Genomic DNA, 72089 nt, shown 5'->3' on the forward strand with positions numbered 1-72089 from the left:
AGTGAGATCATATGATACTTGTCTTTCTCTGATTGACTTATTTCGCTCAGCATAATACCCTCTAGTTCCATCCACGTTGTTGCAAATGGCAATATTTCATTTTTTTGATGGCTGCATAATATTCCATTGTATATATATGCCATATCTTCTTTATCCATTCGTCTGTTGATGGACATCTAGGCTGTTTCCATAGTTTGGCTATTGTGGACATTGCTGCTATAAACATTGGGGTACAGGTGCCCCTTCGGATCACTACATTTGCATCTTTGGGGTAAATACGTAGTACTGTAATTGCTGGGTCATAGGGTAGCTCTATTTTCAACTTTTTGTGGAATCTCCATACTGTTTTCCAGAGTGCCTGCACCAGTTTGCATTCCCACCAACAGTGTAGGAGGGTTCCCCTTTCTCCACATTCTCGCCAACATCTGTCATTTTCTGACTTGTTAATTTTAGCCATTCTGACTGGTGTAAGGTGGTATCTCATTGAGATATTGATTTGGATTTCCCTGATGCCAAGTGACATTGAGCACTTTTTCATGTGTCTGTTGGCCATTTGGATGTCTTCTGCCAATTCTTGACTGAATTATTTGTTCTTTGGGTGTTGAGTTTGAATAGATTTTGGATACTAGCCCTTTATCTGATATGTCATTTGCAAATATCTTCTCCCATTCTGTCAGTTGTCTTTTGGCTTTGTTGAATGTTTCCTTTGCTGTGCAAAAGCTTTTTATTTTGATGAAGTCCCAATAGTTCATTTTGCCCTTGTTTCCCTTGCCTTTGGTGATGTTTCCAGGAAGAAGTTGCTTCAGCTGAGGTCGAAGACGTTGCCGCCTGTGTTCTCAAAGATTTTGGTGGATTCCTGTCTCACATTTAGGTCTTTCATCCATTTTGAGTCTATTTTGTGTGTGGTGTAAGGAAATGGTCCAGTTTCATTCTTCTGCATGCGGTTGTCCAATTTTCCCAACACCATTTTTTGAAGAGACTGTCTTTTTTCCATTGGACATTCTTTCCTGCTTTATCAAAGATTAGTTGACCATTGAGTTGAGGGTCCATTTCTGGGCTCTCTATTCTGTTCCATTGATCTATGTGTCTGTTTTTGTGCCAGTACCATACTGTCTTGATGATGACAGCTTTGTAATAGAGCTTGAAGTCTGGAATTGTGATGCCACCAGCTTTGCTTTTCTTTTTCCACATTCCTCTGGCTTTTTGGGGTCTTTTCTGGTTCCGTAGAAATTTTAGGATTATTTGTTCCATTTCTTTCAAAAAAGTGGATGGTATTTTGATAGGGATGGCATTAAATGTGTAGATTGTTCATGTAGCATAGACATTTTCACATTTGTTCTTCCAGTCCATGAGCATAGAATGTTTTTCCATTTCTTTGGGTCTTCCAAATTTCTTTCACGAGTATTCTAGTTTTCTGAGTACAGATTCTTTGCCTCTTTGGTTAGATTTATTCCTAGGTGTCTTATGGTTTTGGGTGCAATTGTAAATGGGATCGACTCCTTAATTTCTCTTTCTTCTGTCTTGGTGGTGGTGTATAGAAATGCAACTGATTTCTGTGCATTGGTTTTATATCCTGCCACTTTACTGAATTCCTGTATGAATTCTAGCAGTTTTGGGGTGGAGTCTTTTGGGTTTTCTACATAAAGTATCATATCATCTGCAAAGAGTGAGAGTTTCACTTCTTTGCTGATTCGGATGCCTTTTATTTCTTTTTGTTGTCTGATTGCTGAGGTAGGACTTCTAGTACTATGTTGAATAACAGTGGTGATAGTGGACATCCCTGCCGTGTTCCTGACCTTAGTGGAAAAGCTCTCAATTTTTCCCCATTGAGAATGTTATTTGCTGTGGGTTTTTCATAGATGGCTTTTGTGATATTGAGGTATGTACCCTCTGTCCCTACACTGTGAAGAGTTTTAATCAAGAAAGGATGCTGTACTTTGTGAAATGCTTTTTCTTCATCTATTGAGAGGATCATATGGTTCTTGTTCTTTCTTTTATTAATGTATCACATTGATTGATTTGTAGATGTTCAACCAACTTTGCAGGCCAGGAATAAATCCCACTTGGTCCTGGTGAATAATCCTTTTAATGTACTGTTGGATCCCATTGGCTAGTATTTTTTTTTTTTTTTAATTTTATTTTAGTATGTTATGTTAGTCACCATACATTACATCATTAGTTTTTGATGTAGTGTTCCATGATTCATTGCCAGTAACACCCAGTGCTCCATTCAATACATGCCCTCCTTAATACACATCACCGGGCTAACTCATCCCCCCACCCCCCTCCCCTCTAAAACCCTCAGTTTATTTCTCAGAGTCCATAGTCTCTCTTGGTTTGTCTCCATTGGCTAGTATTTTAGTGAGAATTTTTGCATCCATGATCATCAAGGATATTTTGTTCTCCTTTTTGATGGGGTCTTTGTCTGGTTTTGGGATCAAGGTAATGCTGTCCTCATAAAATGAGTTTGGAAGTTTTCCTTCCATTTCTATTTTTTGGAACAGTTTCAGAAGAATAGGTATTAATTCTTCTTTAAATGTTTGGCAAAATTCCCCTGGGAAGCCATCCGGCCTTAGGCTCTTGTTTGTTGGGAGATTTTTGATTATTGCTTCAATTTTCTTAGTGGTTATGGGTCTGTTCACGTTTTCTATTTCTTTCTGGTTCAGTTTTGGTAGTTGCTACATCTCTAGGAATGCATCCATTTCTTCCAGATTGTCTAATTTGCTGACATATAGTTGCTCATAATATGTTCTTAATTGTTTGTATTTCTTTGGTGTTGGTTGTGATCTCTCCTCTTTCATTCATGATTTTACTTATTTGGGTTTTCTTTTTGATAAGTCTGACCGGGGGTTTATCAATCTTATTTTTTTTTATTTTTTAAAGATTTTATTTATTTATTTGACAGAGAGAGACAACAGCAAGAGAGGGAACACAAGCAGGGGAGTGGGAGAGGGAGAAGCAGGCTTCCTGCCGAGCAGGGAGCCTAATGCGGGGCTGGATCCCAGGACCCTGGGATCATGACCTGAGCTGAAGGCAGATGCCTAACGACTGAGCCACCCAGGCACCCCAGGTTTATCAATCTTAGTAATTCTTTCAAAGAGCCAGTTCCTACCTAGTTTCGTTGATCTGTTGTACTGTTCTTTTGGTTTCTATTTTATTGATTTCTGCTCTGATCTTTATTATTTCTCTTCTCCTGCTGGGTTTAGGCTTTATTTGCTGTTCTTTCTCCAGCTCCTTTAGGTGTAGGGTTGTGTATTTGAGACTTTTCCTATTTCTTGAGAAAGGCTTGTATTGCTATGAACTTTCTCTTAGGATGGCCTTTGCTGTATCCCAAGTATTTTGAACAGTTGTGTTGTCATTTCCAGTTGTTTCCATGAATTTTTAAAATTATCCTTTAATTTCCTGGTTGTCCCATTCATTCTTTAGTAGGATGCTCTTTAGCCTCCATGTATTTGAGTTCTTTCCGACTTCCCTCTTTTGACTGAGTTCTACTTTCAAAGCATTGTGGTCCAAAAATATGCAGGGAATGATCCCAATCTTTTGGTACCAGTTGAGACCTGATTTGTGACCCAGGATGTGATCTATTCTGGAGAATATTCCATGGGCACTAGAGAAGAATGTGTATCCTGTTGCTTTGGGATGGAATGTTCTGAATGTATCTGTGAAGTCCATCGGGTCCAGTGTGTCATTTAAAGCCTTTATTTCCTTGTTGATCTTTTGCTTAGATCTGTCCATTTCAGTCAGTGGGGTGTTATAGTCCCCTACTGTTTATTGTATTGTTTTCGATGTGTTTCTTTGATTTTGTTATTAATTGGCTTATATAATTGGCTGCTCCCATGTCAGGGGCATAGATATTTACAATTGTTAGATCTTCCTGTTGGATAGACCCTTTGAGTATGATGTAGTGTACTTCCTCATTTCTTATTATAGTCTTTGGTTTAAAATCTAATTTGTCTGATATAAGGATTGTCACCCCAGCTTTCTTTTGATGTCCATTAGCATGGTAAATGGTTTTCCACCCCCTCATTTTAAATCTGGAGGTTTGGACCTAAAATGAGTCTCTTGCAGACAGCATATCGATGGGTCTTGTTTTTTTAACCCAATCTGATAGCCTGTGTCTTTTGATTGGGGCATTTAGCCCATTTACATTCAGGGTAACTATTGAAAGATAGGAATTTAGTGCCATTGTATTGCCTGTAAGGTGACTGTTACTGTATATTGTCTGTGTTCCTTTCTGGTCTGTGTTACATTTAGGCTCTCTCTTTGCTTAGAGGACCCCTTTCAATATTTCTTGTAGGGCTGGTTTTGTATCCACAAATTCTTTTAGTTTTTGTTTGTCCTGGAAGCTTTTCATCTCCTATTTTCAATGACAGCCTAGCTGGATATAGTATTCTTGGATGCATATTTTTCTCATTTAGTACTCTGAATATATTATTCCAGTCCTTTCTGACCTGCCAGTTCTCTGTGGATAGGTCTGCTGCCAATTTAATGTTTCTACCAATGTAGGTTACAGACCTCTTGTCCCGAGCTGCTTTTAGGATTTTCTCTTTGTCTCTGAGACTTGTGAGTTTTACTATTGGATGTTGGGATATTGACCTATTTTTACTGATTTTGACGGGGGTTCTCTGTACCTCCTGGATTTTGATGTCTGTTTCCTTCCCCAAATTAGGGAAGTTCTCTGCTATAATTTGCTCTAATATACCTTCTGCCTCCCTCTCTGTTTCTTCTTCTTCTGGGATCCAATTATTCTATTATTGTTTCATCTTATGGTATCACTTCTCTCCAATTCTCCCCTCCTGATCCAGTAGTTGCTTACCTCTCTTTTTCTCAGCTTCTTTATTCTCCATCATTTGTTCTTCTGTATCACTAATTCTCTCTTCTACCTCATTTATCCTGGCAGTTAGAGCCTCCATTTTTGATTGCACCTCATTAATAGCCTTTTTGATTTCGACTTGTTTAGATTTTAGTACATTTCTCCAGAAAGGGATTCTCTAGTATCTTCAATGGTTTTTTTCAAGCCCAGCTAGTATCTTTATAATCGTTATTCTGAACTCTAGTTCCAACATCTTACTAATGTCCATATTGGTTAGGTCCTTGGCAGTCGGTACTGCCTCTTGTTCTTTTTTTTTGAGGTGAGTTCTTCCATTTTGTGCAGAGAAGAATAGATGAATGAGAGAACAAAATGCTAAAAGGGTAACAATGACCCCGGAAAAATATACACTAAACAAATCAGAAGTGACCTGAAACCAGGGGGAAAGAAAGGAGAGAAAAAAAAAATGAATGTAATCAGGCTGGTGAATAGAACAGACCCACATACTAGACTTTGGGTGTATTTTGGTCTGTTAGAAGAAATTGCTTCCCAAAATTTTAAAGAGAGAAAAACATATATATATATACACAAAAATAAGGGTAAATACGATGAAGGGATGGGATATGACTGTAAAGATGAAAATTAAAAAAAGATTTTAATAAAGGAATTGATAAGTTGGTAGAAAAAAAATGAAAAAAATTGAAAAAGAATGTGATCAGGTGGGAGACTAGGACAAAGTCATACACTAGATTTAGGGTATATTTTGGTCTGTTAGAAGAACCTGTATCCCAAAATTTTAAAGAAAAACATATACATAGAAAATAAGGTTAAATACAATGAAGGGGTAGAATATGACTGTAAAAATGAAAATTAAAAACGATTTTAAAAAAGGAATTGATAAGATATTAGTTGAAAAAGGAAAGAAAAGTTCAACTAAAAAAAGAGGAAAAAAAAATAAAAATTAACTTTAAAAGACTAAAGAATCATGGGGAAAAAGCCATGAATTCTGTGTGTTGTGTTCCCCTAGCGCTGGGGTTTTGCCATTCTCATTGGTCAGTAAACTTGGTCTTGACTGGATGTTCTTGCTGATCTTCTGGGGGAGGGACTCTCAGTGTTGCAGTGATTCTCAAATGTCTTTGCCTGAGGTGGAATTTGTTGCAGTGATTCCCCAATGTCTTTGCCTGAGGCGGAATTTCACCGCCCTTGCCAGGGGCCAGGATAAGTAAACTGCTTGGGTTTGCTCTTGGTAGCTTTTGTTCCCTGAAAGCTTTCTGTACAGCTCTGGAGGACAAGAATGAAATGGCAGCCTCCCAATCTCTGGTCCCAGAGGAGACAAGAGCTCAGGGCCCCACTTCTCAGTGAGCCCTCAGAGAAAAGCAGTCAATCACTCCTGTCTCCCTGGTCTCCGGCCACACTCTTTGCTCATCTGGCCTGTGACCGAGCATTTCTATCTCTGGGACATGACCTCATTTGGAGTCTCCAAACCCAGCAGATTCCTGCGGCAGGCTCCCATGCCGCTCCTCCCAGGGGAGGAAGAGGAGTCTCCCTGGATCTGCCACTTGTTGGGTTCCTGCTGGAAGAGCAGTGGCCCGACTATGCTGCAGATTGCAGTTTATGGCAACCCCAAGCTGAGAGCCCACTCCTCGGTTCCATCTTTGCATCCGGCTTCCCCGCTCCGATACCTGGGAGCTCTTCTGCACTCACGCACCCCCGATCTTTCTGTGACCCCAAGGGTCCTGAGACCACACGGTCCCAGCAAGTGTTCCACTCCCCACTTAGCCACTGGAGTGACATCCCTCAGCAGAGAAGACGTCTAAAAGCTCTGATTTTGTGCTCTGCTGCTCTATCACTTGCCGGTAGCCGGCTGACGGAGGCTTCCTACCCCCGTGGTCTGTTTTCCCAAATATCGCCTTGGATTCATTTCTCCAGATGTCCTACCTTCCAGAAAGTGGTCACTTTTCTGTTGATAGAATTGCTGCTATTCTTTTCTTCTATCTCCTGCTGAGTTTGTGGGTGTTCTGAATGGTTTGATAACTATCTAGCTGAATTCCTGGGACCAGATGAAATTTAGGTCTCCTACTCCTCTGCCATCTTGCTCTACACTTTATTCCAAGCTAGCTACAGGGTAGAGAAATCTGGTCTGGGGATGATCCTGGACTAGGAACTCACACATATTAAAGTTGCCATTTCACCTGATTGATTAACTAACTAATTGAAAGTCAATAAGCGCCCGTGTCAGTACATCTAGAGAAGATGAATTAGGGCACATAAAATGGATGGACAGCTGCTCTCTAATAACCCATCTTTTTTACCCCATGTACAGTCTCGAATTTGTTGTTGAAATTATTTAGTTTTCACTACAGTGGAACTATATTCTAAGGGTACGTTCAGAATCAGTATATAATGTGAAAATTTTGCATGGTCATAATAATCCTTGGAGGTCCTTTGAATGTGTATTGAGTCAGCAAAAGCAGCTGAGACTTACTCCATTTGGTCCAATAAATCCAATTCCTTTTCCAGCATTAAAATAGCTTGTTTTCTTTTCTGATGAGTAATATATGAACTGGTTGCCTTATTTAGGGACATTTTTGTATGAAAAAAATACAAGTAGAAGTCTTTTAACTTTTGAATCAAACTCAATCCTGAACACTTAACTGAATCTCAAACTCTTTCTGGTACAATTTTTATAAGCAAATACCTACATAATTTGACTCTGTCAGCCTCATTAATCCGCCTGAATTTTCTCCTCTCTATCCTCAGTGGTTCCCATGGAAGAACCCAAAGAAGCAATGTCTCTTTTTTAAGAATGTTGAAAGGAAGTAACATATGTTTTAATCAAAATTAATTTACTGAGACACAATTATCATACTACGAGATGCACAGAACAAAATGCACAGAGGTGTAATTCTTTGAAATTACACAATTCAACGTAGTCATGTTACCACCACCTACCCCAAATAAAAATACAACATTGCTGTCTCATTAAATTAAATGGGACCTCTCACCAGTTATCCTCTTTAACCTATTTGATGTCTATCCCCATAGATTAGTTTTTATTCTTTATATCGTACAGTGAAACCAATGGCGTGTAATTTGTATGTCATTTCTTTTGCTTAGTGTAATATTCCTGAGATTTATCCAAGCCACTTTTTTTCATACAGAGTACTAGTCTCTTGTATGAATATATCACAATTTCTTTATTCTATTGATTGGTATCAGGATTGTTTTTCATTTGGAGTTATTACCCAAAAAAGCCTTCTATGAATATTGTTGTGTACTTCTGTGTGAAGATATATATTTGCTTTTTTCGATAAATTTTTTACATGAGACTTCTAAATATATCATCAAAGGTGCAACCCCAGCAAGGTATGAGAATTTCATTGGCTCAACAATATGAGATATTGTCGGTTTTTTGAATTGAAGCCTCCCAAGTATGTATGTAATGTTTATTCAATTGTGGTTTTAATTTTTATTTCCCTAATGTCTCCAGATTTTGATCATCATTTCATATATTTATTGTATATCTTTTTTCATGAAGTGTCCAAGTCTTTTACCTATTATATGTTGAGTTGTTTTCTTATTACTGATTTGAAGGAATTTGTTATATATCCTGACACCATTCTTTTTTTAATTACCATATGCTTTATTTTATTTTATTTTTTTAAGATTTTATTTATCTGATCTAGAGAAAGAGAGAGGGCACAGGAACAGGGGGAGGGTTAGAGGGAGAAAGAGAAGCAGACTCCTCGCTGAGCATTGAGCCTGATGTGGGGCTCAATCCCAGGACCCTGAGCCACCCAGGCACCCCATTCCCATATGCTTTTATTTATTTATTTTTTAATTTTTCTTAAATTCCAGTTAACACACAATGTAATATTAGTTTCAGATGTACAATATAGTGATTCAATACCTGGTGCTTATTATAAGTGCACTCCTTATTCCCATCACCTGTTTATCCTCCTTCCCTCTGGTAACCATCAGTTTGTTCTCTATTGTTAAGAGTCTGTTTTTTGGCTTTTGTTAATATGTTTTGCTAATTTTTGTGCTTCAATCTGTGGCTTACTTATTTATTGTAATAATAGTGTTTTCTGATAGTATAAATATTTCATCTTGATAAAGACCAGCAAACCCATTTTTATCTTTTATAGTTAGTTCATTTTATGCCCTGTCAGGTAATGTTTTTCTACCCCAAGTTTTCAGGAATAGTTTCCTGTGTTTTGTTCCTTATAATTTTGGTTTTTAAACTTAGATCTATGACCCACCTCAAATTAATTTTTTAAAGATTTTATTTATTTATTTGACAGAGAGACACAGTGAGAGAGGGAACAGAAACAGGGGGAGTGGGAGAGGGAGAAGCAGGCTTCCTGTGGAGCAGGGAGCCCAATGTGGGGTTCAATTCCAGGACCCTGGGATCATGACCTGAGCCAAAGGCAGACGCTTAATGGCTGAGCTACCCAGGCATCCCTCAAATTAATTTTTGTACATGAAATGAGATAGAGATCAAGGTTCTTTTTTTTACATATTAAATATTCAGTTGATATAGCAATATTTGAAAAAAAGGGGGGGAAGACTTACCTTTCTCCATTGAATAAACTTCACACCTTTGTTGAAAACCATTTGACTTTATATGTAGAGGTCTGTTTCTAAACTCCTACTTTTGTTCCTTGTTGTATTAGTTTATCTTTATACCAATAATACATGGTTTTCATTACTGCAGTCTTAAAATCAGGTAGTGTATGTCCTCCAACTTATTCTTTTTCAAAGATCCTTTTTTTTTTTTTTTTTTTTTAAGATTTTACTTATTTGATAGCGACACAGCGAGAGAGGGAGCACAAGCAGGGAGAGTGGGAGAGGGAGAAGCAGGCTTCCCGCGGAGCAGGGAGCCCGATGCGGGGCTCGATCCCAGGACCCTGGGATCATGACCTGAGCTGAAGGCAGACGCTTAACGACTGAGCCACCCAGGCGCCCCCAAAGATTCTTGAAGCTATTCTAGGGCCTTTGCATTTCCATATAAAATTAGAATCAGCTCTTTAAAAAGCTGATGGAATTTTAATAAGGTTTGTGTTAAATCTATTAAACCATTTAGAGAGAATATTGAGTAAATATTGTTTAGGTCTACTCTGTATAAATGTGTCTAATTATGTAATTAAAATAAGGACATAGAAAAAAATGAAATAGTTAAAACTGTGTTTTTGTTTTTTTAAATAAGAAAAAATACATATCTTATTGTCCCTTTTTGTCCTAGTGAGAATTTTTTTTTTTTTTTTTTTGGGTAATGTCCTACCTATTGGAATAGAAAATAGAAATTTATCTCTTTTGTCAAAAACATTACAATTCCTGGTACTAATGTTCTTTGTTGGGAGAATCTGAGCCATATTGTTTATTTTTACAAATCCATAACTTACAAAAACAATTTTTAATAGTTCATTTGAAATCTTTAATAATAATTTTATTATTATTATTGGGAATTACTAATTTTCATATTTTTCTTCATTGTACACTGTATGAGCAAGGAAGATAAAAAAGAGTTTTGGGACCTTGATATTTATTCTTTTTCAGTGTAGGTTCAGATCAATAGAATCACACACTTTTTTTTTCATTAAGAAATGACTGATTTTTAGTTTTTCTCAGCCTGAACTCTCACACTCTTTACAAGGCATTGTTCTTTCCTGTCCCTGGACCATTGCACTCTTTTATCCCTTGACATCATCCTGCATCTTCCCATGGCAAACCCCTCACTGTTCAAAGCGCAGCTCAAATCTGATCTTTTCAGGGATTCTCCCTGACAAGCATGTCTAAAATACTCACCTCCATAGTTGTCTATACCAACACCCTTTGATTTTTATTACTTAGTTTTTCACTCTATGAAATCACTTACTTATTCATTACATGTTTATTCTCTCTTTGCCTCCACTAGAGTGTAAGCTCTCAGAGGCAGAAGCCACATTATCCTCAGCATGCCTAGCACATCATAGCAAGGCAATAAATATCTGCTAGATGAATTAATGGATTTTGAATTGATAATACTATTTTAACTTACCACTAACATTATTTGAATCCATTCATTCTACCTTTTCAAAGTTGAACTTTGAAAAAAGTTAATGTTTATAGGTTCTTTCTATTTTTATTTCTGGTACTATTGACAATGTAGAACGTTTTTACACATTGTATTAATAGTTATATTTTCTCTTGTGTGATAAAGTGGGAGGGGATCTGACCTTAGAGTCAAAACAATGATTTCAAGTTTTGACTTTATCATTTACTAATTGTTCAGCTTGCACAGCCACTTAATATTCCTGAGCCTCAGTTTCCTCCCATGTAGATTTTAGATAATAATACTTGCTCTGCTCATTCCATAAAATTTTTGTGAAGGTGAAATTAGATAATATATTTATGAAAGCACTTTGTAAACGGAATATGTAAGATCTTATTGCTAAATTTAATGTGCTAGTGCATTACCTAATGGACCGAAAGAGTTAATTGTTCTGCAAAAATCATCTAATTTATTTTCAGGGTTGGGGAGAATTTTATGCAAGGTGGAACTAATAGATAATAATAACTCATTTGTTCCTCTATCACACCTTTCTTTAGAGGACTCAGAGAACTTTATTCTATCTCATTAATCCTTAACAATGCCTCTGAATCATTAGACAGCCTGACGATAAGCACTGTTCTTCTGATTTTTACAGCTGGAGCAAATGAGGCACTGAGAGGTTATGTGACTTTTTCAAAGTCACACAGAAATCAAGGAAGGTGCTGTGGAAAGGGGCTTGAGACTCCTAGCAGCATCCTGCCTGTAACTGACTGAAGCAGACAATGCGTAGCGTGCATTGTTGCTAAGGTCTAGCAGAAGAAACAAAGAGAATGACAGGTGTACTGTCCTCAATGAGCTTCATTCTTAGATTGAGGAAAGGAACATAAATCAGCTGAGTCAGAATCAAAATGTCATGAATTAGTTTTTTGAAAGTGCTGTGAAGTTACATGTGGGTCGATCTCATTAGTTAGAATAGACTTCAAAGAAAAGGTGACATTTGCAACAGATCATAAAATGTTGATGTTTTTAAAGTAATAAAAATGGAAAGAAAACATACTAAGCAAATAAAACAGAATAAACAAAACGAGAAATATGGGACATATCTGAGGAAAAATAACATCACTTTGAATAATGTGATCTATACAAATAACATAATGGTTCTAGCTAGATACATGCTAAAATCACCTTAAAATGATATATATATATATAATATATAATATGATATAAAATATATATACATATATATTGTAAGGAATTACCATAATTATTGATTCAGTCATCATCATGGTTAAAATCATATTTATTACCAGTAGTCATCAACATTGAAAAGAGTAGTAAATATATTAGTTTGCTGTGATACACTGAAGTAAAGTTTAAATACCTCCCCTTCTATCTTGTGTCTGAGCATATTTCTCAGCCCAGATCTTGGACTTGGGATTCAGCCATGGGATTTTCTTTGCCAAATGGAACATGATCAGATGTGACTCAAGCTGAGGGTTTAGATGTGCTTACACAGTTTGGCTTGCCTTATGCAATAAAACTGACATAAGAGATAAAGCCCCAAGGACAGTTTCTGTTCTAAAGAGTATGAGCAACACATAGAGGGATCTGGATCCAATGCTCAGCCTCAATCCAAAGCCAACCAAACCCCAAAGCTATCCCACCTGACTCACAGATCTGTAAGTGAGAAAAATAAATTCTTCTAAGTCATTGCACTTTAGAGTGATTTATTATGCAATCATAGTTGATTAACCTAGCTGGTAGTGTCTAGTGGGGGTGAATTGTATAAAATCTTGAACTCAAGGATGTGCTACTTTTCAATTTAGTGAACATAAATGGGTCTTTATAACAAGAGTCCTTACAAGTAGTTCGCTGGCAGATAAACCTATGGATGGGCTCCAGATCTCAGAAATGGAATAAAATGTTGATTTAAATGTAGATACACACATTTTTCTGAGCCACTCCCTAAATGATAAGGACCATTACCCTGATGTGTTATGAACAAGAGAGTAGCACAGCCACAGTTTGACTTTAGTGAGAACTATTTGGCTGAGTATGTAGGATACAGATGTAGTGTTGGGAGTCCAGGCAGGAGAGTATTGCCAAGGTCTAAATGATAGGCATTGGTTAACTTGGGTGGAAGTAAGAAAAAAAAAATGACAGGAAGAAAATGCATGCAAGAAGCTTTGCTGGAGTTGACTTCATTGGATGTGACAGCTGATGAATTGATGAGGATGAGCAAAATTAAAAGTGACTTGAGCCTTTGAAGCAGTTGTTGGTTGTAAGACCAGTGATGTCATTCCCAGAAATGAAAAAGTCAGAGGGGGATGAGTAGGTGATTTGAATTGTGGAGAGTGGGTGAGTTTCATATTTAGCATGTTTGAAGTAAAGACAGATTTGAGGAAGTAGCAAGACTCTACTTACCTGATTGTCAGATGCCTTTAAATGGAGAGTGTTCTTATGCCTAGATGGAAAGGATTGCTCACACAAATTCCAAACTCAAGAGTTTTAAGAAGCAAAATCAATGGATTCCTCCTTGAAGCCAAGAACATTAGGTAGAGTATTTGGTATTCATTGAAATTCTATTGCCAGGAATACCAGCAGTCTCTTTAAGAGAGAGAGCCTGGTTTGGCCATGACTGCTGCTTTTGGAGGGCATTCTAACTAAGGGGATGATAGAAAAGGTACAATGCTCATATACTGCATTGCAGAAAACCTTAAAATTAGCTTTATATTGAAATATGGAAATGCAGTGTACTATACTGGTTAGTAGTCAGTTGATGATAAAGAATTTTATAGAGGTTTACTGGCCAATAGCTTGAGAAATTTTAACAAGTGATAATAATTCATGACCTATAGACTTGTTATAAGAGCATAGCATTTGAGAACATCGGCTTTAGAAACAGCCCACTCTGGTTTGGATTATGTTCTGCCAGTTTCAGCCTACTGATTCATTCACTTAGAAATATTTGTTGAATCCCTGCCATTTTGTATGTCTGAGAACAAAAACAAAGATCATTGCTCTTGGGAATTTACATCTTAATGGAGGGAGGTATTCAACAAATAATAAACATAAGAAACAAATTATAAAGAATATTAAAAATTTATGAATGGTATGGAGAAAGAAGGAGAGGCATATAAGGAGGTTTGGAGTTTGGTGGGAGCGGGGGACAAATTGCATTATTAAATAAGGTAGTCAAAATAGATCTCATTGAGATGGTAATATTTGAGCAAAAACTCCAAGGAGTTAAAAGACATAGGAAGATATAAACAGATAAAATATCTAGAGCACAGGTCCTAAGACAGAAGTGTACCTGATATGTTTGATGAACAGCAGAGAGGCTGGAGTAGAAAGAGCAATTCAAAGAACAGGAGGAAATGAAGTCAATGAGAAAAATGGGAGTGGGGTGCAATCAGATAGGGATTTTAGCTTTTACCAGGAGTAAAAAGGAGATTCATTAGAGAATTATTTTTCTTTCCTTTTCATTATAGAAATTTTCAAGCACATATAAAAATAGTACAGTTGAGCCCCATCATCCAGTTAAAATAATTATTGATATAAGACCATTCTTATTTCATCTGTATCTTCAATTCCTGATTATTTTAAAGCCGATTCAAGGCATCATATCATTTGACTTATAACTATTTAGTAATGTCTTTAAAAGAAAAGACCTCATTGTCTTAAACATAATCATAAAGCCATTATTATACCTAAAAATAAAGATCTTGGGTTACCAAATATCCAATAAGCATTCATATTTCCCCCAATTATTTTAGAAACTCATTTTTTAATTGTTATTTGTGTGAATTAGAGATTATGAAGTGTTTTGAGCAAAGAGGTAACAGAAACACTCTGGTTGATGTAGTAAGAATAGCGTGCGGGGTGTCAAGGAAAGAAGCAGGCAGAGTGGTCAGAAGCTGTTGTAGTCATTGGAAGAGAAGTAATGGTGGCTCAACTTAGAATGGTAGCTGCAGAGGTGGTGATAAATTTTTGATTGCTGAATATATTTTAAAATTAGAGCCAGTAGGTTTTCCAAAGGTATTGGATATATAGAGAGGGAGAAATCAAGGGTAAGTACAAGGTTTTTGGCTTAAGCTGGTTAATAGTGTTAACAGGTTTGGGGGAGACACAGAGTTAAATTTTGGCACATTGGTTTGAGATAGCAGTTGGACAGATTATGACTGTACCTAAAAATCAGAGTCACCAGCTATGAGACTGGATGAAATCACCAATATATTTAGTGTAAATTGAAGAGAGAAGATAACCAAGGACACAGCCCTGGGGCATTCCAAGGTTTTGAGTAAGAGATAAAAACTGGCAAAGGATACTGAGGAGCAACCAGTGAGGCAAGTGTTCTGGGAATTAAGTGGAGGAATTGCCTTACTGAGCAGGCAACCATCAACAGTGTCAAAAGCTGTTGTTATGCCAACCAAAATGAGAACTGTGATAAAGGATAAGATGAATTACTCTCTCAGGTAATTTTGTTTATTTAAAAAATATTTATTGCCTACCTACTATATTTCGGTCCCTGATTAGACACTGCAGGTAAAAATGAGAATAGGATGTAATTTCTACCTTTAGGAATCTTATATGTTATAAAACATAACTTATCCACTTTATGCTCCAGGATATGAAAAAAAATATTCCCCTCTAGAATTATTTGGTTAATTACTCTTCTTATTTAGAAGAAATATCAATACATTTGTGGTAAATAATAAAACCCACAGGTCAGGTTTAATTGACAAAAGATTATCTATAAGTTGTAGGCTTAAGAAGAGGAGAAAACCGTGAGTATCTCTAGAAAGGACTTTGGAAGGAGAGTGATGAGGCCTAAAATAAAAATAAGTGGGTAGAGGATGAGATCATGGGCTGGAGAAAGGCCAGAAGGAGAAAGGCTGGGTGGTCTCTGGTTGAAGAAAGACTTAGGACAAACAAAAACATCTAAGAGAGAATTGTAAATGGGTCACTTTAAAACTGTGGAATTGGACTGACAGAAGATGAAAACTGGGATAGTTTGCAAAGGCACAGGACCAATTTCTCTAAAATTCATAAAAATGAATAAGGTGTAGAATTGTCCTAGGCCCTAGAGTGGGGAGTTCAGTTCAATTGAACAAAGACGTTAAGAGCCAGAAAGGGCTGAACTGAAATCTGGGCTAAATATGTAGAGAGCTTGGCATGGAGTAAGTGTTTAGTAAATGGCAGCATTTACTGCAGCAGGATATACACCCCCTCAAAAAAGTCTGTCTACCAAGGTGTTGGTAGCAGCTGTCTCGATCATTAGAATATGCTTGCTTGCTTTTTATATCCTTTGTGATTCTATTTTTTTAATTTTTCTGAAATAAGTCCATATTCATTTGTAATAAGAAAAACAATATTGAAAACTTTTTTGTAAGATAAATAAAAGTTAATCATACAGTTTTTATCTAGTCATTATGGAGCTAATCTGAAAGTGGAAATAAATCCACTCCTGAAATATGGCTGATGAAATCACCTCAAATGAAATTTTCTAACATGAATGAGGCTCTAAAGTCCTCTGGGAGTGATGATAGGACCACCACTGATGGTGTCACTGAATCAGGTATCCTGATGTTTCACTTAATTCTAAGAAAATTTGTGCATTTGTAAATATAATCACAACTTCCTCCCTCAGTGTATTCCAACAACCTTAATTTTGATTTTTTTTTTTAAATGACATCTACATGCAGAGTAGGGTGGTTAGGGTAAGGGTATATGGAAGAATGACATTTCAAAACTGCTCTCAAGAACCTGCTAAAATGTATTATGTATAAAGGCAATACTGAAGAGATTATTCAGTTTAAAAAATTGCATTGAGCTATGTTGAGTGCTGGGAATCTAAAAGTGAATAAGACACAGGGCTATCTCCTACCAGGGGAAAAAGACATTTGAACAAATAAGTGACAATGTGACAAATGAAGCAATAGAAACACAGAAAAGCTACCTGGAAGTGCAAGGGTAAGAGTGATTAATTTTATCCAGAAGTTTGGGAAAACATTTCTGAAGTGGGAAATCTAGTTGCTGAGGACCAGAAAGAAAATAGTCTGGCATCCAAAATGGAAACATTCATTCTGAATGAGTAATTGTATTTGACACTTTTTGAGAAGTGTTAGAGCGAGCAGAGTGTCAGCATGTGAGACAAATAAGTTTAACAGAGGGCAAACTCAAAGACCTTTGTGTATTATAAGAAGGGCCCTGATGTGTATACATTGGGCAGTATGGAGGGAAATGGTTACGGAGGCCATCTGGGGCCAGCATGCTGTATGAGCTGAAGAACATAAGTTTTGTATAACAAGATGATTATCACCCATCAAAAACGTCTAAACAAAGCAATGTGATATAGCCGTATACTACACAGTGGAGATGAAGAATGAGTGCAGAATTTGAGCAACTTCCAAGAGATGACAGTGTTCCACATAAAGAAAAGCGAAGATATAGGGAAATATGATTTTGTGTTATGTGACTGGAACAATCTGGGGAGCACTGGGGGATTCTGGATAGAAGATGTTCCAGAGAGCAAATAATGGAAGATTGAGAAAATCTTCAGAGTTTGAACATAGAAACTATGTAAGGAAGTAACAAAAAATCTGCAGTGACAGATTTAGTGGGATTTAAGAATTTAAAAAGACTCTTGTAACATCAATTCTTAACATTCTTAGGTTCTTTATAAAGCAGAGAGGCCAAAAAGAGTATCGGAGGGAAAAAAACAAACAAAAGTTTGTTAGTTTTCATTGGCTTTAAATGGATGACTGCCATACAAGTTTCCTCAAAAGTTCAGCTCCAAAGATGTATTTTGGGTACGTATTTTATGTCAGACACTATAAACTGTGGTGCTGGGGATGTAAATATGTGTAAGGTACTGTACTTATTCTTACGAAACTTACATTCTATTTTGGTTATCAGATCTATAAACAGTTACACTGATAAAATATTCTTAGTGATAAGATATATATAGAAGAACAAAATACATCCAGAACACTGTGGAATTGATTAATCCGATTAATGCAATATAGTAATCAGATTGTAGCCATAGATTTCATCATTTTTGTGTAATTAGTTTAACTGTGATCCATGATGAAAATATACTCCTATCATCCAAACTAATATTCTTTTTTTTTTTCCGTTTAAGACAGGGAGTACTTTATTCAAACCCAACAGAGAAATGGACAGTGTGGGTCTGTAACAAAGTGTTGTATTTTAAAACCTAGGTCAGTAATTGTGTATGAGAGTATACACTGCTACATACAGATTAACTGATCAGAGCACAACTTCCCAACGTTGAAAACAGAATAAGCTGCCCTGTAAAAGCAGCACCCTTGTGACATTTTTAACTGTAGTATTCCTTTACTTCTTCTTCACCATCTCCTTCAACAGAATCCACATCAACTGCCTTCTAATCCTTCTCTAGGGCAGCCATGTCCTCCTGGGCCTCAGATGACTCTCCTTCCTCCATGCCCTCATCCGTACCAGTGAACAAAGGCACTCTTGGTCTACATCAGGTCAGACTTGTGGTCCAGGCAAGCCCAGGCCTCAGCTATGGCTGTGGTGCTGCTCAGCATGCACACGGCTCGCTATACTTTGGCCAGGTCTCCAACAGGTACCACAGTGGGAAGCTGTAATTAATGCCAACATTGAAGCCAATAGGATACCAGTCCACAAACTGGATGGTATGTTTGGTCTTGATGGTGGCAATGGCTGCATTGACATCTTTGGGAACCATGTTGCCATGGTACAACAGGCGGTAAGCCATGTATTTACCAAGGCGAGGGTCACATTTCACCATCTGGTTGGCTGGCTCAAAGCACGCATTGGTGATGTGTGCTACAGAAAGCTGTTCATGGTAGGCTTTCTCAGCAGAGATGACAGAAGCATATGTGGCCAGAGGGAAGTGGATATGGGGATAGGGCACCAGGTTGGTCTGGAATTCTGTCGGATCAACATTCAGTCCTCCATAAAACTTAGGGAAGCAGTGATGGAAGATACAATCTGGCTAATAAGGCAGTTAAGGTTAGTGTAGGTTGGGCATTTAGTACCAAGGTTAATACAACAGGTGTCATAGATGGCCTCGTTGTCTGCCATGAAGGCACAATCTGAGTGTTCCAGGGTGGCTTGGATAGGGAGGATGGAGTTACAGGGGCTCAGCTACAGCTGTGGAAACCTGAGGAGCAGGGTAAATGAAGAACTCCAGCTTGTACTTCTTGCCATAATCAAAGAAAGTTTCCAGGCCGTAAACCCTGCTCTGAGCACATGCTTGCCAGCACCCATCTCACTGAAGAAGGTGTTGAAGGAGTCATCTCCTCCCGCAATGGTCTTGTCACTTGGCATCTGACCATCTGGCTGGATGCCATGTTTCAGGCAGTAGAGCTCCCAGCAGGCATTACCAGTCCGGACACCAGCCTGGCCAACATGGATGGAGATGCATTCATGCCTGTTGCTGCTTTGCAGCTGCTGAACAGATGGCAGAGAGGAAAAGGAGATGTTGTTGCTTCTTACAGCCCGACTCTCAAATGGTTAATGTAAGAGAAACTCCAAACTAATATTCTTACTTTACCTGTGGAGAAGATAAAATATGTGATAGGAGTGTGGCTAAAATCACATATACCTGTCTCAATTACTAGAAAAGCAATTTAAAGCAATTTCCATGTGGCTGGGGTATAATGGATAATACTAGTGCATTGATAGCCATCATTTATGGAGCACAGTTCTGTACTTGTACGTCTACTTTCTCATTTAATTCTTATATAGCCCTTATATGAAGTAAAGTGTATAATTTCACAATTGCTACATGATGGAGGCTGGGTTTGAACCCAGGCAGTTTGTCTCTGGAATATATTTTCTTAACCTATATACTATCTTGCCTCTCAAAAGTCTTTTTTTTTTTTTTTGGTTGTTTGTTTTTTTTAAAGTCTTAAAAGACAATATATTGGTAAAATATATTGGTTATTTAGGATGAAGAAATGTAGGTGAAGAATAAAAAAATAACAGAATTTTTTATGTGGCTTTTTGAATGGGATAATCATTGTCTTATGTGGTAGTGTATCTTTTGTGGTTGTTTCAAATTACTAATATGGTTCTTCCAGCTTGCGTAGAAAAGCGTATTTGTGGAGTAAGTATTCATGAACCATTTTGCTGGGGGATCCTAGCACTGGGTAGATTCTTTTTCCAATTTTAAGACTGTTCTGGGGACATCTCTCTGAGGAACAGAAGGGGCACTAGGAGGCCACATTCACTTTCAATATAGTCATTGTCTAGGTCATGGTTCTCAAACTTGTCTCAAACTAGGTCATCAGAAGCAGCTGAAGGGCCTATTCAAAATACATTTTTCTGGGCTCCACCCCGAGGTTTCTGACTGAGTAGGTCTGAATCAAGAGTTTCCATTTGCATTTCCTACCAGTGTCTGGTTGATGCTGATGATGCTGGTTCAGGAACCATACTTTATTTTATTTTATTTTTTAAATATTTTATTTATTTATTAGAGGGAGAGATAGTGAGAGAAAGCACAAGCGGGGAGGAGAGGGAGAAGCAGGCTCCCTGCTGAGTAAGGAGCCCGGCGCGGGGCTTGATCCCAAGACCCTAGGATCATGACCTGACCTGAAGGCAGATGCTTAATGGACTGAGCCATCCAGGCACTCCAGGGACCATACTTTAAAAACCAAAGGTCTCTGCTGTTCTCATGCCTTTTTTATGCTTACAAAAGGTTGTGAATTGACATATCAGTCTCCCCTCACAGGCTGGTCCTGGCAGCAATTTGATCCACTGAACTTAGCAACACAATGGACCATTTTAGCCCTCACTTCATAACTAAGGCACCAGCAGGTAGACTGATCATCCAGCAAGGGCAGCATCCCAGAGACATGTATTTACCTGCGCTCCACCCAGTGAATAAAGAAACACAGGTCCAAAAGATTCTTCTCTCCCATACCCCACAAAAGGAGCCCAGTAATACCAGGAAGCCAAGGAAGGTACTCTTTGTCCCCATAGATGACACCAGCAGGAATTGATCAGGAGCTCTAACAGAAGAATAAAGCAGACCAAAAAGCATTGCAAGCGCTCTGAAAACTAAACTGTCAGTGAAACTAAACCCCACAAAAGTAGACCAGAATTCACCTACTAAACCTAAACCTAAAAGCAAATATCAGCTGAAAAAAGATTTAAGATTGAGTCTCCTAATAATCACAATATCCAGCATAAAATAGAAAATCATAGGCTATACCTAAGACCAGGAAAACCATAAAAAAAAACACTAAGAAAAACATGAATGAGAAAAGCAATCAATAGATGCTAATATTGAATTGAATCAAATGTTGGCCTTATCTAATAAGACCTAAAGCAGCTGTCATAAAAACACAGGACACAAAAGCAACACATAACATCAATATATGTATGAATATATACTGATAATGAACACGTGAAAGCCAAAATTTAAAAATGCCACTAAGAATTTCTCCACAAAGAATGAAATACTTAGGTATAAATCTAACAAAGCATATACAGGATTTATATAATGAAAGTTATAAAATGCTGATGAAAGCAATCAAAAAGAACCTTAAATCTTTGAGAGACATACCAAATTTTTTTGAATTTAAATTTTAGTTAACATACAGTGCAATAATAGTTTCAGGAGTATAACTCAGTGATTCATCACTTACATACAACACCCACTGCTCATCACAACTGCCCTCTTGAATATCGATCACCCATCTAGCCCATCCCCCCCATCAACCCTCAGTTCTGTATTGTTAAGAATCACTTATGGTTTGTTTCCCTTTCCCCTTTTTTTCCTCCCTTCCCATATGTTCATCTGTTTTCTTTCCTGAATTCCACATATGAGTGAGATTGTATGGTATTTGTCTTTCTCTAACTGACTGACTTCACTTAGCATAATACACTTTAGCTCTATCCATGTCATTGCAAATGGCAAGATTTCATTCTTTTTGACAGCTGAGTAATATTCCATTGTGTGTGTGTGTGTGTGTGTGTGTGTGTGTGTGTGTGTATGTGCCACATCTTTATCCATTCATCAGTGGACATTTGGGCTGTCTCTATAGTTTGGCTATTGTTGATAATGCTGCTATAAACATCAGGGTGTATGTACCCTTTTGAATCTGTATTTTTATATCCTTTGGGTAAATACCTAGCAATTGCTGGATTGTAGGGTAGTTCTATTTTTAACTTTTTGAGGAACTTCCAAACTGTTTTCCAGAGTGGTTTCACCAGTTTGCATTCTCACCAACAGTGCAAAAGGGTTTCCCTTTGTCTGCATTCTTGCCAACAACTGTTGTTTCTCATGTTAATTTTAGCCATTCTGACAGGTGTGAAGTGGTATCTCATGGTTTTGATTTGTGTTTCCCTGACGATGAGTACTGTTGAGCATCTTTTCATGTGTGTGTTAGCCATCTGGATGTCTTCTTTGGACATTCTTTGAAGATGTTCAGATGTCTTCTTTGAAGACATCATGTCTTCTGCCCATTTCTTAACTGGATTACTTGTTTATTTGGTGTTGAGTTTGGTTAAGTTCTTTATAGATTTTTGGATACTAACCCTTTATCAGATATGTTGTTTGCAAATATCTTCTCCCATCCGGTAGGTTGCCTTTTAGTTTGGTTGATTGTTTCCTTAGTTGCGCTGAAGCTTTTTGTCTTGATGAAGTCCTAATAGTTCATTTTTGCTTTTGTTTCCCTTGCCTCCTGCGACATGTGTAGTAAGAAGTTGCTGCCAGCAAGGTCAAAGAGGTTGCTGCCTGTGTTCTCCTTTAGGATTTTGATGGCTTCCTCTCTCACATTTAGGTCTTTCATCCATTTTGAATTTATTTTTGTGTATGGTGTAAGAAAGTGGTCCAGTTTCATTCTTTTGCATGTTGCTGTCCAGTTTCCCCAAAACAGTGTGTTGAAGAGACTGTCTTTTTCCATTGGATATTCTTTCCTGCTTTGTTGAGGATTAGTTGACCATATAGTTGTGGGTCCATTTCTGGGTTCTCTATTCTGTTCCATTGATCTCTGCGTCTGTTTTTGTGCCAGTACCATACTGTCTTGATGACTACAGCTTTGTAATATAGCTTGAAATTTGGAATTGTGCTGCTTCTAGGTTTGTTTTTCTTTTTCAAGATTTCTTTGGCTATTAGGGGTCTTTTGTGGTTCCATACACATTTTAGGATTGTTCTAGCTCTGTGAGAAATTCTGGTATTTTGATAGGGATTGCATTAAATGTATAGATTGCTTTGGGTAGTATAGACATTTTAACAATGTTTTTTCTTCCAATCCATGAACATGTTTTTCCATTTCTTTGTGTCCTCTTCAATTTCTTTCATAAGTTTTCAGTGTGCAGACCTTTACCTCTTGAGTTAGGTTTATTCCTAGGTATCTTATCATTTTTGATGCAACTGCAAATGGGATCAATTCCTTGATTTCTTTTTCTGCTGCATTGTTTTTGGTGTATAAAATGCAACAGATTTCTGTGCATTGATTTTGTATCCTGCAACTTTGCTGAATCTGTGTGTGGTCCTAGCAGTTTTTTTGATAAAGTCTTTTGGGTTCTCTACATAGAATATCATGTCATCTGCAAATAGTGAAAACTTGACTTCTTCTTTACTGATTTGGATGCCTTTTATTTCTTTTTGTTGTCTGATTGCTGAGGCTAAGACTTCCAGTACTAAATAGTACTGGTAAGAGTGGACATCCTTGTTTTTTTCCTGACTGTATGGGAAAGTCTCTCAGTTTTTCCCTCTTGAGGATATCAGATGTGGGTCTTTTGTGTATGGCCTTCATGATGTTGAGGTATGTTCTATCTATCCCTACTTTGTTGAGGGTTTTTATCAAGAATGGATTCTGTATTTTGTCAAATGATTTTTCTACATCTATTGAGAGGATCATCTGGTTCTTAACCTTTTTTTAATTAATGTGATGTATCATGTTGATTTGTGAATATTGAACCAACACCCCCGCAGCCCAGGATTAAGTCCCACTTGATGGTGGTGAATAATTATTTTAATGTACTGTTGAATTTGATTTGCTAGTATTTTATTGACAATTTTTGCAACCATGTTCCTCAGGGATATTGGCCTGTAATTCTCCTTTTTTTGTGGGGTCTTTGTCTGGTTTTAGAATCAAGATAATGCTGGCTTCATAGAATGAGTTTGGAATTTTTTCTTCCATTTCTAGTTTTTGGAACAGTTTGAGAAGAATAGGTATTAACTCTTCTTTAAATGTTTGGTAGAAATTTCCCAGGAAGTCTTCTGGGCCTGGACATTAGTTTGTTGGGAGATTTTTGATTACTGGTTCAATTTCTTTGCTGGTTATGGGTCTGTTCAAATTTTCTATTTCTTCCTGTTTCAGTTTTGGTAGTTTAAGAGTTTTTAGGAATTTGTCCATTTCTTCCAGATTGCCCAGTTTGTTGACATGTAATTTCCCTAGTATTCTCTTATAATTGTTTTTATTTCTGTGGTGTTGGTTATGATTGCTCTATCATTCATGATTTTATTTTTTTGGGTCCTTTCTCTCTCTCTCTCTCTCTCTCTCTCTCTGGTAAGTCTGGCTAAGGGTTTATCAATTTTATTAATTCTTTGGAGAACCAGCTCTTAGTTTTGTTGATCTGTTCTGTTGTTTGTTTGTTTCTATATTGTTTATTTCTGCTCTGATCTTTATTATTTCCCTTCTTCTGCTGGCTTTAGGCTTTATTTGCTCTTCATTTTCTAGCTCCTTTAGGCATAAGGTTAGGTTGTGTATTTCAGACTTCTTTCTTCTTGAGGTAGCCCTGTTTTGCAGTATACGTCCCTCTTAGGACTGCCTTTGCTGCATCCCAAAGGTTTTGGACTGTTACGTTTTCATTTTCATTTGCTTCCATGTACTTTTAATTTCTTCTTTAATTTCCTGGTTAACCCATTCATTCTTTAGTAGGATGTTCTTTAGCCTCCATGTATTTGTGGTCTTTCCAAATTTTTTCATGTGGTTGACTTCCAGTTTCATAGCACTGTGGTCTGAAAATATGCATGATATGATCTCAATCTTTTTGTACTAACTGAGGGCTGATTTGTGACTCAGTGTGTGATCTATTCTGTAGAATGTTCTATGTGCACTTAAAAAGAATGTGTATTCTACTGCTTTAGGATGAAATGTTCTGAATGTATCTGTTAAGTCCATCTGGTCCAGTGTGTTATTCATATCCATTGTTTCTTTTTGATTTTCTGCCTAGATGGTCTGTCCTTTGCTGTAAGTGGGGTGTTAAAGTCCCCTACCATCATTGTAGTATTATCTATGAGTTTCTATATGTTCATTATTAATTGATTTATATATTTGGGTGCTCCCAAGTTGGGCGCATAAATATTTACAATTGTTAGATCTTCTTATTGGGTAGACCCCTTAATTATGATATAATGCCCTTCTTCATCTCTTGTTATAGTCTTTGTTTTATAAATCTAGCTTGTCTGATATAAGTATGGCTACTCTGGCTTTTTTTTTTTGACATCCATTAGCATGATAGAAGGTTCTCCATCCCCTTACTTTCCATCTGCAGGTGTCTTTAGGTCTAAAATAAGTCTCTTGTAGGGCACAAATAGATGGATCTTGGTTTTTTATCCATTTTGATACCCTGTGTCTTTTGAGTGACATTTAGTCCATTTACATTCAGAGTGATTATTGTAAGATACGAATTTAGTGTCGTTGTGTTACCTGTAGAGTTGGTGTTTCTGGTGATGTTCTCTTGTCCTTTCTAGGTTTGTTGCTTTTGGTCTTTTATTTCCCCCACTCAATATTTCTTGCAGGGCTGGTTTAGTGGTCATGATCTCCTTTAGTTTTTATTTGTCTGGGAAACTCTTTATCTCTCCTTCTATTTTGAATGACAGCCTTGGTGGATAAAGTACTCTTGGGTGCATATTTTTCCCATTCAGTACATTGAATATACCCTGCCATGCTCTTGAATGACAGCCTTGGTGGATAAAGTACTCTTGGGTGCATATTTTTCCCATTCAGTACATTGAATATATCCTGCCAAGTTTCTGTGGACAGATCTATTGCAAACCTGTTCTGTCTTCCCTTGTATGTTAAGGACTTTTTTTTCCCTTGCTACTTTTAGGATTCTTTCCTTGTCTGTGTATTTTGTGAATTTGGCTGTGCTATGCCTTGGTGATGGTCGACTTTTGTTTAATTTAATGGTATTTCTCTGTGCTTCTTGGACTTTGATGTCTGTGTCCTTCCCAAGATTAGGAAAGTTTTCAGCTATAATTTGCTCAAATAACCCTCTGCCACTTTTCCTCTGTCTTCATCTTCTGAGACTCCTGTGATACGAATGTTACTCTGTTTTAATAAGTTGCTGAGTTCCCTAAGTCTACCTTCATGACCCATTACCTTTGTTTCCCTCTTCTTTTCAGCTTCATTATTTTTGAAAATTTTATCTTCTGAAAAATTACTGATTTGTTCCTCTAATTCACCCATCCTCATTTTTATGGCATTCATTTGGGTTTGTATCTCAGCTATAGCATTTTTAACTTTGGCCTGACTAGGTTTTAATTCTTTTATCTCTGTGGTAAGGGATTTTTTAGTGTCTTCTATGCTTTTTTCAAGCCTAGCTAGTATCCTTATAATTACTATTTTAAGTTCTAGTTCAGGCATATTATTTATATGTGTTGATTAAATCTCTGTCATTTCTTCCTGTTCTTTCTTTTGAAGAGGTGAATTCCTCTGTCTTGTCATTTTGGAGGTAAAAAAAAGGGGGGCAAAATAAAATAAAAATTTAGAAATTTTTTAAAAAATAAAATAAGTAAAGGAAGCCAGATTCTAGGTGTGTTTTGGTCTGCTCATTATGAGAAACTTAATAGAAAAAAGGTAGAAAGAAAGAAAAGAAAAAGAAAAAAATTGAAAATTAAAAAAAAAAATAAATAAAAAAGCATGTTCTTTCTGTATCCAAAAAAGAAACAAAAACAAAGATAAAAACAAAAAAACAAAAACAGACCCAAAGGAAGCTAGGTCCTGTTTCCCTAGAGCTGAAGCTGTGCAGTGCTCTATGCTCAGTGGACTTGGTGTGGGCAAGGGGTTTGTGTTGGTCTTCTGGGGAGGGGCCTGTTTCTCTGATTCATAGGTGGATTTGCCCTAGTGGAGATGCACCTGCAGGGCATGGGGGTGGGGCTTAGTATAGCGGCTCCATTCTCCACTTGGTGGCACTGTTTAGCTCACTGAGGTGGATGAAGCTGGTGGGTGCAGGGAGAAAATGGCTTCACCCTGTCCTCTCATCTCCAGAGCAGGAAACATGTGCTACAGATGTGCAAACAATGACCCCTCCATGTCTCTGGTTTCCACTGAATACAGCTTTCACACTGTGCCCAAGCTGTCCACCTGCCAAATGGCACAGCACTCTTGTGTTTTATCTCGGGGGGGCTGCGTTTCAAAACCCCACACTTCAGAGACCCCCCACAACAAGGTCATGTGCTGATCTTCTGGGGGAGGGTCTCACTGCCTTGTGGCCAGTGCAGACTTGTCCCTGACAACAGTTGTGCAACTGTGCAGCAGTTTGAAGTTTATGGTAAATCACAACACACAGCCAGTACCACAGATTGTTGCCCTCAGCCAGAGTTTCTGTTCCTATTCTGGTGAGCGGCGAGTGGGGAAACTCAACTGTGTCCACAGGGTCCTTTGCTCATGGAGAGGCCCTCTGTATCACCATGCACTACCAAACACACTCCAAGCAGGGGAAGCACTTCTCCCTGTTCAACTCTGGGGTCCAGCTTCCTCACTGGAGTACTGCTTAGCTGTCTGCAAACCTGGTCATGTTACAGACCTCCAAAACTTCAGAATCTGTGTTCCACAGTTTATGAAAAACTGGCGGTATTGTATCTGTCTACTTTTTCCCCATCAGTGGTTTTGGGGAGCAGTTTTCTTGTGCAGCCCCCTGTGCATGTTTTCACTCTTTCTTCTCCCCTCCACCCCCGCACATTCTCTCTTTCTCCTCCCTCTCACTCGCTACTCCCTCCATGATCAGGGCTCCTTCACCTGGACAGTTCCCATGGCTATTTTCTCCCATTAATCAACTCTCCACAGCTCCTACCTTCCACCTTTTGTTTTCCTGGTTTGTAGACATGCAGCTTTGTTCTCTAAGACTTCGATCAATTTCTTTGGTTTTCAAAGTGATTTGATACTTATCTAGCTGTGTTTGAGGAAAGAGGCAACCTTAGGGTCACCCTACTCCTCTATCAGCTTACCTCTTTCAAGACATATCATATTTTGGATTGGAAGACTCACTATAGTAAAGATATCATTTCTCCCTAAATTTATCTGTAGGTTTGATAAAATTTCTATCAAAGTTTCAGAAGGCTTTTTTTTTGTAGACATAGATAAATTTTTCTAAAACTTATATGGGAAGGTAAAGTCCATTAAATAGCCAAAACAACTTTGAAAAAGTAGAAGGAATAATCACTTCTCCTAATATTAAAGCTTATAATATAACTGCACTAATCACAGCAGTGTTATACTGGAGGAGAGATAGACATAGATCAGTGAAACATAATAGAAAATATAGGAATAGATCTAAACAAATATGCCCACTTAATTTTTGAGAGAGGAGCATAAATCAATAAATAGTATTGGAGCAACTGGGCATTCTTTGGCAAGAAAAATGAATCTTCACCTAGACCTTATCTCTTATATAAAAATTAACTAAAAATGGATCATGAAATTAAATATAAAACTTAAGTACCTTAAGAACATATGAGAAGGGGCACCTGGGAGGCTCAGTCGGTAAAGTGTCTGCCTTCAGCTCAGGTCATGATCCCAGGGTCCTGGGATGGAGCCCCGCATTGGACTCCCTGCTTAGCAGGGAGCCTGCTTCTCCCTCTGCCCCTCTCCCCTGCTTGTGCTTTCTGTCTCTCTCACTCTCTCTGTCAAATAAATAAAATCTTAAAAAAATATGAGAAACTTTGGGGGACCTAGGGCTAGGCAGAGTTCTTTGATCTGACACCCCAAACACTACCTAGAAAAGGAAAAATTGCTAAATTGGACCTCATCTAAATTTTAAAAATTTACTCTTTGAAAAACTCTGTTGAAAGGATTCTAAAAACCCACAGACTGAGAGAAAATATTTGCAAATCATGTATCTGACACAGATCTTCTATCTAAAATACGTAAAGAACTCTCAGAACTCAATATTAGGAAAAACAATTGATCCAGTTAGAAAATGGGCAAAAAATCAAGCACAGACATTTCACTGATATACAGAAGGCAAATGAACATATGAAAAGATGTTGAACATCATTAGCCAATGGAGAAATGAAAATTAAAACCACAGGGAGCTATTATTGCACATCCAATCAGAATAGCTAAAATAAAAAATAGTGACAACAAATATAGGCAAGAATGTGAAGAAACTGTATCACTCATACATTGGTGGTTTGAATGCAAAATGGTATAGCCACTCTGGAAAATGGACAGTTCCTTTTGAAACTAAGAATAAATTTACCATATGCAATGGCATATTTGGAGATTTTTTCCTAGAGAAATGAAGACATTTTCATATAAGAATTTTTCTGAATGTTCTTAGCAGCTTTATTCATGATAACCCCAAACTGGAAACTATCCAGATAGCCTTCATAGGGTGAATGGTTAAACATACTGTGGTACATTCATACCATGGAATACTACTCAGCAATAATAATAATAAAAAAATGAACCATTTATACACTCAAAAATCTGGATGGATCTCAAGGAAATTATACTGAGTGAAAAGAATATCAAAATGGTACACATAGGGGCGCCTGGGTGGCTCAGTTGGTTAAGCGTCTGTCTTCGGCTCAGGTCATGATCCCAGAGTCCTAGGATCGAGCCCCACGTTGGGCTCCCTGTTCAGTGGGGAGCCTGCTTCTCCCTCTTCCTCTGCCTGCCTCTCCCCCTGCTTGTGCTAGTGTGTGCTCTCTCTCTCTCTCAAATAAATAAAATCTTTAAAAAAAATGGTACACATAACTGCATAATTACATGAATATAACATTTGTGAAGTAACAATCACAAATATGAAGAACAAATTAGTGGATGGGGAAGGGGAATGTGTGCCTTTAAAGAATAATCTTGTGTTGGCATAGTTGGGTGTCTTGATTGTGGTGGTGATTATACAGAACTACACATGTGACAAAATTGTGTACAAAAATACAAATGGGTGCATGTATAATTGGTGACATCTGAACCTGCTGTTTGAATTGTGTCAATGTCAGTTTCTTGGTTTTGATGTTGTACTGTGGTTCTGTGAAATGTTGGCATTGGGGGAGAAGCTAAGCGAAAGGTTTCCCTATATATTTTTCTGCAAATTCCTGTGCATCTGTAATTGCTTCAAACTACATGTTTTTTTAATGGTTGTGAGTAGAACTAATGCATGATCATGAGTTTAATTCTGTCATCTTTGAACACAGCCATTGTATTCACACCTCTGGGTCCTTAAGTCCTTTTATACCAAAAATTTAAGTTTTAGCTCAGGCTGAGGATATGGTCAGAGACTTAAGGAAATTCTTTGCAGAATACCAATGTAATTGGGAACTCTTATGCCGTTCCATTTATCATCAAGTCTAATTAACTGGAAAGGGGAAGGGAATGGGGATTGGTATAGAAAGGAGGAAAAAGAAAATTCAGAAGTCAAGTAAAAACTAGTACTAGGATGAATTTTTTTGAAATAAAGGACAAAAATCTTTCAATTTGGGGCACTACTTCCTTTTTATCTTTGTGAAGCCAAAATTTATATGTCCATGTGGCAGTTTTATTTTTAAATAAATTTTAATTGCATTTATTTGTTGCTTATACCAAAATCTTTGGATTCTGTATAAATATATAATAAAAGCCAAGGCCCTTAGTACAGAAAGTGAAAAATCTAAGAAAAACTTAAGAATCCAGGTGAAATAGGTTTTAAAGACACAGGAGGTAGTAATAGTCCTATATTAAACTCCTATAAGCTTTTCTCTATTTCTTATTCCAACATCTGCCTCTTGAATTTTAATATCCATTATTTCCTCCCTTCCCAATTGCGAAGGACTTAGACCAGAGGTCAAAAGGCTGGAGCACCCAACTCCAGCTCTGTCATATGTTAGGTATGTGATCATTGATTCATTAGCCTGTTTCTTCATCGATTTCATTTTGAGAGAAAGATGGCACAAGAAGCATTTTGCAATGCTTTAAAAAAAACCAGGGCACTATTAGTAATAGCTTCTCAGCTTCTAAGAAAGTGGCCACTTGGAAAGTACAAAGAAGAAAGAAGAACTGAAATGTTCAGATTTAGCCAATAACACTGTAGAGATCTCTGGGAGCCCAAAGATAAATCTGTCTGTGGAATAAAATTCTGTTTGTTTCCCATGTAAGGAATATGTGGCAAAAAAAAAAAAAAAAAAATCTCATAGCCTGTAATATCACCTTTTCATGAAAGTTTTGTGAGTACTGGTAAGATAAAATATATGTAGAGAACCGCTGAAAAGATGTAAATACAATAAAATGGAAAATATAGTCTTAAAAACATGGTTAAGAAACAAGATGATCAAGAATAGGAGAATATGAAATAAATGCATTATGTTTTATGTTTTGAAACTATATATAAATTGATCCTTATGTATAGATTTTCTGTAAGTTGGACATCAGTAACCTTTTATTGTAGCTCATTGCTTTTCTTGATTTTGAATTTTGTGCTCTGATAATTTTCTTTTCTTTTCTTTTTTTTTTTTTTTGATATAGTGTTCCATGATTCATTGTTTGCAAATAACACCAAGTGCTCCATTTAATACGTGCTCTCCTTAACACCCATCACCGGGCTAACCCATCCCCCCACCTCTCTCCCCTCTAGAGCCCTCAGTTTGTTTCTCAGAGTCCACAGTCTCTCATGGTTCCTCTCCCCCTCCGATTTCCCCCCTTCATTTTTCCCTTCCTACTATCTTTTTTTTTTTTTTTTAACATATAATGTATTATTTGTTTCAGAGGTACAGGTCTGTGATTCAACAGTCTTACACAATTCACAGCGCTCACCACAGCACATATCCTCCCCAGTGTCTATCACCCAGCCACCTCATCCCTCCCACCCCCGACCCCTCCAGCAACTCTCAGTGGAATATTATGCAGCCATCAAAAAAAAAATGAAACCTTGCCATTTGCAACAATGTGGATGGAACTAGAGGGTATTATGCTAAGCGAAATAAGTCAATCAGAGAAAGACATATATGATCTCACTAATATGAGGAATTCTTAATCTCAGGAAACATCATTAGTTTTTGATGTAGTGTTCCACGATTCATTGTTTGTGTATAACATCCAGTGCTCCATTCAATACGTGCCCTCTTTAATACCCATCACTGGGCTAACCCATCCTCCCACCTCCCTCCCCTCTAGAACCCTCAGTTTGTTTCTCAGAGTCCATAGTCTCTCATGGTTCATCTCCCCCTCCAATTTCCCCCCCTTCATTTTTCCCTTCCTACTGTCTTCTTTTTTTTTTTTTTAACATATAATGTATTATTTGTTTCAGAGGTACTGGTCTGTGATTCAACAGTCTTACACAATTCACAGCACTCACCATAGCACATACCCTCCCCGATGTCTATCACCCAGCCACCCCATCCCTCCCACCCCCACCACTCCAGCAACCCTCAGTGGAATATTATGCAGCCATCAAAAAAATGAAATCTTGCCATTTGCAATGACGTGGATGGAACTGCTAAGCGAAATAAGTCAATCAGAGAAAGACATGTATCATATGATCTCACTGATATGAGGAATTCTTAATCTCAGGAAACATCATTAGTTTTTGATGTAGTGTTCCATGATTCATTGTTTGCATATAACACCCAGTGCTCCACTCAATACATGCCCTCTCTAATACCCATCACCAGGCTAACCCATCCCCCCACCCCCCTCCCCTCTAGAACCCTCAGTTTGTTTCTCAGAGTCCATAGTGTCTCACGGATCTTCTCCCCCTCTGATTTTCTCCTCCTTCATTTTTCCCTTCCTACTGATCATTTTCTTTTGAGTAGTTTCCAGCTGCTGTAGGTGAGAAGCTACCACCTTTATAAGCACTTTGATCTTACTATATTAACAAATGATAACAATCTCGGGAATTGTTCTTTCATACCCATAAGTGGCAAATACTAAACCAGACCTTAATAAAAGATCAACAGTGAACTCTATAAAAAATACTCTACAGCAATGAACATTTTCAGAGCAAGCACAGGAGATGACTTTTATGAGTCCAAGATACCCGAAGTAGCTACTGTGAGTGACCGCTCCAGAGAGAAACAAAAGGATCACCAGTTTCACAGACTGGCCAGCATTATGATGTAGGTGGCTTATGGCCTGACAGGGCCAACACCCAGAACTGGGACAATGGAGCAGGATGGGTGACACAGTCATCATCTTAGAGAACCCAGCAAGCAATTTACTGAAATAGGCCATTTAGAGAAATGGAGCCAGGATAGGCCATTTCCCAGAAATGGATATCACGGCCTTTCTCTGTGTGGCTTTGCACATGAATAGCCTGAAAAGTTAAAAGATGATGAAAGGAGAGCCTGAAAAAGCCAAAAGGTCATGGAAATTGAAAGACGTGATGGGAAAAAGATGTTAACAGTGGTAATGGGGAGCATCGGAGCAATTCTAAGGCTTGCAGTGTGTAATATGTGGAATCTCCTGTCTTATTGGCAGAGGATTCTGAAAAATTTTAATGACATGCAGTTAGCTATCGGATATTATTTTGTTTTATAGGAAGTTATTTAGATTTGAGGCGGTCAAGTTATTCTAGTACCAGGATCCTGGGTTTAACGTATAACCCCACCCTTGTGTCCTGAGATCTGGTATGTGTTTGCTGACTTCTTCCCTTATGCCGGGCCCTTCCTCATAACCTTCTGATAAGCCTAAGGAAAAGAGAAGATGAAAGATGTTTCATTTACATAAAACTTTTACTTTCCTGGCTGATATGAGAGACTGTCATTGGAAAGCCCTATCCAGAGATCCAAAGATTTAGTGGAGATTTCTCTAGAGAATGAGAAGACTTACTGCTGCCTTATCATACTTTCACATGGCTATTCCTAATCTTGTTCAATCTGCTGTCTCTGCCTGGGGTGACATTGCCTTCCTCCCTTTGTTCAGATTCTCCTTATCTTCAGTGTCTACCTTAATCATCTCTTTTTCCCTAAAAAGCTAACTTCAATCTTTCCTCCTTTCTCCACTCAAGCGATTAATTGTATTTTCTGGTATTCTCTTAATTATTTGTTAATGCTTGAATATTAGTGCTTTTATATTGTATTTTATGATCCATGGTTCTGTTCCCCACTAGACTGAAAAATAATTTCTGGCACTGAGATTAGAGTCAAAATCCTGATTTAGCCACTTAGCTGGATAATGTAAGACAAATCACTTACAAACCTTTTTGTGCCTCAGTATTTTCAAGTATAATGTGGGAATAATAAAAATAATAATAATAATAACAAATACCACATATGATTATTGGCAGAAAAATGTAAAGTAATACAATTAAATTCCCCAAATGCCTGATATGTAGTAAATACACAATGAATGTCAGCTATTGCTATTTTTATTATTTTTTTTTTGAGGACTTCCAGATTTTTTTTTAAAGATTTTATTTATTTATTTGACAGAGAGAGAGAGAGCACAAGCAGGGGGAGGAGCACAGGGAGAGGGAGAAGCGGGCTTTCCTCTGAGTGGGGAACATGAGCAGGGCTTGATCCCAGGATCCTGAGATCATGACCTGAGCCGAAGGCAGGCGCTTAACCGACTAAGCCACCCAGGCGCCCCCTGAGGACTTCCACAATTTTACATGATAGGTTCTCAATAATGTTTGCTTGTCGCTGAGCAACACTGATTTTCTCCTAATATGCATAGGCACTTGACTGATGCATATTTGGTAAGACATAAGAACAATGTGCTTCTCTTTTTGGTCATGTGTGGCTGCCATGAATCTGGCGATGGAGCTAGGATCAGAGTTAGAGAACAATGTCAAATACTAGGGTTTCATCAAAGTTTAAAATGAGCAACTGCACTGGCACATGAATCTGAATGGGATGTGGACCAAGGATAGGGCAAAGGATGACATCCAAAAAGCAAAAGGAAAGTGTGAATTAAAACATCATTAGATTATCTAGGCTGAAGAGGTCAGATTGTGCACTGAGATAAAGAATAAGGGGATGAAATTTGGGCTAAACTAGGAATAGGACCACAGCAGGCTGAAATACAGAAATGTGGTTTGAATCTTCAAGCTTGGCAGTGCTCACTGGCCTTCTACCCTGGCTTTAAGCAGCCTCCCTGGTGTGTGCAGATAAGGAATGGCAGGTGTAAGCTGCTTCCTGGGGTGAGAGAGATTTTTTCAGATGCCCGTGCCTGCAGGGAAGATTCTTCTCACTAGGGAACTAACAACTGGTATTAAGTGCCCAAAGCTAATGAAAGATCCCTAAGAGCAAAGACACACTGTGCTAAAATGCTTAGTCAAGGATTAAGTTCAATCATTCTGGTTAAATCCATCTTTAAAGACCGGGTGCTTACCTGAATTTGTTCAGTCATGCCTCCATTTTCATGATTTTTTTCTTAAGGCGGTTTCTTTCAAAGGTCAATCTATAGTCAATTTATTTACTCAAGTTCTTTTTCTTTATGCCCCTCATATTTTATACACTGTTTCTTTTATGCAATTGAGGTCACCTTACTATGAAATTATACTAGTCATTGCCTAGTGTAAAAAGGTGACATTTCCCCCCTTATCTCCTCAACTCATATTGTAGAAACTTCCCACATTCTCAATTTCTTCTTCCACAGCCCATGCTGCTTGAGTGGGCCATATGAACCACCTACCTGCTCATAGTCACTTGATCCAATAAATCAGATTCTCTTTCCTAGGGTTTTGTAATTGGAATTCAGAGACTCTAATTGCTTCCTGTGGATCCCTTGGATTGGGATGCTATTTAGGCTGCTGTAAATCTTTTCTGCCATGTGCAGAGAGAAGTAAATAAAACTGTTATATTCGGACTTTTGGTTGCAGAATAGAAATCCAACACAGTTTAAGCTAAAGAGGATGCATATTGTTTCACTGAGCAATCTAGAATTATCTAGTCACATGGATGGCTAGATCAGGGTGTTTACACATAGTTATGAAGAACTTTTCATCTTTCAGTTCTTTTTTTTTTTTTTTTTTTTTTTCCCTATGTTTGCCTTATTCTCTGTCAGGAAAGATGGCCCCAATAGCTATAGTTTACATGATTCTTAAACATTTTGATCTCAGAAAGAATGAGAGCCCCCTTATCTAATAACCCAAATAAAAAAAAGTTGAACTGTCACCAAAGAAGATACATAGATTGCAAATGAACATATACAAAGATGTTCAATGTAATTAGTTATCATTCATTAGCATGGCTAAAATTAAAAAGACTGACCGTGCCAAATGTTAGAGAATATGTAGAATAACAGAAAAATGTGACACTTTGAAAAGTTTAACAAAATTGAACAAACTGTTAATAAGACTCAGCAGAAAGGAAATAAACTATATTGGAAATGTATGAGGGAATAGATATTACCATAAACCCTACAAACATTGAAGGGATAAAATGAGAAATATAAATACCTTTTTGCAAATAAATTCGACAACATGAATGAAATAGACAATTTCTAGAAAAGCAGAGCTTACCAAAATTGAAGAAATAGAAAATCTGAATAGCTGTAATTTAAAAAAATAAATTCATAATCTATATTCTCACAAAATATCAGACCAGATGGCTACAAACTGCAGTTGACCCTTGAACAACACAGGTTTGAACTGAACAAGTTCAACTGTATTTTCAACTGTGTGGGGTGGGGTGGAGGGTCCGTGCCCCTAATCCCCATATTATTCAACCATCAACTGTATTCAAAGCTATAAGGAAGAAATAGTATACATTTTATAAAAGTCCTTTCAGGGGGCACCTGGATGGCTCAGTTAGTTAAGCATCTGACTTCAGCTTAGATCATGATCTCAGGGTCCCCACTGAGTAGGGAGTCTGCCTCTCCCTTTTCCTCTGCCCCTCCCCCTGCTTGTATTCTCTCTGCCTCTCTCTCAAATAAATAAAGTCTTTTATAAAAAATAAAAGTCCTTTCAGAAAATAGAAGCAACACACCCCAACTTCTTTTAAAATTCAGAATAACTGATAAGAAAACATAACAAGAACATTATAACAAAAAAAAATTATAGTACAGAATCCCTTTTGAATAAAGACACAAAAGATCTTTACAAAAATATTGGCATATGAAATGTAGAAATACAAAGAAATGAACAAGGAGCATTTACTGCAGGAAGTCATGGGTTTAACAATAAAAAGATTGAGTAATGTAATTTATATTTTTATACAACAAGGAAAACACATACAAAAGAATTTTGAAGTGAAGGAAAAGCAGTTAACTTTATTCATCACTCATTAATGATGAATAAAAATTCTCAGAAAACTATGAATAGAAAGGAATTTTCTCAGTTTTGAAAAGGGTGTCTACTAAAAACTATGGTGAAAATATTCCTTAATGGTGAAATAATGAACACATTCCCCTTAAGCTGGGAAACAAGTCAAGAAAGTTGAATCTCACCACTTCTATTCAACATTGTACTGGAAGTCCCAGCTAGTGAAATAAGACAAGAAAAAGAAATAAAAGCCATAAGAATTGGGCAAAAGAAAGTAAAACTTTAATTTATAGGTGGTAACTTTTCATTTTGAACATTCTCAGGCATCTTCAACACAAATATTAAGTGAAATTAACATGGTAGCATGATACAAGATCAATATATAATAATTAACTGTATTTTTTAGGAGCAGCAAACTTTGGGAAATAAAATTCAAAAAGCAATTTATTTATAATTACATTAAAAAGCATAAAATAATAAATTCAGTGAAAGATATACAAACATACAAACTGAAAACTAAACATTGCTGAATGAAATTAAAAATCCTATATAAATAGAAATGAATCGTATATGGATTGAAAAACTCAGTATTGTTAAAATGTCAACTCTTTCCAGATTGGTGAGTATATTCCATATGAACCCAATCAGAATTTCAAGACTCCTACAGAAATTGCCAAACTGATTCTAAAATTTATTTGAAAAAGCAAAAGGTCTAGAAAAATAAAAACATTGTTGAAGAAGAAAAACAAAAATGGAAGAAATAACATTACCTGACATTGTATAAAACTACAATAATCAACAGTATAATATTAGCATAAAGACTGACAAGTATATTAATGCGACAGCATAGGGAGCCCCCAAATAGGCCAGCATGTATATGGTAAATAGTTATTTGACAAAAGCACAAGCCAGCTTAATAGAGAAAGAAAAGTGTTTTCAAAAAAAGTCATGCTAGGCCAACTGTATATCCATTTGGGAAAAAAATAAAACTTCACTCTTATCTTGTCCTACCCATAACACTTAATTATATATGTTGATTATATACAATGCTGGTGGGAGAGTAAAATGGTGCAGGTACTTTGGAAAATATTTGGCGTTTTCTCATAAAGTTAAATGAAAACTAAAGCTATAAAGCCTCAAAGAAAGTATTAGAAAATACATTTGCAGTCTTAAGGTAGACAAAAATTTCTCCAAGAAGACACAGAAAACACTAAAAAAAGAAAGAAATTTGATGGAGTCAAATTTAAAAACACCCATTCACCTTAAGCCCATATTACAAAAACAAAAAGACAAGCAACCTAGGAGAAAATTTTCACAATAGATAGTTCTAGCAAAGGACTTATATCCAGAATATTTAAGACACTTCTACCTACAAATTAAGGGGAAAAAAAAAAACAAAAAACAACTTCATATGAAAATGAGCAAAAGACTTTTATGGGTGGCTCAGTCAGTTAAGCATCTGCCTTCTGCTCAGGTAATGATCTCTGGGTCCTGGGATCAAGCCCAGAATTGGGCTCCCTGCTCAGTGGGGAGTCTGCTTCTCCCCCTTCCTCTGCCCCTCTCCCCCCCACCCCCTGCTTGTGCTCTCTCTCTCTCAAATAAATAAATCTAAAAAAAAAAAAAAAAAGACTTTTAGAGACATTTAACAGAAGATATATGAATGGCCAATGAGCATGTAATATCACTGGTCACTAGTGAAATGCAAGAATAAACCCAAAATAAGATACAACTGCACACAGACTGAAATGGCTAGAATTAAAATGATCAATATCAATATTAGCAAGACTGTGGTGAGGCTGAAACTTTCGTTCATTGCTAACGTGAGTCTAAAATTGTATGTCTGTTTTGGAAAACTCTTAGCAACTTTTCATATAATTAAAGATTCATCAATTTTATAATACAACAATTTCCCTTCTAGATATTTACAAAAATACTGAAGACATACATCCACGAAAAGACTTGTATAAGAATGTTCACAGCAGCTTTATTCACAAAAAGAACAAAATTGGAAATAATTCAATGTCCATTAATAATTGAATGGATAAATTGTGGAGTGTCATACAAATGGATACTACTTAGCAATAAAAAAATTTACTGATACATTCAACAATATGGATGAATTTCAAAAATATTAAGCAGAAGAAGCCAGACACTAAAAAGCACATACCACTATTCTATTTATAGAAGTTCAATAGTAAACAAAATTAACTTACAATCACAGAAATTAGAAAGTGGTTGCCTAGAGAATAGGACTGACTTGAAAGAGGCACAGGAAATTTCCTGGGGTGACAAAAATGTTCCATGTCTAGTTTTAAATGTGGTTATATAAGTATGTGCAATTGTTACAACACATATGTGTTTCATTGTTTCTAAAGTATCCTTAAAAGCAAACATAAAGGAAATGAGATATGTTTTAAAAGTAGAATTAGGAAGAGAAAACAATCAACAGAGCCTCAGCTAAGAAAATTATCTTTCAATTTGTTTGCAGGTCAAACTTTCTGGCAGCTTGCAATAATAAGCCTGAATTGCAAGTTGATAAGCCTCAATTTCAGTTTCTCTTTCTCTACTTTTTGGCTGGGTGACCTTGGGCCAATATCTTAACCTTTCTTAGTTTTAGCCTGTAAAATGAATACATTGGATTTAATGCTAAGTTTCCTTCAAATGCAGGGAAAGACATTTTAGGCATATGTTGAAAGTTCAGTCTCCTCCAGCAATATGGTATTCAGCCAAGTTTCCAAATATTTTATTACTGGCACATCACTTACCATCCAGACACTTGCTGTTTTAGCCCAGCTCTGTATCTGTCCCAGTCAAGAAACATAAATAACAATGCATCCCAGATGCAGAGATGAACACTTCCTATTTTGTACCTAGAGATTCTTTCCTGGGTGGTGGATGGGGGTGGGATTTAGTCATATGAAAAAGAATATGACTACATAGCTTCTTTAGATTTTTAAACAGGAATTGGAGAGAGCTGTTTAGAGTTCCAGTCCTAGTTCTGTGACTTTGGACAGGTCACTTAAAAATAATCCATTGGTCTTTATTTTCATTATCTTCAAAATAAAGAGGTTTTCCTAAAGGATATCCAAAATTCATTACAGCAGTAACAAGTCCCTGCTCAACTAAAGTCTGTGCACTGTAGTCTCTTTATAGGATTACTTTTTCTAAATGTCAAACTAATTTTTATACTCCACAGGTTAAATCTTTGACTGACTTCTCATCATACCAATGCACCATGCAGAGATTTGCACCTGCACAGATTACCTGTGTTATCTCCAATTACATATCCACCTGCAGTCTTTTGAACCAGTGAGCATTAGGTGTTCCTTAAATGTACTAGAAAGTCAAATGTCTTCCTAATTTTACTCATCTGTTCCTTCTGCCTGAGAAACCCATTGACAGCTTATTGAATTAGTTAATTTTTATGTCCATCCTTCTCCTAAAATTTTCCTGTCTTTGAAGAATGATTTGACCACTTGCTTCCCTTCTGCCTAACTAACCTCTCTCCAACTTCTATGTGGAGTTGGAAGTCACATCTTAGTGCTCTGATTTCCAGAGTATTCTCATAACTTGGCATATCCTTATTGAGAAGCACCTCCCCTCAACCCCCCCTTACCTGAAACAAAGGAAAGGAATTTACTACTTGCTAAAAAGGAAGAACTCCTCCATCAGGACACAGACTTTATGAACAAAGCAAGAAGTCAACATAGATAGGGAGGGCTAGAAGTGTGCTGCTTAGGAATTGGCTCGCTTTCAGAAGTAATAATTTAGGAAACTTCCCTCTGCATGGCTTTTGAAAAGAGGCTGCCGCTGATGGGTGGGATTAACACTGGTTGTGGTTACTTATTTACAGTTTGGGATTAGGGCCATAAATAGATATTTTTTAATTCCCACCTTAATCATAATACTTAACATTTTGTGTATTAACCATTGATTTTTTTTTTTTTTTTTTGGTCTCTCTTCTCACTAGGCTTTAAGTCCTTGATGGTAGAAGGGCTGTCAAGTTCATTTTTGTATCTAAAAGATGCTAAAAAATGAATGAATATTTGAAAATATTTTACAGTAAAAATAAAAATGAAAAAAAAGACATAGAATAAACCCATGTTTACCAATGGAAACACATGAGTCTAGCCTTTATATGATGGTCTTAATTCAAAATATGAAAAGGTATGAAAAGAACTCTTAAAAAATTGGCACCAGTTTAAAAATTCTTATATTGGAAATTTGGCAGGTATTTTTTTTCCTAATGTCTCCTTTTCTTAAAAACTTATTTCTGAGCTAAACCAACACATGTCAGTTGTTACCTATTATTATCTGTTAATCTTTGTTTATTATTCCCATGTAGAACGCGGCTGGTGGAGAAACAGGGAGGAGACCCATAACTAAGATGACAGACAGCCTAAGGATCAAGGAAGTATTAGATTTCTTTCCTTTGTGTTTAGAATTTTAAAACCCAGGGGGCAAAATAAACCATAAGGAAAGGAGTGTAAGTTACTCTGTCATCAGATAGTTTTCACATGTGAAGAGGTGGGAGAATGAAGCCCTTCTATTCTTATCAGTGTCAAGGCTGCTGCTATGTGATATATCTTGTATGCACAATCTCACATTTACTAAAAACACGTTGTAGAAGGTGACTGCTTGTAGAAGGTGATTTACCATCTCTCTCCCACCTGTACAACTCTAAGAGTTGATATGTATCTGGAAAAAAATGTTGCTTAGAAATACATCAACCCATCAGCATAAAATGACTTAGACACAGAATAAGCTCTATGGCATTTAGGAAAGGAGAGGGGCCATCTTTTATATAGAATAATGAGACAGAAGGTGTGGAGAATTGGACAGCTCATGTGGGCATCCAGCTTTACACCAGACATTTTTGTTCTGATAATTTTTCTAAAAGGGATCATGGTTATTCTCTGTCACCTTTTTTCTATTTACCTAAATGGTATATGTAGACAAGAATTTTGTACTTCCGTGAAAAATGCTAATCGACAATCAGCCGTTTTGTTGTGCCTGAACAGTTTTCTCTTTTCTCGGTCACATTGGAAGACCTGTTACCTGCCAAGAAAGGAGAAAATATTCTCTCAAGCATCACTGCTGTTATTTGACAGAACTTGAGAGTACTTTGAACAAATGTAATTGTCCCACTTTCTCTTAGGATTTGCGAGCCCACAGGATGTCAGTAGGCATGAGGTAGTGTTCAGAGGGACCTTGATTTTAGGCATTATTTTTTATGTTCACACAGTGAGGTCCAGCAGACACAATACTTGCTTTAGAGTTCAATATGGAATTGAACCTGAGTCATACTCTACTATGGGCAACATTTGTATGGCTGGTATTCAAGCTGGGTCCAAACTTTCAAACTTCCTTGGGGATTCTGGGAGAGTAATTGTGGGTTACCAAGTATCTTATTTGCAAAGAGAACTCCACTGGGTTTGCCCATTTGAAGGTTCTGAGTCAAAATTATCATATTAGGACTCAAGAATATCCTCAAGAATGTAACTGATACCTGAAATGCTATTTTTGATAAGGGGACCTTGCCAAAGTAGTATTGCTCTCAACAGGGCCAGCTTCATGAACACACAGCCTCTGCAGTCAGTAGAGACCCATGCTTAATGTAATGGCTTACTGTCCGCTGTCTTGAATTTATTTTTAACGTGAGATCCCATATTTTTATCTTGCATTGGGTTCCACAGATTATGTACCCGATCTGCCCTCTCAAGCTAAGAAAAATCCAATGGCAGTTTGTCTTATTCCAGGACTACAAAGGGGTGTGGGAGAGAAGCATTTCAGTGTTATGGTAAATAGATTTACTAATTTGACCCCATGAGAAGTGGTTAATTCCTACAACACAAGAAACCATACAAAACCTTGCAAGGGAAGGGTAACACCCTGGAGTGGACAGCAGTGCTGACAGTGAGAAGCAAGGTCCCTTTGGGCTGGCACTGAAAGACTACAAGCTTGAAAACAGCCCTGGAGCGGAGATCTGCAGTGTCTCTGGGCCAGAGATCCTCTTGTTTTGGATACTCACGTGGAATCAACTGGAGCCACTCAGGAGGCATGTGGAAAAGAGAAGACTGTCATGATCGTCCTCCCAGATGTACACATTCTAATACAAACGGAAGGCACTGCAAGGGTAGGAAGAAGGGGAGACCTGTTGAAAGCAGAAATTAGAAATTCTGAGTAAAGCTGGAATCTGGAAGAACGGGGAATAAAATCCAGATGGAGACTTTCTTCTGCCAGATATGATCTTGGAAACAAGTATCTTGGTTAAAATTTCTGTGATTTTAAAACTTCTGTAAAAATAGAGCTGCTTAGGGCTTGAAGGAAGTCAAGGAGAGGCCCTTCGAGAAATATCTGCAGCTCAACTTTGTATTTCTATTACATTTTGTGAAAACCGGGAAGAAAATAACTATTCTGAGTTTTTTCCTTAGTGAAAATACGAGTATTGTGACTTTATGTAGGATTGCATTAAAATGTCTTCATGAGAAAAGGCTGTAAAACTGGAAATTCGTGAAGCCTAGTAGAGATGAAAATACAGGATAGGTCTTTCACACAGGTATAAGCAGATTTTTAAAATATGTCTATAAAGCTGGCTTGGACTCTCATAGAAACAGATGGTCTTGTAGGCAGTTGAGATTGGAGTGAAAAAGAAATATGGCTTGCCATGAGATGGTCCAGAATTCCAGTGAGAACTGCACCTCAGTCTGACTGTAAGGTTGAAATCTGGGAAAAGGCAGATGAGGGCCCAATGACTGTCTTATTGCTATACTTAGATGTAAATCTATCTGAGGACAGGGCCAGCCTCTATCATAATGCTATGGATAGTGAATACACATAGTTCATGGTGATAAGCAGAGCTGTGTTCATGAGCAACAGCATCAAAGAACAAATAGAGGAATATTTAATTCAGTCATGGAAGTTATTTTGCTTATGTGATAGAACAGGACCTTTATTTTTTTAGAGTATGCATTTTTTATTGGAGTATAATTGATGTAAAATGTATTAGTTTCATGTGTACAACATCTTTTTAGACAATTCTGTCCATTATTCAGTGCTCCCCACTTAAGTATAGTCACCATCTGTCACCGTTATTACAATATTATTGACTATATTCCCCATGCTATACACCTCCATGACTTTTTCAAATTTTAATTCCAGTGTAGTTAACATACAGTGTTATATTAGTTTCAAGTTTTACAATATAGTAATTCAACATTTCCATATAGTACTCAGTGCTTGTCAAGATAATATAGTCTTAATCCCCTTCAGCTATTTCACTACCCCACCCACACCTCCCCTCTGATACCTATCTGTTCTCTATAGTTAAGAGTCTGTTTTTTGGTTTGTCTCTCTTTTGTTTCCCTTTGTTCTTTTGTTTTTTAAATTCCACATATGAGTGAAATCGTATGGCATTTGTCTTTCTCTGGTAGGCTTATTTCACATAGCATTTACTTTCTAGACCCAGCCATGTTCTTGCAAAGGGCAAGATTTCATTCTTTTTTATGGCTGAATAATATTCCATTACATATATACATACACACAGACACACACATATATACATATACACATATATACCACATCTTCTTTATCCATTCATCTATTGATGGATACTTGGACTGCTTACATAGTTTGTCTATTGTAAATAATGCTGCAACAAACATATGGGTGCATGTATCCCTTTGAATTAGTGTTTTTGTATTTTGGGGGTAAAAACCTAGTAGTGCAATTCCTGGATCAAAGTGTAGTTCTATTTTTACCTTTTTGAGGAACCTCCATACTGTTTTCCAGAGTGGCTGCCTCAGTTTGCATTCCTACCAACAGTGCAAAAGAGTTCCCTTTTTTCTACATCCCCACCAACATCTGTTGTTTCTTGTGTTGTTGATTTTAACCATTCTGACAGGTGTGAGGTGACATCTCCTTGTGGTTTTGATTTTCATTTCCCTGATGATAAGTGATGTTGAGCATATTTTCATGTGTCTGTATGCCATCTATATATCTTCTTGGAGAAATGTCTGTTCATGTCTTTTGTCCATTTGTTAATTGGATTATTTGGGATTTTTTTGGTGTTCTATAAAATCTTTATATATTTTGGATACTAACCATTTATCAGATAAGTCATTTGCAAATACCTTCTCCCATTCAGTAGGTTGTCTTTTAGTTTTGTTGGTTCTTTCTGTTGTTGTGCAGATGCATTTTATTTTGATGTAGTCCCAATAGTTTATTTTTGCTTTTGTTTCCCTTGCCTCAGGAGATGTATGTAGAAAGATGTTGCTACAGCCAGTATCAGAGAAATACTTACTGTGCTCTGAATAAGGATTTTCATGGTTTCAGCTCTCACATTTAGGTCCTTAATCCATTTTGAGTTTATTTTTGTGTATAGTGTAAGAAAGTGGTCCAGTTTCATTCTTTTGCACATTGCTTTCCAGTTTTCCCAAGAGCATTTGTTGAAGAGACTTTTTCCCACTGTACATACTTGCTTCCTTTGTCAAAGATTAATTGACCATATAATTATGGCTTTATTTCTGAACTTTCTATTCTGTTTCATTGATCGATATGTCTGTTTCTATGCTAGTACCATATTCTTTCGATTACCACGGCTTTGTAATTTAACTTGGTCTGGAATTGTGATACTTCCAGTTTTGTTTTTCTTTTTCAAGATTGCTTTGGCTCTTTGGGGTCTTTTGTTGTTCCATACAAATTTTAGGATTGTGTGTTCTACTTCTGTGAAGCTCTGTTGGTATTTTTGTAAGGATTGTATTAAATCTGTAGATTGCTTTGGGTAGCATAGACATTTTAACAATATTTATTCTTCCAATCCATGAACATGGAATGTCTTTCCATTTCTTTGCATCATCTTCAATTTCTTTCATCAGTTTTATAGTTTTTAGAGTACAGTTCTTTGACCTTTTTGGTTAAGTTTATTCCTAGGTATTTTATTATTTTTGGTGCAATTTTAAATGGGATTATTTTCTTTTCTTTTTTTTTTCTTTTTGAGGATTTTTATTTACTTATTTGACAGAGAAAGAGAGGGAGAGAGAGAGAGCAAGCACAAGCATGGAGAGTGGCAGGCAGATGGAGAAGCAGGTTCCTCACTGAGCAGGGAGCCTGACACAGGGCTCGATCCCAGGACCCTGGGATCATGACCTGAGCTGAAGGCAGACACCTAACTGACTGAGCCACCCAGGCACCCCTAGGATTTTCCATATAGTATCATGTCATCTGCAAATAGTGATAGTTTTACTTCTTCCTTGTCAATTTGTTTGACTTTTATTTCTTTTTGTTGTCTTATTGCTGTGGCTAGGACTTCCAGTACTATGTTGAGTAAAAGTGGTGAGAGTGGACATCCTTGTCTTGTTCCTCACCTGGAGGAAAAATAATCAGTTTTTCCCCATTGAGTATGATGTTTCCTGTGAATTTTTCATTTAAGGACTTTATTATGCTGAGATGTGTTCCCTCAAACCTACTTTATTGAGGGTTTTTATTATGAATGGATGTTATATTTTGTTAAATGCTTTCTCTGTATCTATTGAAAGGATCATGTGGTTTTTATTCTTTCTCTTATTAATGTGATGTATCATATTGATTGATTTGCGAATATTGAACCACCCTTGCATCCTGGGAATAAATCCCACTTGATCATGATGAATAATTTTATTTTTTAAAAGTAAGCTCCACACCCAATGTGGGGCTTGAACTCATGACCCTGAGAACAAGAGTCACATGCTTTACCCACTGAGCCAGCCAGGTGCCCCATCGTGAATGATTTCTCTAAATGTATTGTTGGATTTGGTTTGCTAATATTTTTTTTGAGGATTTTTGCATTTATATTCATCTTACATATTGATTTGTAGATTTCTTGTTTTTTGTGGTGGTGTCTGGTTTTGTTATTAGGATAATGCCAGCCTGGTAGAATGACTTTGGAAGTTTTCCTTCCTCTTCTACTTTTTGGAATAGTTTGAGAAAAATAGTTTGAGGAAAATAGTTACTCTTTTTATAATATTTAATACAATTTACCTGTGAAGCCTTGACTTTGGTTTATTGGGAGGTTTTTGGTTACCAGTTCAATTTTGTTACTAGTAAGTGGTCTGTGCAAATTTTCTATTTCTTTTTGATTAAATTTTGGATGATTATATGTTTCTAGGAATTTATCCATTTTTTTTTTCTAGGTTGTCCATTTTTTTGGCATATAATTTATCATAATTTTCTCTTATAATCTTTATATTTCTGTGGTGTCAGTCATTACTTCTTCTCCTTCATTACTGATTTTATTTATTTGAGTCCTCTCTCTTTTTTTCTTAATGAGACTGGCTAAAGATTTATTAATTTTATCTTTTTTAAGGAACCAGCCCTTGGTTTCATTGATCTTTTCCATTTTTTTTTTTTTTAGTCTCAATTTCATTTATTTCAAATCTAATCTTTATCATTTCTTTCCTTCTACTAGCTTTGGACTTGGTTGTTCCTGTCTAGCTCCTTTAGGAGTGAAGTTAGGTTATTTGAGATTTTTCTTATTTCTTGTGGTAGGGCTATATAACTATAAACTTCCCTCTTAGAATTGCTTTTGCTGCATCTCAAAGATTTTGTAAAGTTTTTTTTTTTCCTTTTTCATCTGTCTTAAGGTATTTTTTTAATTTCCTCTTTGATTTCTTCATTGACCCATTGAATTGATTCTTTTACCATTATGTAGTGCCTTTCTTTGTTTCTTGCTACAGTTTGTTCTAAGTCTGTTTTGTCTGATATAAGTATTGCTACCCTGGCTTTTGTATTTTTCTCCATTTGCATGACATATGGTTTTTCAACCTTTCTCTTTCAGTCTGTGAAATGCGTATGTATCTTTTGGTCTGAAGTGAATCTCTGATAGGCAGCATATAGATGGGTCTTGTTTTTTTAATCCATTCAATCACCCTGTGTCTTTTGATTAAAGCATTTAGTCCATTTACAATTAATGTAATTATTGATAGGTATATGTTTGTTACCAGTTTGTTGTTTTCTGCTTTTTGTTTGTTTGTTTGCTTTTTAATTCTTCTGTTTTCCTTTCTTCTTCTCTTGGTCTATTTTCTTGTAGTTTGATGGTTTACTTTAGTGTTATGTGGATTTCTTTCTCTTCATTTTTTGTGCACGTGGTATAGGTTTTTATTTGTGGTTACTATTAGGTTTATAGACAACATCTTGTGTATGTAACAGTCTATATTAAATTGATGGTCACTTAACTTTGAACACATTCCAAAAGCACTAAATTTTTACTCCCCCCTCAACATTTTATGTATATGATGGAATACTTTACATCTTTTTATTTTGTGTACCCCTTGACTAATTTTTGGAGATATAATTGATTTTACCACTTTTGTGTTTTAATCTCTATACTGGCTTTATAAGTGATTAATCCACTACCTTTGCTACATGTTTGCTTTTTCCTGTGAAAATTTTACCTTTCAGGATTTCTTATCCCTGATTATGGCTTTTTCTTTCCACTTAAGGGATTCCTTTTAACATTTCTTGTAAAGCTGGTTTAGTGGTTATGAAGTTCTTTAACTTTTGTTTGTGAAAATGTTTATATCTTCTACTCTGAATCATAACCTTACCTTGTAGAGTATTCTTGGTTGGAAGTTTTGGTTTGTTTGTTTCTTTTCTTTCAACATTTTGAATATTTCATACAACTCCCTTCTGGCCTGCAGTTTATGCTGAAAAATCAGCTGATAGCCTTATGGTGTGTTTCCCTTGTATGCAACTGTTTTCCTCTTGCTGCTCTTAAAATACTCTCTTTATCATTACCTTTTTTTCCCCCCATTTTAATGATGATATGTCTTCATGTGGACCTCCTTTAGTTTATCTTGTTAGGGGCTCTTTGTGCTTCCTGAACCTGAATGTCTGTTTTCTTCCCCAGATTAAGGAAGTTTTCAGCTTTTTTTTTTTTTTTTTTCAAATAAGATTTCTGTCCGCTTTCTCTGTCTTCTCCTTCTGGAATCCCTATATTGAGAATGTTATTACACTTGATGATATCATAGATTTCCCTTAACAATTCTCATTTATTATTATTCTTTTTTCTTTATGCTGTTCTGTTTGGTTGCTTTTCATTACCCTGTCTTCCAGATCACCGATCCATTCTTCTACATCCCCTAATCTGCTGTTGATTCCACTTAGTGTATTTTTTAGGTTAGTTATTAAATTCTTCAACTCTGGTTCTTTTTAATATTTTCTATCCTTTTGTTGAAGTTCTCACTGAGTTTATCCACTCCTTTTTGCAAGTCCAGTGAGTATCTTTATGACCACTACATTGAATTCTTTATCAGGTGTATTGCTTATCTCTGTTTCATTTAGCTTGTTTACTGTGATTTTTGTCTTATTCTTTCATTTGTGGTGTATTCCTCTGTCTCTTCATTTTTTTTTTTGTTGTTGTTGTAACTGTCTGGGTTTTTTTCTATGTATTAGGTCAGTCAGCTACATCTCTTGGTTTTAAAAGTAATGGCCTTATGTAGAAGAGGTTCTATGGTATTCTATAGTGGAATCTCCCTGGTCTTGAGAAAAAGGTGCTCCAGAGATGTCGCCTGTGTGGGCTGTATATGTCTGCTTATTGTGGCTGAACTCTGATTGCCTTTAGCCCAGTTGGCTATAATGACCCCTATGGCACATGGGCAAGGTTGCTCTCCATGCTGTTGAGAGACCTCTCTGTGGCCACCACAGCCGCATTATTTGGTGGGACAGCACTTGGTCTAGCTGTCTGCAGTTAACCTCTTTGCCACAAGTGCAGGCACACCAAAAGGCAGGGCTTACTCCCTGCACAGCCAGCTAAGAGGCTGGGCTACTGAACTGTGAGTGCACTGGTGTGTGGGGTTATGTTCCCCTCCTCCCTAGGGCAGCAATCACTTTGCAATGGTTCTGGTCCTGGCCAGGGCTTCCTGCCAACAGGAGCTACTTTGGAGGGACACTTGCAGAGTCAAGCAGGTTGGTTTGGGTGGATTCACAGGGGGTCAGCAGGGTTGGCCATGGTGCTAGCAAGGTAGGTGGAGAATGCTAGAAGTGGCTCCCACAAGCATCCAACTATCTACATTATGGGGGGGGAAGAGAAATAATGCCCACAACACTTTTGTTCCCAAAGAATCTTCTGTACATCTCTGCCTTTCTGGCACACATTCTAAGATTAGTCAGTAATCTTCATGTATATCCCATGAGTTTTTCAAATTGTTTCTCAAGCCAAGTTATTTAATATTCTGGGTATTTAAGGGCAGGGACTTAGTTTCCTGTTGCCCTCAGGCTATCCTGGACTAAAGCCTACTGATTTATGTAGCTCTCAGAGTTAATCCCCACTGGTTTTCAAAGCCAGATGTTATGGGGGCTCATCCCCACTGTGGGTCCCCAGTTCTGGAGGTGCCTAGTGTGGGGTCTGGTCCTCACTTCTCCATGGTTGAGATGTCCCTCCCATTTGTGGTTAGTCATATAGGGTGTTTAGTTCCTAATCATGTCTCTGCTCCTCTTACCCTTTTCAATGTGGCCTCTCTATGATTAACTGTAGAAGGTCTGGCCTGTCAGGCTTTAGGTTGTTTTCAGAGTTAGTCACATAGACAGAGATGTTATTTGGGTGTGTTCTTGTGACAGGGTGAGCTCAGGATCCTTCTACTTCATCAGGTTACCCTGGAGGATGGGGACCCCAATTTTTAAGTCTATTTAATGATCCAAAGCCTTTCCTGAATTAGTCAGTATGATGCTTGTGTTAAGTTACTGAAACACTTTTCTTTGGCTAGGTATCATGGTACTGATGAAGAATTTCTACCAGAGAAATTCTGCTCTGTCATTATAATTCAGAGGAGAAATAAATGATAGCAATTAACATATGTTCTCCATTTAACTGCTTCAAAAATAAAATATACTGTAGTATAAATGCTCATTGGAAATAAATATCTACAGAATTCTGGGTGCTGATGCTATGTATCTTTTTTACTCCAAATATATCTGTTGACTTCAGACATTCAGGAGGTGAAAAACTCTTCAGCCTGCAACATAAGTAAAAATGACAGGAACCCTTGATAAAATAAACTTGGGTTTGAATTATAGTCCCATCAGTCACTAGCCATGTTATACAGGCAATATTTTTTTTCTGTCATATTAATGGACATTTTGTTTTTCTTGATAGTCCAGATTATGTTGCTGTAACAGACAAGTCCCAAACCTCAGTGGGGCTCGATGCAAAAATTTTTATTTTTTGTTTGTATCTTTCAATCTGAGTTGATGGGGCTCTGCATGTTGTAGTCACTTGAGGACCCATGCTCTTGGAACTTCTAGTATGAGAGGTGCTTCCATAGAACCATGGAAAAAGGAAAATTTCATGCATATTATTTGTTAGATCTTACTTTCTACCCAGAAATGACACATGGTCACTGTCAGTCACATTTCATTGGCCAAACAAATTACCTTCTCGTGAAAAAATTCAAAGGAAGTGGGATGGTGAAGTCCCACCATGGCCTTTGAAAGAGGAAAACTTGAATATTTTTGAAATCCACCAATGGTTACCACAGAAAAATAATATCTACTCCATAGAGTTGTTGTTTAAATCATGTATATAAATCACCTTAACAGTAATAGAGGCTCAGTGAATGGTAGTCATCATCAGAAGGGGGTTTTATTGAATGAAATATTTATAACATGACTTCTAGAGTAAGTGTGGCAGATTAAACAATCATGCTTAAGTGCAAACTTGTCCCAAATTTAACCAAATTTATAATTGTAGTTAATTATAATTAAAATTAAATATAAAGTTTTAGAAGTTATAAACCCACAATAGTAAGGAAATTGGGAGAGTAAATGAAAAATGCCCAGAATTTTTTTTAAGCTTCCTCAAGTCATACATAAAAAAAAGAGAAATAAATCAAAGCCAGGAAGTAAATATGGATGCCGGGTCTGCTCTGGGATGTTAGGAACCTGGTGTTTTCAAAATTCTTAAACATGAGGGAATTGGAAGAGTAGGCTTTGGGAATGTGCTGAGCTGGCCACTAGACTCTGAGATCTGCACATCTAGGTGGAACTGTTGAAGGTTTGAGAGCTTCTGTGAAATATGGGTTGGAAAAAAAATTATGTGCCAGCAAAGTCCACAAAGAAATCTCAATCTTTCCACAGTTCTGAATGGAAAAACAGCTAATAATAAAAATATTCTTCTATAGAATGTTTAAATATGATTTATTCTCATGCTGGTCTTGGCTCTGAATTTATACTATCTGAACATTCTGGGAAATTTAGAGCAGACTAAATTGAAGTGCTTCTAGTTTGGCGGCTCTCCCTTATGCTCAGAGGAAACAAATATTATCTAGAGAAAAACTGGTTGCTACGATTCTCATGGGTTAAATTCAGCCAAAACAATGAATCCACTGTAAAAAATTAACACACACACACAGAAAAGTTACCGTGAACAATAGTAAAAGTATAATAGTTCTGGGTACTATTCTTGCCCTAGAGCTCATGGTTGTGACTCCTTTTATTATTTTATTGATTAATTTATAACAAATTAATGAGTTTTAGTACTACCTAGTTCTATGGTAGTTGATAAAAGATACAGAGATGAGAATAGCAGAGTCTCAGCCTCATATACTTTAAAATCAGAAGAGGAAAACAGACTAGATGACAACAAAAATATAATAGAAAGTTTATAATAGAGTTATCCAGGAGGTATTATGAAGGCATAATAATAAAAATGCCTAATTTGCTTAGGAGGATCTAAAGTTTTATTAAGTTATATGTAATAAAACATAGTAAATTATATTAAAATTGCTTCATGGTATAGGTACTTGCGAAGCATATCAGAGCTGAATTTTGGATTATGACTTGACAAGGGTCAGTGTGGTGGGTGCTGTGCAGTGAGGGACATTAGATACTGAGTGTGTCTTTGCTAAATCAGATGAGAAAAGGAGCATAACATTGGAACAACTGTCAAGTGAGAAAAGTAAATGGCTTACTTATATATATAAAAACTAATAAATTATCATATAAAATATAAGATTGTATATTGATATTTTATATATTAAATACATTGTATGTTTTATATTTTGATGCCTTGATATATTATAAATATATCACATAATTAAATGTATTTATATTATATATTATAAGATAATATATATTATATATAATCCATTTTTGTAAACCATGAAAGAAGTTCATGAGCTTATTTATATAGATCTGTATCTTTATAAGGAAGAGGTCTTATAAGAAAGGGGTTAGTGACCTTGAGGTAGAACTTCTACTTCTTACTCATTATAATTTTTAAAATGTGATTTTTCTAATGGTGAGTTCTACTTTGTTTGTTTGTGTATTAAGTTCAAAATCTGTATAACAAACACTTAAACTCTTCTGCATAGAATATAATTGGGAATCCAGGTCAGAGGCATCCTTCAGTTCAAGGACCAGGTTCTGGAATTATTCCTGTGGAAAATGGCAACCTATTGAATATCTAAATGATTTCAAATAGGGATTTTTTTTATGATTTGATTTATTCCTGGAAAAGAAATTTTCGCATCCAACAAGTACGCCTGACACCAAAGATGATTATTCTTTTTATGTTCCGTTGAGCTTAGATGTTAGATTAGGCACACACACACACACATACACACGTGAATGAAGTCAGAAACTTCAGAATTGTTTCTTCAGCCCTCAAGTCACTTTTTGTAGTCTATCAAGTCTTTAGCACTTTCCGTCTTTAAACACTGCAAGTACTTTGGGCAAGGCCAGTGCAAGAGAGGTAAAATGAAGTACTCTAACGGACAATGCCTGGTTTGATTTGTTTTGGTGGTTTTCGTTTTTGTTTCTATTTGAGTTCACAGATCCTATTCCAGTATTTGCTTTTGTTCCCTCTTCCATTTTTAATGGCAGCCATATTTTGGACTCAGATTTAAGGATTTTTCTACAGCTCCCTTAAATTTCATTTTAGTCATTATCTTATTTGACTCAGTATACTACATGGTCTCATTTCTGTTCCCTGCTCCTAGACTTATTGCTGTCCTGAAATTTATGTCCTGCTTGGGCATATTTTCTCATCTGTGGGTATAGAGTTGATTTTCTGGGACTGCTGATTTTGATATTTTATATTTCCTGTTTTTTTTTAAGTTATTTACTTTTACAATGAGGAAGAGATGTTTTAAAAGTGGCGCTTGGAAACCTATTCATTCCCCTAGCAAACCTTTTGCTTCATAAACCCTCTCCATCTTCTCATATTGCCCTACTCTTCTTTCCCATGCAGTGGTCCTTTGTGCATCTTACTGCCACGATCATTTATGGACACTTATCTGATCATTACTCTAATGTGACAGCATTTACTGCAGGTCCTTTGTTGGATTTTGGAGCAAAATTTCATGGTGACTAAGTTTGCAGAGTGATAGGTGAAGATGAAGACTTCTAAGCTTTACTTCTCACAGAAAATGCTCATTTTTTCATCTTTACTTTCTGAATTAAGTACGTGTAAAAACTAATTATGTTATATAAAGTAATTTGAAGGAAAAAAATTTTTTGACAGAAGACAAAGGTAGAGAAAGTGAGAAATAAAAAAAACGAAAATGAGAAACACTTGTTAAATACAATGTATCTTTATTTTTTGCTTCATGATGACAAATAACTGACTCAGTTGACTTTTATTTTTTATCTATTTAGGACACTCCTGAATTTAAAGTTAAACTGGATTGTGTAAAGAAAAGTTCTAATCATGGTTTAAGAGCAAATCAGCCATTAACCTTAAAAAAGTGATTCTGACTTTCTGGGTTTTGGTTTTCTCATGTCTAAACTGAGGATTTCTAAATTATTTTACTAAGAATCTTGACAGCTCCAAGGAGGTGTTTGGTGGCCCATCCCCAGTGTGATCCACCGAAGTAGCTGTGTTTTAGCTGTTTCTAGCTATCTAGCTTCTACTTAGGAATTATTTTTGAGGAAGGTTTCTACCAGTAAAAATGGTAAAAGCAAAACCTCTCCATGATCTTTATGTTTTTCTTTCTTTCTCCAACATCCTAGGAGTCAATGAAAGCTATCATCTCATTTGTTCTTATAAAAAGTCACTGATTTTCAAGTCTGTTTAGATATCAGAATCAGCTTTTGAGGTTGTTTGTTTTACATAGAGTTTCCCGCCTTTCCTTTCAAATTACTACATCAGAATTGTAGAAAAGGAAAAATAATTTTCTCTCTGTTGAAATAAAATTCTAGGCTCAAGAAAGAGCAGCAACTGCCTGGGTGCCATGTTAGCAAATCAAAACTTAGATAACTTTTGGGTCCCTGTAAATGTTCCTCTTGACCAGAAGCAGTCACTCAGTCTCCAAATACCGAGCCAATGCTGGCCTTTATATGCACTTCTTTGTTCCTTTTCACCCCAAACAGGATTGACTGTGTGGACCCAGCCAATCAGATATTTTCTGTTTGTTCTCTTCCTTGTTCTTTATTCTTTATCCTATAAAATCTTCCTGCCTTTTGCCCCATTTTGCAGTGCTCTGGAAGGAGACTGTCTACTTTTTGAAGTGTTAAGTACAGTTTTCTTCATTAATCATTTTTTAACATTGCCACCTTTCATTGTTTTTGGCTGAGACCCCCTGTAAATTTTAATTACTGATAGATGTACAGGAGCCCCACAAATAGAAGACTCAAAAGGCAGCCAGATATTTGAGGCTTATATACCATCCTCTGCTAGGGAAAGGGATAGTGGTCTGGAGTTACAGAGGAACGGAAGGTAATTAATTCATGGTAAGGTGAGAAGAACAAATGTTTGGTCATCAGAGGTTGTCGGGCCACACACATAAGTTTTCCACATGAAAAATTTCTCTCTGGTAATAGCTCTCTCTTCCTAGAACAGGGTCCCTTTCTAATGTAAATTTCTCTTATAAAGGAGTAACTTTTGCTTTGTTTTCAGAGCTCTTCCTGTGTCTGCAGTTAAAATAATTGGTTCAAAATATTCTTAAGTCAAAGAGGCGTATTTTGGGATGGCATATTCTGCCCCCTTTCAGATCTCTGGGGCAAGGGCTGGGCAGCTGCATTTTTCAAATCCCTGCCCAGTTCATCCACATGTGCAGGCAACATTGGAACCATTAAGCCCCAAAGTATAGGGCTGAATGCAGGAAGTCAGATGAGCCATACCCTGTAACTTGATATAATAGCTAACAGTTTCTAAGTGTTTCACATAAATTAGCTTTTAAACCTAAAGACTGATTCAGTAGGTGTGACATAGGTCCCAGGGAAGTTTGAGGAAAGAGGTATTAGCATATAATTTTTAAAATTCTTTTCTTTATAATGGGCTGTACATGTAAATATGTTTTTGTTTGTTTTTGCCTTTCACACATACTGAGTGTTGTTAGTAAGCTAGGTAACTAGTAAATGTGATTCTTGGGTGATCTAAAATTTTAACTGACATAAGACAGATAAACAGGAGAAAAGCATACAAATTTATATAAGTTTTATGTGACATAGGAATCCGCATAAAGAAGGAAAACCCAAAGAAATGATGTAATCTGTATACTTTTATAGTAGGTTGAACAACAGAGGCAATTGTAGAAAAGTAACTAAACTATGTGGGGAGCTTAAAAAAAGGATAATAATTATTTAATAAGGTCTGTTTGTCTAGAATTCTATAGGTCTCAAACTTCTTGTCCTTGATGATAAGAATGCCACTTTCTGTCTGGTACAGGGAGAATATCTTTCACAGGGGAATTTCATGTCCTGCTTTTAAGAAAAAGAAAGATCAAAGTTTTTTCTTGTATTTGCTGTTTTCCAAGTGTTCTTAAATTAATGCCAAGTGGCACACTTTGAGTAGCATATTCTGCCAACCTTTACTACATACCAATGTTATAGTTGTTATTTTACCATCATAAAAATCCTGAGCATGAGGTAATTATCATACCCATTTTACAGATGAAGAAGTGAAAGCACAGAGTATATGGGTCATTAACGGAAAGTTGGATAGCTGATAAATGTCACCACCAGGAGTCACCATAAACTCTGATTTACAATATGCTGTCTCTAATGTATTTTGCCTCTTCAAAGTTATTTGGAAAGCACTAGCTCTGGTGGTGCTGCCATCATCTGGGAAAGTATCTCTTCCAAATGGGAGTAGAAGAGGTGAAGTAAGATTGGTAGGAATTGATTCATAAGACTATGTGTTATATAAGACTTTTACATAGACTCTTGGAGAGAAGTATGTCGGGCAGAGACAGAGTTGGGTTGGGAGTAGTAGAGGATACAGGAGATACCTACAACACGCTCCCTGATTATCATTTCCACAGAAGCTTAGAAATCTGTGATGACTGAAGAACATTTTTGCAGTGAAAAAATAAACTTTTGATCTAGAATTTTGCTTAGGGATAGAATTTAGAGAAGTTTTTAATATTCATACTGTTATAATAAATGAGGAACTTAAAAACTTTAATTTTATAATTTGCTAGAATCATCTGGACTAGGAATTAGACAATAATGTGAAGATTTGCAAAGCTACATTATACAAACCTTTCCCCTACAAATCCAAGCAGAAAATATTAGTTATAAAATAGAAATAAAATTAGAGGTATATGAAACCAATTATCTAGGTTCCTTTTGTTGATCTTACTTTTGGCTCCTGAGTTGGAAATTATACAATTAAATGTTCTTTGAGAGCCGTTCCATAGCTTGAAAATGTGCTTATTCTGGATTCCCCATAACTTGCCTATGTATTAAGTTAAATGTCTTTAAAACTTTTTAGGAAAAAAAAAATCAGGGTTGTAGCTAAACTTTGATTCTAACTGGCACAATTGTGTCTATCAAGTCTCAAATCAGGGAAGGGGCTGACCTTCAATCTGATGCTTAGGAAAGCTCACCCATCCAATTTTGGTGACTTTATTGATTTCTAGCTCTGGGTTTGAGAAGAACAGTTTTAAAGTATATCTCTCCTTTCTTTGGATAGAGTTGGTTTTAAAGATTTTCTCACTTCAATAGGCATGTTCAGATAGTTGTATATAACCTTGGTCCTCTGAAAGATTTTCTGGTTGGCTTTTTCTGTAAATTAACTGTTGAGAATGTCCCTGTGGTGTATATGTACTGCCTTCTACTCTCCACTTCCTCCTGCCCCTTTAGTCATGCTCTTTCCTTGGCTTATCTCTTGCAATAGTCTCTGAGTTAGTGAGAATGTACATTTCCCACCAAATGTTAAGTGTCCAGCAATCTATCTAATCTTGTGTACAAAATAAATTATGGCTCTGCAGCCCCTAGTCTGTGCAAAGGAATGGGCTTTTGGGCTCTTTTCAGAGTCAATCTGGGCAGGATTTATGATTCAGCTATTTTGACTCAAATCAGGCTGAAAATTCCTGGCGCTTACACAGTTTTAACTCGATTAAAATTTGGCCTAAATATATCAGGCTGTTCTTTTGGCACAATATATTACCAAAGCAGGAAAGGACATAAAAGTACCTGGGATTTTTCTTGAGCTCATTGAGTGGTGGGGTGTGTGGTATATATCTGTGTTTCCATGTGTATATGTTCCTTTCCCAATTAGTCTATACAAATCTGATGGATTTGCTCTTAAAGTGCCATGAAATTGTTCTTTATGATAACTGTTTATCTTGAATTATTTAATTCAAGAGATGTAAACTGAGGCATAAAGTGATTTGCTTATATGAAAGATAATTATGTGACTAAAGATCCTGTGTAATTGCATTATTCAGTTCACATCAATACTGAATCTGAATGTGGAACCATTTTAGATTTGTAAGAAACCACCAGAGAAAAACTAGCATGGTTTTTTAAAAATGAGAGTTGAAGACGGCCTTTGTTGCTATGATTATGTTTGTGATTTTAATTGCTGAGACATTCATTTTTGAAAAGGATCTGCTGTCTAAGCAGTGAAGCAGTAAATGTTCATATCACTTTTTGTACAATGGCAATTATATTGACAGTCCATTTTGAGAATAACCATAATGGTTCCATTTAGTGTGTGTTCTGTGAAGGACCATCAGGGTCAATATAGTGACTATGAAAACGTCTGATATAACAGATATTTCTATTATGTCATTTCCAATGATGTTACAGGAAGGAAAATGGAAACCTGAACCCTGAAATAATGGAGAAGAAAAGGAGCCTTTTATTATGCTACTATTATCACATCTGAGAGGTACTCCTTCAGGAAGCCAGGTAGCAGAAACTTTTTTTTAAAAAAATATTTTATTTATTTATTTGACAGAGAGAGACACAGAGAGAGAGGGAACACAAGCAGGGGGAGTGGGAGAGGGAGAAGCAGGCTTCCACTGAGCAGGAAGCCCGATGTGGGGCTCGATCCCAGGACCCTGGGATCATGACCTGAGCCGAAGGCAGACGCTCAACGACTGAGCCACCCAGGCACCCAGTAGCAGAAACTTCTATCTGAACTTTTTTTTCCTTTTTTTTTTTTTCCTATCTGAACCTATTTTAAGGCTGTTTTTCTTTAGAAAATTAAAAATAAGAAAAAAAGAAACATGGATTTTGAAAAATACATGCAAAATCCCTGGGAAATGTTGAGTTATAAAGGCAGATTAGTGAAGTCCTGCTTGGATCCTAGAGAAGGGATAAAATGACTTTCTGATCCATTTTGGTTATTAAATGATTACTCTTTGAAAACCCAGAACAATTAACATCAGTCTTGAAACAAAAACTAAAACCAAACATATAAAAACCTAATCAATCCTAATTACTTTACTTAATTCCAAAATTATTTTGCTACATTTTGCTGTTATCTGTGCTCTTGAGTTAATTTATATGCTACTATAAATTTCTTCCTAACACTGTGTTCATGACTTCTTGGTAGCTTGAAATTGGCTATGGTAGGAATATTTGCAAATGGTCATGGTGGTAGTATCTACACCACAGATACCAGATATTGGTAACTGCTAGAAGTCCAGGCTTTTGTATGACTGTGTTGATTTATTATTTTGTTGGTGGTCTAGACATTGTGGAAATATTAATAATTCAGGTTAGACTTGAAAGTCTGTAGTGTTGGTTAAAAATAGGCCAAAGACCTTAGTGGACAACTCATCAAAGAAGATATACAGATGGCAAATAAGCATATGAAAAGATGCTCCACATGATACAACATCAGGGAAATGCAAATTAAAACAACAATGAGATGCTAGCTACTAACCACCTATTAAAATGGCCAGAATCCATATAATGGACAGCATCAAATGTCCTCAAAGCTGTGGAGCAAAAGGAACTCTCATACATTGCTGGTGGGAATGCAAAATAATACTGCCATTTTGGAAGACAGGTTGGTGGTTTCTTACAAAACTAAACATAGTCTTACTATATCTAGCAATCATGCTTCTTGATATTTAGTCAAAAGAGTTGAAAAATTATGTCCACACAAAACCTTATACATGGATATATTATAGCAGCTTTATTCATAATTGCCAATGCTTGAAGCAAACAAGATGTCCTTTAGTAGGTAAGTGAATAAACTGTGGCACAACCAGACAATGGAGTATTATTTAATTGTAAAAAGAAATGAGCTATCAAGCCATGAAAAGGCATGGCGAAAACTTAAATGCATATTACTAAGTGAAAGAAGTCAATCTGAAAAGGCTATATACTCTACAATTACACCTATATAACATTCTGGAAAAGGTAAAACTATGGAGACAGTAAAAATATCAGTGGTTGCCAGGGATTGGAGGGGAAAAAGAATAAATAGGCTGAACACAAAGGACTTTGAGGCAGTGAAAATGTTCTGTATGATATTTTTTTTTTTTTTTAAGATTTTATTTATTTATTTGACAGAGAGATAGAAAGAAGAGCACAAGCAGAGGGAGTGGCAGAGGGAGAGGGAGAAGCAGGCTCTGCACCGAGCAGGGAACCTGATGCGGGACTCGATCCCAGGAGCCTGAGATCATGACCTGAGCCGAAGGCAGACGCTTAACCATCTGAGCCACCCAGGCGCCCTGTTCTGTATGATATTATTATGATAGATATATGCCATTATACAGTTGTCCAGATTTATAGAATGTACAATACCAAGGGTGAACTCTCATGTAAACAATGGATTTGTAAACAGTGGATTTCAGGTGATTATGATGTGTCTGTGTAGTTTCATCAATTGTGACAAATGTACCTCTCTAGTGAGGGATGTTGACAGTGGGGGAGTCTAGGCATGTATAGGGGTAAGGAGTATATGAGACATCTCAGTAGCATCCTCTAAATGTTTCTGTGAACCTAAAACTGCTCTAAAAATAGTTAATTAAAATGTGTAGTGCCTATAGCTATTACATTGCTACAAATTTTAACAATTTAGAAATTGTTACAAATTTGGGGAATACTCTTCCAGTATCTGAAACTATTATATAGTTCAGCAAGGAAATCAACACAGTCATCCAAAAACAAGTGAAGTTACAACATACAACTTCATTGTTTAACCTGTATCCTACAATAAACATAACAAGAATATCAACTGACCTTCATCTAGGAACTACACTTGTTCATCGGTTGTAACAATTGGCTGGTTATAGATATAAAAGTTGGGCCAAAATCAATGAAAGCATTCTCTAAGAATCAATTAGATATATAAGTTTATAACAAAGAATATTATATGTTTTATTTTTTGCAAATAAGGTGCTATAAGTTCTTTGTACCCACAAATTTATAATAAACATATATGAGTGTGTGTGTACATGCATGCACATATTTTTTCAGAGAATCTGTTGTTAAACATTACCAGCCCACCACTACGTGCCAAAAATGCTATAATTTCAAATAATTTAGTCTAAGAACTTCTCTCTCCCACCTGTCTATTTTGAGGCCTAAAAATCTTCCATTAAAAATAATCTCATTAGCTTAAAATGTTGAGCCCCTTTCAAAAGGCAACTATTTTAGTAAAGGGTACTGAAGGAAGCTCAATCAGGTATACCTTAAATTGGAATTCACTAACCAGACAAGGGTTCATTTTAGTGCCATACCAAGATTTTTTTATTGAGATTTTATGATTTTTGAATCATAGAAAGATAAAGCTCAGAGGAAGAAACTAAGGTTCAGAAAGATTGATGATCAAAATATCACAGAACTATTTAAATAAAAATATCAAGAGTTCATTTATTGAATCTTCATTATATGCTATGGTCTGAATGTTTGTGTACCCTGGGTACCCATAAAATTTATATGGTGAAATCCTAACATAAAGGTGATAGTGTTAGTAGGCAGGGCCTTTGGGAGGTGATTAGGTCATGAGGGCCTTTTAGGAGGGATTAGGTCATGAGCCCTTATGAATGAGATCATTGCTCGTATAAAGGAGACCCCATACAACTCCTTACCCCATTCTGTCATGTGAGGCCATAAGGAGGAGTTTGCGATCTGGAAAAGGGCCCTCACCCAACCATGCTGGCAGCCTGATAACAGACTTCCAGTTTCCAGGACTTCGAGCGATAAATTTCTGCTGTTTATAAACCACCCAGTCTATGGTATTTTGTTATAGCAGCCTGAACAGACTAAGACATGATACTCTTTCAATATATAATGAATTTAATGTGAACTGTTTTAATTCTCATGTTGATATTCAGTTGGTACTTCATTTTATCCATTTTACAAACAAGGCAACTGAGACACAAAGATTTTTTAAGATATTTGTTCCCAGTTCCCATAGCTGGGATCATAGAACTAGGATGTGGGCCATAGCTGTGTAGTTAAAGAGCCTATTTCCCTCCACCCCCGATTTATTGAGATATAAATGACATATGGCGTTGTATAGATTTAAGGTGTAAAATGTGTTGATTTGATACACCTATGTATTGCATAATGATTATCACCATAGCATTAGCTAACACCTCCATCATGTCACTTAATTACCATTTCTTTTTTGGGGTGTGAATATTGAAGATTTACTCTCTAAGCAACTTTCAAGTAATGATACAGTATCATTAACTATAATCACCATGCTTTACATTAGATCCCTAGAACTTATTCATTCATTCTGGAAGATTATACTCTATGACCAACATCTCCCCATATACCCCAACTTCCAGCCCCTGGTAACCACCATTCTACTTTCTCTTTCTATAAGTTCAGCCTTTTTAGTTTTCCACATGTAAGTGGTGCCATATAGTACTTGTCTTTCTCTGTCTGACTTATTTAGCATAATGCGCTTGAGATCCACCCACGTTGTCACAAATGGCAAGATTTCCTTCTTTCTCACAGCTGAATAATATTCGTGTGTGTGTGTGTGTGTGTGTGTGTGTGTGTGACATATTTCTTAACCATTCATCCATTGACAGATGCTTAAGTTCTTTCCATATCTTGACTCTTATGAATAATGCTGCAATAAACATGGGAGTGCAGATATGCCTTTGAGATTTTGTTTTCATTTCCTTTGGATATATACCCAGAAGTAGGAAAGTGGGATTACAGAATCATATGATAGTTTTATTTTTAATTTTTTGAGGAACTTCCATGCTGTTTTCCATAGCCGCTGAGCCAATTTACATTCCCACCAACAGAACATAAGGGTTCCCTTTTTACCACACTTCAGCCAACACTTGTTATGTTTTGTCTTCTTGATGAAAGCCTTTTCAACAGGTATGAGATGATATCTCATTGTGGTTTTGATTTGCATTTCTCTGATAATTAGTGTTGCTGAATAACTTTTCATATAACTATTTGCCCTTTGCATGGCTTTGGGAAAATGTTTGTTTAATTCCTCTGCCCATTTTTAAATTGGATTTTTGTTGTTTTTGTATTGATTGTATGAGTTTTTTCTGTATTTTGGGTATTAACAGATATATGATTTGCAAATTTTTTCTTCCACTCCATAGTTTGCCTTTGCATTTTGTTGATTGTTTCTTTCACTATGCAGATGGTTTATAAGTGTGATGTGGTCCTACTTATCAATTTTTTTTTCTTTCGTTGCTTGTGCTTTCAGTGTCATATCCAAAAAAAAAATCATTGCCATGATCAGTATCAAGGAGATTTTCCCCTGTTTTCTTTGAGAAGTTTTATAGTGTAAGAACTTATGTTTAAGTTTTTAATCCATTTTGAGTTAATTTTGTATGTGGTGTAAGATAGGCATCCAATTTTATTCTTCTGCATGTGGTTATCATATTTTCCCAACACCATTTATTGAAGCCACTATCCTCTCCCCATTGACTATTCTTGGCTTATAAAGCCTACTTTTTATCCATTACTTTATACCACTCTTGGAATCCAGACCTTTAATTTCTGAATTAGGTTTTATCACACCATTTTTTGTGTTACTCCCTTTGGTATAAATAGTGCCTAAATAAATAAAGGGAGAAAATGATATACTGAAATATTAACTGATAGGAAGAGATTCAAAGATTGAGGCCTGGGCCACTCCAGTGTTAAGGAGTTAAGTATAACAGGTAAAGCAAGGAGAGGAGACTGCATCTCTTAACCAGGGTTACATAATGCAATCACAAAATCTGAGTGGTGTATAATAATATTTGTTTATCTTACAAATCTTAGAATTAGCGGTTCTAAGCTTGGCTTAGCTGGTCTTGGCTACACTCACCCATGTATCTACAGGCTTATTGGAAGCTTTGTTTTAGGCAGAGCTGGACCAGGGCAGTTTATCTGTGGCAGCTCTGCTCACATGCCAGGCCTCCTTCTGGGACTATTGGGCAAGTCCAGGTGTGTTCTTCTCATGACAATGGTTTTTGCAAACATTTTCTAATGAACCATTGGCCAGAGCAAGTCACAGTTTAACCCGAACTCAGACGAAGGAGAAATAAGCCATATACACAATGGGAAGGCATTGTAAAGTCTTTTCACAAGGATGTATATACATGGGAGAGGTGAGTGACTGATTATTTTAATACAGTCTATCTCAGAAACCAAGGCTGAGTGACCAATGACTTTGGGAAAAAACAGTGTTTCTTGGAAGCCAAGCGAAGAACGTGCATCAAGGAGAATATGATCTTCTATGTCAAATGTTGCTGATAGGCAAAATAAGATGAGGACTATAGATTTGAACATTAGAGGTTGTTATGGACTTTGAAAAGAGCAGTTCTGTACATTGCTGAGGACAAAATTCTGATTGATGAAGATTTAGGAGAGAACAGGAGAGAGATTGGAGAGAATAATTATGACAATGCTTTCATGATTGTTGGGAGAGTTGCCTTTACGTAGGAGCCTGGGAATTTATCTATGGTAACGGAAGAGAAGGTAGAGTATATGGTAGTATTGGAGAGCTATTGTCATGGGAGCCTGCAGAGGCTCCCTAGGAGACTACATACTTCCAAACTCTGGAATTCTGTAGTATGAAAGTGAGGAAACCCACAGCATAATCATCTACAGCTGAACATTTTTCCTCTCTGTGACAACTCTCAATTATACTTTTTATGACTTTCAACTAGCATATGTATATACTGGAAATCAGCATAAAAACATTCCTCCCTCCACTTCAAAGACAAGAAATCACATTAAAGCATATTCATTTCTCAGTGCTACTTTAGACCCGAGAGTTTGTCTTTTTTTATCCCAACTGAACCAACTGCATGGTTGAAATTAGTCTTGAAGTGCCTCTTATAGGTTAAATATCTGAAACATTTAGCAACAAGAATCAGTCCCTCCCTTTGTAGTGATTGGGTATTATGGCTTTTCTTTTTCCTGAGACTAGAGGTTGATTGACTCAATGGATAAGGAGACCCAAGTACACTTGTAGCAGTCAAAAAAACAAAACAAAACAAAACAAAAAACAACCTAAATTAGAAGGAAAATAAAAGTTAAGGATGAACAAAGTATCCTATAATATCTTAGAGCCCCAGTGGAATTTGCCAAAGAATGCTATTTGTTCTCCTTATTTTGAAATTTGTTTTCAGAAAGCAGGACATAATGTGTCCAGCCTATAGTACTTGTAGTCCAGAGCCCCTCCATTTAGTTATAGAATCTCTGCTTTTTTTCCCTCCCTTCTGCCATCGATGAAAACAACCACCTGCAATAGTCTGGGGTGACCTTGCTTCACACCAGATTGCTTAGCTCAATGTTGGAAAGAAAACAGATAATGCTACAATATAAATCTGTCCTTATAATAAAAAATTGGAAATGATGAAGGGTGGCAGATGGATTCCAAACTAAAGGAATCCATCCTCCATGACTTTATCATTTAAAAACCAGATTTTATGCCAAGGATAAGATGGACATTTGGGACACCTTTGGCCAAGGATCTTGTCCTAATTTCTATCATTGAGACCATTGTTGTGACTACAGGCATCCACACATATGCTGCATAGTATGGCCTCAGCCTTACTCCTTTGCCAAGTTATGCAGACTTGCTCTGAGGGCTCTCAGTCATTATCATCATCATCATCACCATCATCACCATCATCACCATCATCATCATCATCATCATCATCATCATCATCATCATCTGGGTATTTGTTTGGAGGAAAGAACAGCAATGTTTTCTAACTTTCTATTATAGCCTGGTATGAGAAAATCATTTTCAATGACTGCTTTAAAGCCGAGTTGTCTTTGATGAAATTTTGAAATTTATTTTCTTTATGAAAACGCATATCCACTTAAAATTAAAACCAGGCTTACAAATGGGCTAAAACTACTTTTTTTCATTTTGACTAAAAAGTCACGTATCTTTTTGCCAAATCATATGTAAAGAAAATAAAATACGGTTTTCTCAGAAAGGAAGTGAGACTGCTCATGGCAATGTCTGGAGATATCTTTGCTTGTCATAATGAGGGGAGTGGTGGTGCTCCTGGCCTGTGGTAGGTAGAATCAGGGATACTGCCAATAAACATCCTACAATGCATAAGGCAGTCTCCTCCCCCTTCCCCACCACAAGAAAGCACCGTCTGGCCCAAAATTTCCGCAGAATAGTGCTGAGGCTGGGGAAACCTCTGGAAGATGATAATCATTTCAGATCCTCATACCATTTCCTAGTGAGTCCAGAAACATTACTTTCCCCCTCCAACACTAAAATAGATCTTCGGTGGATTTCCACTTCCAGTATAGAATATGAAAAGATATGGAAGACCTTCATTTATGGTAACACCAAGTCAAATATGGATGATATTTTGAAGTGACTTATATGAAGTGATTTATGTGACTATTGAAGAATTTTACATGCAAGAAAGCCTTGATGAACTGATTTACAGAGGATGAAGCTCTGCATACTTGAGAAGCAAGCTGCAGAAGGTTCTGTAGCAAAAATTGGGTCTAGATAATGGAGAAAGCCTGCCAGAGACCTTAAACTTTGAGGTTGAGAAGAAGGCAACTGAGTCAACGGTGATAGTAGGAGCAAGTGGGATGGATTGATGTTTGGAAAATCCCCCAACACAATAATAATTAGGTTGGCATAACAAAACTCCCTGCTTCCCCTTTTGTCTAATTTTTATAAGAAAAATGAAGTGAATGTGGGACTGACAAGCAGAAGGAACCTCGGTAGTCTCGTACTCTCTCCCTTTGTCTGGAACCACTGAATCAAATCATTCAACCTCAGCTTACACCTTCTGGGCTTCAGGCTCAAACACTGGTTTAAGAAAAAAAGTCTAGCCCCTAGATGACAGTAGGGGTGGTTATGGTGGTGAAAACAGCAGTAGCACAAGTGGTTGGGTTTAATTTTCTTGACATTGTGGCTCATTCACAGACTCATGGTGAAATCTCTTACTTTAGCTAACAAATGTTAGATCCAGATACGACAAGTGGCTGACAAGGACTTTAATTATTATTAATATGTTGAAGGATTTACAGGAAAAGATGGAAAGAATGTGAGAACAGAGAATTTCATCAAAGAATTAAAACTGCAAAAATAGTAAGAGAAAGCCTAAGTATGAAAAATATATGTGAAATTTAAAAATACATTAACAGAATAAACACTAAGTGAAATGATCAGTCAGCTTAAAGGCAGATCAATAGAAGTTATCTGAAATGAAGAATAGAAAAAAAAAGAGCAGAGCATATGTGAACTGTGGTACTAATTAAATAATCAAACAAATGTGTGTTAGGATTATCAGAAGAAGAAGGTTTTGGCCTGAAAAAATTATGAAGATAGAAGAATGCCTATTTTATTTTTCCATTTATCTGAATTTTAACATTGTTTTAAAGTAATTATATATCAAATTATAATAAAACAATTTATAAAATGCATAATAATATACAATAGAGTAATTTATAATATTATATAAATATATATTTATAGTGATAGCAATCAGATTACTGGTCCTGGAGGAAAATAGACTGGAAATGAGCATGAGGGAATTTTCTAGGATAATTTTATGGTTTTATATTTTGAATGGGATATTGGCTACAGGATGCATATGTTTGTCAAAACTCATTGTATACACATAATATTTGTATAACCTTCTCTTATCTGTGATTTAAAAATAAAATAGTGTTAGAAGCCTATACTATACACAAGTTACAGTGACAGAACAAAGATGTGAAGTACCTTCAAAACATTTTCTGATAGACTTTGTTCCTAAGATTTCTCTCTCTGATATGAATAGTTAGAAGTATAGGCCTTCTACACTGTAATTATCATCTGACTACACTCCCCTTCTCCTTGACACTCCCTACTTATGCACACAACTGAATAGAATCCCTTTCAGCTTGCATCTCTGGGAAAAAGCAGAATGGTCTTACGCCATTACTCCCAGACTTACTCTAAGAAAATAACAGAATTTGAAACTTGGCAGAACCCTTTGAAAATTTATTATTATTTTTTTTTTTAAGAGTGAGAGGGAGCACATGCTCCCATGAATGGTGGTGGGGAGGGGTGCGTGGAGGGGCAGAGGGAGAAGGAAAGAATCTTAAGCAGGTTCCACACCCAGCAGCCTAGCCTGAGCCCAATGCAGGGCTCAATCTCAGGACTCTGAGATCATGACCTGAGCCAAAAACAAGAGTGGGATGCTTAACTGACTAAGCCAGCCAGACACCCTAAAAATTTGTTATTCTTTGATGAAATTAGAAATCATAAACTTTTATGTCTTCTGATTTGAATAGAATTTTTTTCTTAAAAACTTTGTTTATTGTTATCATTTTTGAAGTATAACATGCATGTGGAAAAGTGTACAAAGTACATAGCCTGATGAATTTTCATGAAGCGAATACACATATGTAGCCATCATCCAGATGAAGAAAAAGAAAAATTTAGAAGCCCCAATTTGCTCAAAATAGTTACTACCCTACCCGTAATGATAATTACTAGCCTGACTTGTAAAAATGTAGTTTACTTTTGCCCAGTTTAATACCATTGTATTTATGGGTCTATACCCATGTGTCATTTTGTGTCCAGTTTCCTTTGTTAATAGGAATGTGAGAGTCATGTATTTGTGTGTAGTTGTAGATTACTCAGTTTCATTGCTGTATAATATTCCATTATAGGAATATACCACAGTTTATGTCTACCTAGGGGAAATTATGAGTTGTGCTGCTATAGACTCTCTAGAACGTAAAATGTCTTTTGGTGGACATTTATGTGACTTTCTATTGGATATATACCTGAATATAATTGCTGAGTTATAAAATATGCATATGTTAAACAACCAAAGTAATTGTATCAAATTATACTCCCATCAGTAGTAAGTGAGAGTTCTGGTTGTTCCACATTGAAAGCAACAGTAGGTATGGTCTGACTTTATCATTACAACTATTCTATATGTGCATGTGTTTGTATAACAGTTTTATTAAGGTATAATTGACATACAATAATCTACACATAAAATACACCATTTACTAAATTTTGACAACTGTATATACGCAGGAAATCATAAGCATGATCAAGATTGTGAACATATCCATTGCCCCACAGAAGTTTTATAATCTTTATAAATGCTTTCTTTTCATCCCTCCCTCCATTTTCAGTTTTTTGGTTGTTTCAGGGAGTAGGGTAAATCCGATTCTTGTCACTCTATCTTGGCTGAAAGTGACAATTGTGTAGTGGTTGTAATTTGCATTTCCTTGGCAGTTAATAAAATTGAATAGTTTTTTTTTATTGTCCTAAGTATTATTTTTAGTTTTCCTTTGAGTATAAAGAAAAACATAATTGGTGGAATCTTTTAGATAACCATGTAGATGGAAAGTTTATCATTTTTTAATCTATGAGACCGTGACTCAGCTGCCATGATTCACCTGGCATCAACTTATACATATTTTATACATAGTACTTACCATATCTTGAGCATACAAATATGGTGATGATCTCATAAGGAATCCTCCATAGACCTCAATAAAAAAAAAAATGGAGTAAACACTAAGGCAATGAGTTCCATACGTTATAACTTTTGGGAATCTTTGAGGTGGCCACTTATTAACAAGAACACTTCTATCCTATCCTTGTTATGAAAAAAAAAATTGAGAAATAAGACAAAGGAGTGAGGCATACAAAAGTAAAAATATCAACTTTATTAAACTGATATTGGAGAATATAATTTAAATAAATGAGCAAGTAATCTTTGTAATTCCAAACCCAGACTTCCAGTTTTCCCCACTCAGTGTATCATGGACTGGAGAAGGTTTTTCTTCACATGTACCGACATATGGCAAGAAAGAGCAGGGGGACATGTGCTCTGTGGAAGCTTGTTTCCAAGAAACAAGGAAGAGAGAGTCTGAGCCACACATGCTCAGACCAAGAATTTTATGTCACTCCTCCCTACCCCCAGGAGAGCAGTGAGTGATGGAGTGGGAGAAAATTGTCATTGCAGTGAATCTCAAGGGATGAATGGAAACTTTGGGGGTGGAGAACATGCTGCTGCTTCTTTTTTTTTAAACCTGGTGGCTTAACCATTAAATCTGTGGTCAACTAAGAATCGGGCTGTCTCAGGGCAGGAGAACTCAAACTATCAAAAGAAGCCAGGTTCCACGTTCATGAGACTAAGTCTACAAGAAAAAGCACGGTTCTGTTGGATATCCCACTAGACGACAGAATTTTGCCTATGAGGGCTATAAAGTGGGTCAGAACTATCTGTTCTATTAAATCAAACTCTAGGCTCCAACTGAGGCTAAAACCCCAAAGCTCACCATTCTATTTAACATCCCAAATTATATCTAACATTGTCTAAGTAGCCCATCACAGTTTCTGCAACAAGATAAATTTGTAAAAATATCTAATAATAAAATGTCAACAGAGAAATGCAGCAAATTTTAATATAAATCCCTGCTACTACAGATTTCATGAGGAGAAATTCAAGTCCTCAAATTGATGTTTTTATAAGCTGAAGTCAAAAGAATTTAAGTTCAAAACAAATTATCTTTTGTTAAGTTGAAATTTAAAGAATCTAAATCCAAAATTACACTCAGGAACTTTTTATTTGCAGTTGCATCTGTTCTCTGAGGGTTGCATATGGTTCTTTTAGAATTCAAAGTTTTGTTTAATACCAAATTTCTGATTTGTCTCACTTTTTAAATAATTCAGTATTTTAAGAAGATAAACAATATTATCATCATTGGCCCCACTGCCACAAAATTTAGAAAATGCTAATTCTCAGATCAAGAGCAATTATCTCAGTCACAATCATGTGTCCAGAATCCAGGAGTTAGTGCTGACAAGGATTACAGAAAAAAAAAAAAATGCATGGTATCTCAGTGAATAAGGTTAAATGAGGAAAATCTTGGTTTCATCTTTAGGGGCTAGCTTATGCCAATTGTCTGGAATGGTTGCATGAGTGAATTTAATCTCAACTGTGTGAAATCTCCCAGTGAGAGATTAATATTGGCACATTGTATTGGTGGAGGAAGTATGCATACTACCTTCTCTCCCTCTGGGAGTGATATTTGGGACACTACCCCCCCTCTTGCAAAACTTAGAAATTTGTTCCAGTCCCTTGGTTTTAAAAGAAGTTCCTTTCTTTTCCATCTTTATATACAAAACCCCTTAATTACCAATTCACCTTGGCACACTTTTTCTGGCATCTCCGTGCTGCACTGAAGGTGACCTTAATCTAGTCACTAATGGCACAACCTCTACCATAG

At 36.6% G+C, this 72089-nt stretch overlaps 1 pseudogene; it reads right to left on the bottom strand.

Moving 5' to 3' along the window:
• Nucleotides 1-18186: 18186 nt before the first annotated feature.
• On the bottom strand, nt 18187-35362 carry LOC116635246 (annotated as a pseudogene).
• Nucleotides 35363-72089: the final 36727 nt, after the last annotated feature.

Source organism: Phoca vitulina, unplaced genomic scaffold (genome assembly GCF_004348235.1).
Source record: "Phoca vitulina isolate PV1807 unplaced genomic scaffold, GSC_HSeal_1.0 scaffold10, whole genome shotgun sequence".
NCBI lineage: Eukaryota > Metazoa > Chordata > Mammalia > Carnivora > Phocidae > Phoca > Phoca vitulina.